The sequence below is a fragment of the Amblyomma mixtum genome, chromosome 1, assembly GCF_055824585.1.
Source record: "Amblyomma mixtum isolate Tamu chromosome 1, ASM5582458v1, whole genome shotgun sequence".
NCBI lineage: Eukaryota > Metazoa > Arthropoda > Arachnida > Ixodida > Ixodidae > Amblyomma > Amblyomma mixtum.
Window position 1 is genome coordinate 181,193,848 of NC_143012.1, and position 67,830 is coordinate 181,261,677.

Genomic DNA, 67,830 nt, shown 5'->3' on the forward strand with positions numbered 1-67,830 from the left:
GAATGTTCTTAATAACCCTTACGGAAGTGATCACTTTCTAGTTTTAATTAACTTTTCAACACCACCACCAATAATTGCAACTAAACCACGCCGTTGGAAGCTACACTTAGCGGACTGGCCACTATTTCAAGAAAAGGGCTGTATGGAGCAAATATTTTGTGATAATCTTAGCGTTGACGAACTAAGTGAAATTTTTACAACATGTATCATCGCGGCTGCACGTCTAGCTATTCCGCAGTCATCAGGAGTAGTGCAGAAAAACCACAAGGTTTGGTACAACCAAGATTGCAGAGAAGCAAAAAAGAACAAGAATAAAGCCTCGGGAACTTTCCGAAGATACCCCATACACGATAACCTCACAAATTTTAAAAAGGCGAGAGCAAAAGCACGGTACATCCCTCGCAATGCTGGAAAAACATCCTGGAGAAACTACTACTCATCTATCAATAGTTCAATTACATCAAAAAAGATGTGGGAACAGTGCATAAATTAGACGGCAAATTCTGTCCCTTTACAGTACCATTTCTAACTGCCCCTGGAACACAAACAAGTATAGATCAACAGGCTGACATACTAGGACAGCATTTCTCTGATGTTTCAAGCTCTTCACACTACACACAGTCATTCTCAAAACACAAAAACACAACTGAAAAGCAGAAACTTCCAACGACTGGCAGTACAAACGAAATATACAATACCTTATTTACAACTCAGGAGATCCAAAACGTACTGTCCTCCGATAAACAGACAACACCTGGTCCGGATGATGTACATTATAAAATGCTTGCCCACCGGTCCTAAGCTGGTGTAGGGGCACTTTCGCAATTTTTCAACAAAATATGGGTATCCGGAAAGATGCCGGAGGCTTGGAAAAAAGCAGTTATCGTACCTTTCTTAAAACCTGGAAAGCCGCCCACCTCTCCTAATAGTTATAGGCCCATAGCTCTTACAAGTTGTATAGCAAAATCATTCGAAAGTGGGCTCAACGTTAGGCTAATGTTCATTCTTGAATCACGTGAACTCCTTGACATCCACCAGTGCAGATTTAAAAAAGGGTGTTCGACAATTGATCATCTCGTCCGCTTAGAAAACACAGTCCGAGAGGCGTTCATACACCAACAACACTGTCTGGCAGTCTTCTTTGACATGGATAAGGCGTACGATACCACATGGAGATATGGGATTCTACGCGACTTAGCAGACCTTGGCATCCGGGGTGGGATGTGTAACTGCCTGAAGGATTTCCTGTCAGACCGGCCGTTTCAGGTGCGCCTAGGTGCAACCCTTTCGAAGAGCTTGGTCCAGGATAATGGGGTACCGCAGGGCTGTATCCGAAGTACTACTCTTTCTGTCGTGAAAATGAATTCCATAGCCAAAATAATTCTCAACTCCATTATGTATTCCGTGTATGTCGACGACCTTCAGATTGCTTGCACGTCCTCCAGCCTGTCAGCGTGTTAGAGGCAGGTACAACTCATTAAACGAGCTAGCAATCTGGGCAGACAAAAATGGGTTCATGTTCTCTCCACAGAAAACAGTGGCTGTTGTTTTCTCGCTTAAAAGAGGCTGGCAGATAATTCAGAACTTACACCTAAATGGAGTCGCACTACCGGTAAAACAATAACAGAAATTTTTAGGAATAACATTTGATAAAAACTTACATTTCTGGCGCACATAAACAACTTGAAAGTAAAGGCCTCCCGTGCAAGGAATATCCTTAAAGTACTCTCAAGGAAACGCTGGGGATCCGATAGAGCATGATTCCTTCATATCTACCGTTCTCTAGTGCGCTCATGTATAGATTATGAGAGTATAGTGTGCGGCTCGGCAAGGCCTTCATATCTAAAAAGATTAGATTCAGTTGATAATCTACGTGTCCGCCTTTCTTGTGGGGCTTACAGAACGTCTCCGGTAATGAGCTTTCATGTTGAAGCAAATGAGCCATCACTAGATGATAGAAGAAAAGCATTTACATGTGCGTACATTCTTAGAATTAGGTCGCGAAAAAAACACGTGTGTTATTCAATCGTCAAAACATGCCCGTCTTGAATAATATTTACAAATAAGCCCCAAGCAACCAGGCCTCTGCTAATGTGGTTTGAGGAGATCTGCCGTGAACTTGACTTATCAGAAACATTACCAAATGTTCCAGAACGTTGCGGCGCATTTGACTCTTGGTACAGTTTTCCTTCGGTCTGTGATATAAGTCTTATACAGTTCAACAAGAGACAAACTCCAGAAGAACACATCATACAAAAGTTCCTTACACTAAAGGAAAAATATGATAGCTACACCGAGTTCTACACAGACGGATCGAAAACTACAGTTATGTTGGAAGTGCAGTAGTGGAAGGGAACTGGGATTAAATAGTAAGGCTTCCTCAGTGTGCATCAGTTTTTACAGCCGAGTGTTATGCTGTGTTTCTTGCTACGGAGAAAATAATAAGCAAGAACATCGAAAACAGTATTATCTACACAGACTCCCTCAGTGTACTGAAAGCACTGCAGTCCAGTACTGCAGTAATGCCATCTCTAGGTACTGTCATACACAACATAACAAGGATCGTAACACAAGGGCATAACATAAAATTATATTGGGTTCCTAGCCATGTTGGAACTGATGGTAACAAGAGAGCGGACGCATGCGCTACTCAAGCCCACAACAAGGAAATACAGAAAATAAGCAAGACACATAATGATTGTATCAATATAGTTCAGAGCAGACTGAGGAAGAAATGGCAGAACACATGGAATAGTCAGATAAATAACAAGTTACACTTAATAAAACCAATATTAGGGGAATGGAAATCATGCACACATCAGGAACGCTTTTTGAGGTTATTTTATGTCGTTTGCGTATTGGACACACACACCTTACCCACAACTTTCTACTAACGAAACAAGACAAACCTACCTGTGACAAATGCGGAGATGAACTCACAGTAACTCACATCTTAATCTCGTGCAGAGAACTTGAAACACTGAGAAACAAGTTTTTTACCCCGTTTTACAACCAACACATCCCTTTTCATCCGTCATTGATTTCAGGTGAAAAAGCTCTGATTGATAAGTCAAGCGTTTTTAACTTTTTAAAAGAAGCTAATGTACTTGAAAAACTATGAATTCTTACCCCGTGCTTTACAATTTATTGACGCACCTCATCCACCTTCTCATGCCTGAGAAGAAGGCTGAGGTTCCCATTTAACTCGTTGGGATTCTCGGCGCCCTTGTACCGACAAGGACACGCGGAGGTGACCCAACTTTTTTCAAATTTTAACCCTGCGTTTCGCCCATGATAGCCGCCGTTGCTTACGCGTCACTAAACCCAACTCAACTCAACTCCATTTTCAGCACTTGAGTGGTCCTATCTCCTTGGCATTTCTTCTTCCATGCTTCATCAACTTGCCCAGAATACTATTTTTCTAAATACACTCTAGAGCAGCTTTTAAATCCTTCACTTTATCACGAGGAGAAATGTGGTTTATATGCAACGGTTCTCTGAACACTTGGTAAAAGCTGCTTGTCTTAAGTGCTAGTTGTACAGCAAGTTACAAAGAAATGGAGGAGTAATTGCTTATTGGCATCCACGCAAGCGCAGCCATACGGCCACAGAGGAACGCTATACAGCATTCTGAGAAACTTGATAGTTAAAAGAAAATTCGTCCTGGTCCGGAGTTCGAACCCGGGACCACGGCTTCATCGAAGCAGTCGTTCTACAAACTCAGCTAAGTGGGACGGCAAGCTGATGTTAGGGCGAGAGTGAACTGATCAATAACTTGAAGGGGGAACAGTTTTGCTCAAATGATTTGGGGAAGCCACCAACGTGGAGAACATTTTAAAGAAAAAGGAGTAATTACTCATTGGTATCCACCCAAGCGCAGCCATATGGGTACAAAGGAAAACTGTACAGCTTTCTCAGGTACTTCGTAGTTAAAAGAAAATTGATCCTCGTCCGGAGTTCGAACCCGGAACCGCCGCTTGACCGAAGCAGTCGTTCTACCAACTCAGCTAACCGGGCCGGCAAGCTTATGGTAGGGCTTGAAAGAAGTGATCAGTAACTTGAAGTGGGAACAGTTTTGCTCAAATGTTTTGGGGAATCCCCCAACGTAGAGTAGATTTCAATAAAAGGGAGTAATTACTCATTGGTATCCACCCAAGCGCAGCCATACAGCCACAAAGGAAAACTAAACAGATTTCTCAGTAACTTCTTAGTTAAAGGAAAAAATGTCAATGGATGTCCATTTTTCAAAAAAATGTCCATATTTGAAAAATACTCCACCTTGGATGATTTCGCTATTTGACCAAAAAGTTACAACGAGGTCATCAACCTAAATCTGTACATTGTGCGGATGTGTGACCATGAAACTGAGCACTCCCACTCCTCTGTGGAATTGGATTTTTTTTTTATTTATAAATACTGCGGTCTTGAACTACAAGACCATCGCAGGTGGGTACATGATTTGTGTAATACCCAAGGACAATGAAAAGGAAATACAGCAGACAAGGCGTCACAGCAACGAAATTAGTACATCACACTGTACTGTATCAAATTCACAACCTCAGAATATATACACTGCAGTCATAGAGCCAAGCATATAATTCAGTAAATCTAAACAAATTACTCATCAACCGAACATTCAAAATTTCTTCACTTGTTGCAGCATCTCCTCAAAATGGGACAAATTATTCTCTTCGACTATATGACCAGCAAGGTTGTTCCATTCGGTAATGGTTCTCGGAAAATAGGAATATTTGTAGCAGTTCGTTCTTGTGGATAAAGGTTTTACGGAAAGAGAATGTCTCAGGCGTGTTGCATAACCACTAGAGTAACTAACAATTTTCGAGATGTCAATGTTGTATTGCCCATGGCCTCATAGTTCCTGCTAGACTATCGAATATACTCCCTTAAATATCGTAATGAATCCTGAACAATTTTCCCTCTGTAGACGTGAGCAGTAAAGGAGACTTCATGCTGCTAATACAGAAAATTAAGCATCTTTAACAGTTTGGCAAGGCTGCAAGATTTAAGATTGTTCCACTGAAAAAAGATGCGTATTGTAATTTGAATGGCCATTCATTGAAACAGTAAGAGATGCTGCCTATGCAAAAAAAATTACATTTGTTTTTACTTTAGTCTGAGCCAAGAAAGGTTTTTGTTATTGTGCACAAGTTCATGAACTTCATCTGATTCCCAAGCTAAGTACCTGTTCTGCAGCTGATTGCACAACGAAGTCACTAGAAATATGCTCATCTTACGAGAAAAAAAAACGTTATTCATGGCTAGAAAACCACAAACAGCCGCTTCTCTACATTATATATAACAAATAGAAAACATGCCATCATTACATAAATTAATATGATTTCCACCTCTTTGAACACACGACCAATTAGATCAGAACAAACACCTGTGCGACCACAATAACCTGACAAAATAAAACTGACTCCACAACAATATAATGAATAGGCCATGCTTGCGCATGAATATGCACTCAGGGACTTCGAGTTGCACGACCAGAAGTCAAGGGGTCAAGCATAACCTTCTCTCATGACGGTGCACTTGGCTCGTTTACATTGTACATGCTAACCATCTACATTACTATCTTAAAAAGTACAAAGGTGTTGATCGATTTCATCGTAATATGTTCGCTTTGATGGCTGGTTGTGAGGGCTGTTGTCACCGCCTCGTTAGGGGCCTTTTTCCATTCGTGAATGTTATTTAACACTAACTTCAGAGTCAAGATGGGAAACTACAGCCAGAAACAAAAACCTGGGCTCCCAAGTGAATGAAGAATTGTGAATAGAGAAGGCTTCACCTAGTATAACAATTATTGGAAAACAGAGATGCTACCCATTATTTCTAATCTAGCATCTAGGGACAACAATCGAGGATCTTCCAAAGAACAGCCGTGGTCTCACTAGTGTTTAAGCTGGTAGAGCCCATGTGCTAAAACAACCATTGAAATCCAAGAAAAAGAATTTTTACATGTATTTCTGTACCCGTTCTGCTGCGTTTTTTTCACTTACAAGTCAGCAAATACTGCTCGTATATCGAAAAAACAATAACCAGTATGCCGTAGTGTAACAGGCTCAGTGAGTAGTAGAATATAGAAAAATACAGTGGCAGCACAATCCCTTTTCATGAATATGGTCTTGGCTCTTATACTCTGGCACTACTAAAGTGTCTTCATATGTTGACCCAGCTGGCGCTATAAAACTAAAAATTTCCATCTTATAGCGAGATGCACTAGTAATTTCATGCTTGCATTTTTAAAGCAAAGGTTCCTAACTATATTTAGATATACTTCTCAGTGAAGTTGAAATTCGCTGTATAGAAACCATGGGGCTTCTCATTTCATGAAGCATATTCGGTACATGCCATTGCTTTGGAGATGAAAATGCAGGCTATGAAACTATATATTTTCATTTGTGAATATTGGACACATCGATGTGAGCTCCAATTAAACTTTTCTTTCGGCCTATCGTACCACTAACCGCACTCCTCCTCTAGTATGCAGGAGGCAAAATCACTTCGCTATGTAAAAGGTTTCTTTCTTGAGCTAGTCGGTATACATTCGTCAGGTAAAGGCACAGCACGGCTGCGACAGGACGAAAGAACTACACAGACACGGGGCGGACTCGCAACTGATGATCTTTATTGCTGTCATGCAATAAACAGGTTGCAATGAACACAAGCAACGTTTTTTTTCAACAGTTTACCTGCTCTCAAAATATGTGGCATTGCATCGAAGATTGAGTGCGAAGGGCAAAAACACTGGTAAACAAAATAAAAAAATGTTCACAAATGTAGAAAACACCACTACTCTGTCATCTAAGCTGCTAAGGCAGCGTAGTTGTTTTCAAGTGAGCACAGCAGAAGGTTTGCTGACGCACTTGTCTTGCTTCCAATGAAAAACGTTTCAACCATTTCTCACATGCGCTGGTCCTTATTCTTGTGAAGTATGGATGTTCGTCTGAAAGCAGAGCTGCAGCGCACAACAGCCAATATATGACCAAATTTATTTCAGGAGGTGGTTTTGAGGAGGCCTCGTGCTAGACGCTCATTTAAGCATCTCCTGTTTGGCTGACACAGCACGTTACACGGGATAGCTCACTTCTGTGCACCACATTTTTGGGGCACTAGTACATAAGATAACTCCTCGTTCTTTTCGCATTCTGCAGGTGGCGACCCTTCACAGTTGACGCTCTTGCAGCGACGCCATATTTAGTTTGGTGCAGAGAATACTAATCGCGCACCGGCCCTAGCTGCTATTCTTTTCATGTTGTGAGACACGTGCGAGACAAGGTGTATCTCACAACTTGAATAGGACAGGAGCTAAAGCCGGTGTGCGAGTAGTCTTCTCTGCTTCAAACCAACTGTAGCGTCGCTGCAAGAGCGTCAACTGTGAAGGGTCTCCACCTGCAGAATGCTAAAAGAACAAAGAATTCTCTTATCTACCGGTGCCTCAAAAATTCGGTGCACAGAAGTGAACTACCCCGTGCAACGCGCTGTACCAGCCAAAAAGGAGATGCTTAAAGAGCGTCTAGCACGAGGGCTCCTTAAAACCACCTCCTGAAAGGATGCTGTAGGTGTTTGCAGCGCACACGAAACACGGACGGACAGAAAAGGGAACGAAACACAGGGAACAGGGAAAAGGGAACGAAACAAAACGAAACCTGGTTGTAGTACCCTATTTGCACAGCATCTCCCACAGTTTGAAACGAATAGGCAAAAAAGTGAAGTTGAAAGTATTGTTTTCAGCCCCGGAAAAGCTGTCAAAGCTTTGCAAGCTTACTCAACGTATGGTACACCACGTGTGCAGTGCTCCAAAAAACACCGGTCTCCGTTTGTACCTTGTACCAAAGGTGTGGTGTATCACATTCCGTTAAGCTGCGGGAAAGTCTATATAGGACAAACGGGCCGATGCCTTAACGACCGACTCCGAGAACACAACAATAATTATGATAATCTGCGCAAGAGAAACATACGAGAAGGAAATCTCGCTGTGCACTGCAGCGAATGCAATAAGTGCATACCACGGTTCCAGGATACTATTTTAGGTAGAAGCAGCGATCAGACCACGAGGGGGATTATCGAGGCAAACGCCATCCAACAGAAAGGGGACATGTGCGTCAGCGCTGTGTCCTTAGTGCTCCTGGATAAAGAACTTGGATTCTTGCAGGCCGCAGGCGCGCACCCGTAAATTTCGACACTCTTTAAATAATGGGTTTTATGCTGTTTTAGTTAATGTGTACCGTTTCAGTCCTGTTTTTTTGTCAATTTTTCTTTTTTCTTTTACTTTTTGTGACAACGGGAGCCCATATACAGCTTCACCCTGCTTTTGCATTTCGGTATCATAGTTTCTTTGTTAGTTTTTTCGATTGTTGTTCCTTCACCGTTGTTGATTATGACACCCTTTAGTTGGTTTAAGCGGCACGTGTCAAAAAACAGCGCTGTGTTTCGTTCCCTTTTCTGTCCGTCCGTGTTTCGTGTGCGCTGCAAACACCTACAGCATGAAAAACCAACTAGCCCAAGAAAAGACGATTCTGTCATGAAAGGAATCTGGTCATAATTGGCTGTCGTGCGCTGCACCTTTGCTTTCAGACGAACAACCATGCTTTACAAGAATAAAGATCAGCGCATGTGAGAAATGGTTGAAACGTTTTTCATTGGGAGCAAGACAAGTGTGTCAGCAAACCTTCTGCTGCGCTCACATGAAAAGAACTGTACGAAGCAGCTGGCAGGAGAGTAGTGGTTTTTTCTTCATCTTTATTTTTTCGTTTTGTTTTTATTTGTCATGTTTTCTCCCTACGCATTCAATCTTTGATGCAGTCCCACATGTTGGTTATGCTTGTTTTTCGCCTATTTATTGCTTGACAGCAATAAAGATCATCAGTGAAGAGTCAGCGCTGTGCCTTCGCGTGGCGGCTTCACATGTAATTAAACATTTTTGGTACTACTTCACTTAAAATTTACATCAATAATCGTTAGTAGATTATAGCTGAGAGTGTACTAGAATGTGAACTAATACTGTCCTGCGGCAATCTTACTGCAGTATGAGCATTCATTACATGCCAAATGCTTTAAAGAAACCTTAAAGATGCAAACATTAACAAGTCAGCTCATCAAAAATGATGAGGCACACTTTCTTTCATCGGTTCTTTGGGGATGATCATTGATCACATGTGCTCCACGTACTTTATTGAAAACGTGTGTAATCAAAATACATAAGAACACAAGGGCTATATTCGCTCTCATATTGCAGGTTTTGTACAAGCATGCAAGAAACTAAAGCGACGAACAGCGGCAGCCATTAAAAAATTTACACCAGTGGTCACCATTACACTGCTCAGATAGGCAGCTACCTAGATGCATGCTTATACTCGAGAGAAAACACTTATTTCAAACACCCTGTCTTGAACTTTAGCTACATTTCTAGTATGCTCCATCTCACAACTTCGTAAAGTGGAGCTGAACCTAAGTTAGTGAAGCGACAGCTTCCAAAACTGTGACTGGCCATGTTATAACGGCACGCATGTGGAAGCCGTTGACTTTCACACACAATTTCTAATACACTGCAAGAAGTGGTGAGGTAAAATACACTACTCTGCTTGCAAGTCACAGACGTTCTGAATTAGGAGCAACATGCATCTGCGACTTATTACACTGCGCCCCATGCTCAGAGCAGTTCGTCATTCTGATTCTAGCTACTGCCACAAAAAGCTCAATGAATATTTACGACCTGAAAAAAATAGTGGAATTGTGAGCTACACAGTTGGCTATTCTGCTTAATATAGTCTGGACTGACATAAGAGACTGTACAGGAAATCGATGTATGAAAGCCAAAAAGCAATTCAGTCTGCTCTTGCCTACATCTGTATGCGTGCCCTTGGTACTTTCTATGCCACCTTTATCAGTGCCTTTTAGTTGATCCTAGCTCTGGCTAACTAGCTCGAATGCTGATGCAACAGTAAAGTTCCAAGTTTTTCTTAATTATCACTCTTGATCGCGTAAGTATTCATACTTGCTTCTGTGTTAGGCTTTTCTGACTGGCTTATGTAAATGAGTGCACCTGCATTCTATTTGTCATACTGAGGCCATTAGATCTGCTCAGATATATTTAATTACAAAAGCAGGTCTTAAAATGAGCACCCAGTTAGTTGGGCTTTTGTTTTAGCACAGCATTTTATTTTGCAGCACATTTTTTTGCTACCCATTTTGCATTATCGACAACCGATAACGACATTGTTTAGAAATTTCCCACTTCGTAACACACAAAGATGCAGTGAGAAGCTCCATTTTTGTCCTAATCACATTTACGTCATACAAACCCATCTACACATTTGGCACTTCATTCGTTTGATGCAAGGTTTCAGAAAACTACAATCAATAGCACTCAAATTGGTTTGCAAAAACCCTACGCTGACAACGAACTAGCAGGGATGTACAAATATGAGGCTACGTCCCCTATTTCATGGAGCAGCTTGATGACGAAAAGGAGGGAAAATGGCGCAAAAGAGAACCTAACATACCACATAAAAAGAAGCTTGCCGCAAGAACTAAAACGCATCTTTGCTTCCATACTGCAAATTAATATTTCCCAGTGGAAACAAGGTGAAAGCTGTGGTTGTGGTCTTCCATGTGGATGTAGGTGTTTCCCCCTGTAGACATCAATACTATCACGATTACAGACCACCAAAATTCAGAAATTACGTTAATATGGCGTTCTAAAAAAATAAAAACCAAAATAGATGGCAGCGTCACAAACTGCAAAGTGGCCTGATGCACAAAACGAACAGCTGTCAGCGCATGTGCAGCAGACAAAACTGAAAGTTTATCGCAAATGTCTCACATACTAAGGTGCATTTTACGCAGAGATAAGGTACAGTCCCTACGCATGGCCGCAAGAATTACCATGCGCGAATAAACCGTAGGACAACGAATTTCACGAAATTGTTTAAAGGGTGACTGAGTAATACTTGTTGGGGGGCTAGTTGGTGCATGTTTCCAGAAAATGGTTGTAGCGCCGAAACAGACAACACACAGACAACACGCGCCTGTCCAGTATATATTTCTGTGTGTTGTCTGTTTCGGCGCTACAACCATTTTCTTGTTTAAAGGGCTTTAAATTTGACACAGCTCACATACTAGAGCTTTTAAGCAGCTCGCGCCAGTACTCTGCAAAATTCGTTTCGTCAAGACAAAAACGGCTGTGAGCAGAATGATTTTAGGCGAACTCTGTTCCGTGCTGCTTCGCTTCCTAGGATATACGGAAAGTGAGGACTGTCCTACTGCAGATGTTATGACTTAGGCACTTTGAAGCGGCAAGCCCTGAGGCCGCTTTTCCGTAAATTATTCTTTGGAAAGTGCTAACCCGCATGCATGAAGACATAGGATTGCTTACTGTTCGAGGCAAATGCAAAGTCGTGCCGAGCTGCTCTACGTCTCCACATCACGGCAACGCTCGTGTTTTTCATTAACGTCGACTTTAGGACAACGAGTGCTACATTACAAATGCATTCTGGCGCATGAAGACGTGCACGTAATAACTTCGCCCGTTTTTTCTGATATCAAACCTTTAAAATGTGAGCGAGCGCTGGTCTTTCTGCCAATCTAGAACAGAGAAACGCATTCGGGAGAGCTTCCAAAGACTGCTTCTGTCCCGATACGTCCGATACAGTACTTGGACCGTAGTGAACGAGTCTACGCACTTCTTCAGTTATATATGCACACTAAAAACACTTCAACACGGTACCTCTAAAAGCGCAGTCGAAACGCAGTTCACGTCAACTACTGAAGTACGCGTGTACTACACACATTGCAGGCGGGAAAAATCAAGAAAGTTCCGAAGGTACCGATGGCTGCCTAGCGGCAGAAATATTGTTTCGCTTTCAGTCTTGAATTGAGTTTACTGTGCTGTTTACAATGCGTACGAAGTTGTAATGTATTTCCAGTATCGGAGCAGCATACAACACGATTACCAACAGTTGCCAGTTATGCAAAATGCAAAGTGATTGAATATGAAACATTTTTTTTTGGATTGAAAAGTTACCATGAATTGGCCGCTTGCCGATTTTTTTTAACTCAAGCGAGTGCAGAATGTCGTAGTCGAAAATGGACGGGAAGCATGACATGTTTGGCAAGCAAGGCGTAGCACATTCTAAGACAGCAGCCTCCCGAACGGGTATCCCGGAATGCTCCCGAAGAAGTTGGGACGTTGCCTTCGGGCGGGATTCCTTCTAACTAGTTCGACGAATTCGGCGGCGGTGTTGTTGACACGGGACAGGAGTTATGCGGTCGTACAGTAGCGTTTGTGCGAACACGCCTAACATGGATCTGGGGCATAGAATCTCTGGCGGTGTTAGGTAATCTTTCGTCGATGCACCGCGTCTGTTTGCTGTTTACCCGCAAGCTGGGGCGCACACCTTCTCAGCCTCCCGTCTGTACGCGCTTCGTCCTCGCGCTGCGGCTTTCGAGCGATGGGACCGCTCTGCTTTCGAGCTGCGCAGGCAGCCCGAGCAATCTTCGCTTCACCGTCAAGCGACACCTTAGAAGGCGCGCACAGGGATGGTGCCGGGGCATTTGTGATGGGGTGGCTCAGAGAGGCGGGAGAGTGGCGGGAGGGCGCGCTTGTCTCCCGGAATGCTCTCGAAGAAGTTGGAACGTTGCCTTCTGGCAAGTTACTTCTAACTAGTTCGACGCATTCGGCGGCAGTGTTGTTGACGCGGGACAGGAGTCATGCGGTGTTATATGATGGATAGGCATAATGCCCCTAGGCCTGTGACATTGATCTTTATAAAATAAATGAATCAACAAAACGCAGCGGTGATTGAGAACAACACATAGGGCCGATGCGGACTGTAGGGCCTAATCGACACGCTGGACAGATGCTTCTGCAGTCGAGTAGACCTTCGGCTCCCCTTGGTGCTCCCATGGGTCCGCACAGCTTGATTTCACTCGCGGCGCGGTGGTTCCGAATTCAGCGGGCGGACGGAAATGTCCGCTTCAGGTCGTAGTAGTTTTAGCTCATGTTCTCTGCCCGGTTCCCTGCGGTGGATAGATGATGTTCGCGAGTTTGTCCAGAACGGGAGCTGAAAGCACTAAATGCCTAAAACGCCCGTGTGTTGTGGAATGTCAGTGCACGTTAAAAAGCCCGGATTGCCGAAAATAGTACGGAGCCCTCCACTACTGCGTCTCCGATAGCTCAGGCTAGCTTTCGGACATTAAACACCGTATACCACAGCATTTAACTTTCTGTATTGGGTTGCACAGGCACCTTCTGCTAGTCATTCAGTTTTGCGGCGGGGCAAAATAAATTTTTTCTCCCCACTTTGCACTTTGAGTTTCTCAAGCTCTGCTGGGGACACCTAATTAACTTCAGCTAGGTCTCCACTGTTACTTCCAGTTGACACAGTTGTTGCTTCAAGATGGTTTGGTTTGGTTTGGTTTATGGGGTTTAACGTCCCAAAGCGACTAAGGCTATGAGAGACGCCGTAGTGGAGGGCTCTGGAAATTTCGACCACCTGGGTTCTTTTAACGTGCACTGACATCGCACAGTGCACGGGCCTCTAGAATTTCGCCTCCAAAGAAATTCAACCGCCGCGGCCGGGATCAAACCCGCGTCTTTCGGGTCAGCAGCCGAGCACCATAACCACTGAGCCACCGCGGTGGTAATTGCTTCAAGAAATAGCTAGTTTTGGTCGTGTTTCTTGAGCGTGATTTGGTGTGCAAAACAAACATTTCGCGCTGACAGTATTACGATTGAAAGATAATATCGCGAGACTTCAACGTAATGATTTCTCTATTCACTGCGATGCAGTCGTAACTCTTTTATCTTGATATGGATTCAATACAGGAACACGTTATTATCAAAACAAGCAATGAGCACCCACATTCACGGCATTGGTATTATTCCAACAATTTTATTGGCATCTGTAACAAAATCAATATTTCGCATTTTTTTTTTAATCTGCAGGTGAACCAATATTTTTCTCGCCGCTGAACGTATGTTCTCGGCTGCGAAAGATTTAAACCATGCCTCAAAGTGCAGTCCCCAAGACCGCATACTATCGGCTCTAAAAGAGCGTTTGTACTGCTTTCATAATTAAGTTGCATGGGATCGTCATGTGGAATGGTGCCTTAACAACCTCGTCGATGCATTTGTAAAACATGGATAAAATACCGAACGTGCATGTTACTGCTTCACACGTGCACGTGATGTTGTCAGGGTAACTACGCTAACATATTCCGTTCCATAAAACACAAGAGCTAAGACTGTATTTCCTGTTTTTTTTTTTTACATTTTCTCTTCTCGAAGTTGTCGGCCACGCAGCTTTGAGGTGAAGCCAGTTTTACACTTTTGAAAGGAACACCCTTGCACCTGACGAATATTTTGGCCATATGTACACCTGCCCCTAAAATGCTATGGTGCAGGGCGGGTGCACGGGTAACGTAAGCTCCTATTTGTCGGGTGCGAAGGTAAGTTATTCAGTTTGCTTCCTTTAAAAGTGCGAAAGTTTTTACAGCGTAAACACCTGCTCAGTTGAATCGCTGAAACTCAGCAGACCAGTCTTAATTGCGCTAAAACTGAAGTCTATAGCGCCTCTTTCTTCTCCAAAATAATTAACCAAGTTTGCAAATCTTCCTGACTATCTGCTAACAGTACAAAGTCGTCTGCATAAATTAATCCGGGGTACCGCTGCTCTACGAACTTTCTGCCTAATCAGTACGACAAAGGATAACCAAGATTGCTTTCTTCTAGCCTTCTTTCCATATTTATGTCATAAAGCATGAGCAGCAGCTGTGATAGAGGACCACCTTGCCTTAATCTTGTGAACACCTCAACAACTGTCGCACTTCTTCTCCCTTCCAGTGTAATTCCAACTTTTTTGCCTAGGCATACTTCCTGTAGGAAATCAATTACCTAATGACCGACACCCTCAGCTTTTAGCATACTCCACTGGAGTTCCTTATTCACATTGTCGTATGCACCGCTTATGTCTGGGAAGTCTAACTACAGAGTCTGTTTTCTTCCCTAGCTTTTTCTATGCACTGGGTAAGCACCAACAGGCTATCATTCAAGTGCCTACAACTTCTGAACCCAATCTGAAGTTCGCCAAGTAACTTATTACTTTCTACCCATGACTGCCTTTTTAATTGCACCGCCTGCATTGCCAGCCTGCATATGACAGATGTTTTGGCAATCTGTCAGAAGTATTTTATGTGGACCCTATCTCAATTGACTTCCAAATAGAATTAATTTTACCTGATCGCCCAACTGTCCGGAATTTGCCCATTTGTTATTGCTGTTCCCAATGCTTTTAACAGCGTTTCTTTGCTTCTTGGACTAAGTTAATTAATCAGCTTATTCAAATCTCACATATCCCGGCGTATGGGGAATTAAGAACACTTGCTTCAGCCTTTTTTCCTGTTAAGTTGGGTTAGTTCTAAGCTGCTTCCTAATAGGCGTTGCTATGTTACTGCCTCATTTGGGGAGAGTACCCTATCGTCGCTCCTAAATGACTCAGCTATAACTGAAGCAATGCAGCTCACAGCGTCGTTTCCCTCTAAATTTCCCTGGGAACTTTAAATCCCTTCCTTCTTTCTTTGATTCTTTTTACCCAACCAGCTTATAGGTTCTAAAATTTTCTGGTCCCAACTTTATTTGAATCGCGAACTTCGGCTATCCATCGATCAGTGGATTGCTTTATTTTACCCTGGATGAGGGCCTGCACTTGTTGTTTCCTTTGTCGATAAGATTCCCATTTTCGGTCTATTTGCTCTTGAGATTACTCTGCCTTGCTTGCCTGTGTGTTTCCTGGTAGCCACCCGTCGTTGCTTCATTATTCCACGAGCTTCGTGGCTTCCACTTTCCTTCCCATCAGTTTGCTACTTTTACTTGTTCAAATTTCGTAGTGCTCCGTAGGTCTGATTATAATTTTCAATGGGGCGTCTCTCTATTACTCCCGCATTGCCTGCTGCTATCAGCTCTATTTGTTCGGCGTTTAATTTGGTGTTTTACTTTTTGTCTTTTATGCATGTTTCTATTTTGGTCAGAGCTCCCATGTGTAGACTAATACGTTTATCATCACTTCCCAGCCAGGAAACCCCCCCCCCCCCCTCGTCGTCTATTTCTAATTTTGCGAGCTTGTTATAGCTTCCCTGCGACATAAGGCAGTAGTCAACAGTCCTCGGCCTGTTACGGAATTCCGAAGAGATTAATAGATCACATTTAGTTTTATATTCACAATAGCTAGGTTGCCCCGCTCACAGAAGTCTAGCGTTAACCTCCCGTTACAATCTGTGTATCCACCCAGACCCTCGATGTGGCCATTGATGTCCCCGAATTGAAAATACCGGCGCCTTCTTCCAAACTGCTTTACATCGTCATTGAGGCACTTAACAGGATACTTGTTTTCCTGCCAGCATTTGTTCCTGCACTAGCCATGTGCTTCTCCTAGGCATTTCCTTTATCCAAACTTTCTCCTGATACCCAGATATGTTCTTTGAAGTGTATTTTATTCGTTGCCAATGTGTTCCATGATGTGTCAGTATACTTGCCCCTCCCCTCTATTTCTCCCTTCTTCTTTTGTTATTCCAAAAAAAGAGGTCACAGTCAGTGATAACCGGAAGCAGAAAGCTGAAGTTAGAAGGGAGGGAGGGGGTACCCAGGTGCTTATCTGGTGATTGAAACATGAGGAGGTGCAATGGAGGTAAATGAAGCGCGTGAAGGGTGACAGGCGGGTATCAGTCGAGACTTTCCCAGGGGAGGACGATGAACGCGGTGCTGAGACAGAAGAAAAGCAAATTCTCGGAGAATGTTGCAGGGCGCTATTGGGAAATTCTAGCGGTGGGACTGAATTCTGTCCTAAGTGGTGAGGCCGCACAAGTGGTGGAAATATTATTTATTTATTTCAATACCCTAAAGGCCCAATGCGGGCAACAGATATGCAACACAGAATACAAACGGCTAAAAACAGAAGTAAACAAGTTAAGAAGGCAGGAAAAAGTTAAGAGAAAGGAAAAAAAAAGGCTAGGATGAGGTATTTTAAAAAATGCACATGTAGCAAACCCCGCAAAAAAATCAAGAAAAATCCCGGCTTCGAAAGTTACTAAACACAACATCTAACATTTGGCGGAACGTTACGGCCAACACGCACACACTGGAGCAACCAAGAAAAAAAAGAAAAAAGAAGTGAATCACACAGTGATAAAAAAAAAAGAACGCACATCAACATATGTTAGAATTTTCTAAATAGGACCAAAGAGCTGTTTGAAATGATGATGTTTCAGCGATAGTCGCAATGCTAGAAGGAAGCGAATTCCACTCTTCGATAGACAAGACCAAAGGTGAGTATTTGTATCGTTGCGAGTATTTGTAGCTGAGGGAGTTGACGACATGCGGGCAATAGCGCAGAAAGTGTGGATCGCAGTGTGCACAGTACCGGAGGGGCTGGGACCGAACGGAAAGCTTGACAAGGACGTGGTGACTGTTAATCGGGAGGTAAGCCAGCTGAGCCAAATAAAAGCTTTGAAGTGCCAGGAATAAACAGAGAAGTGCGTGGAGCAGGCGTTCGCAGAGGGTTTGGACTAGATGCCATGCATTTTGGTCGAAGGGTGGGAGCAACAGCTGGAGCCTGGCAGGCCGGGCAGCAGCTTTTTTTAGGGAGTCGACGGGGGCTTCGGGTGTAGGGATAGGTGGAAGCACAGAAGAGGGCGTAATAATGGAGGGTGAGCCCAACAAAAGGGTCACCGGGAGGTCCAGGTAAGAAAAAAAGTACGAAAAAGAAATTCACAAGGGTCACTTAAATTAATTTTCAAAAAAGTATAAAGAGAGCGAAATGGTTAGGAATAGATCAGCGGTGAAAACACGGCGAAATACGTGTGTACGCTCTTTCTGAGACACATCTCAGGGATCTAGAAGATCCACCGTTTATTGAAAGCTACGTACCTCAAATTCTTCCTCTCCATCTCGTCCAGACTTTGTAGCAGCTACCTATGAATAACTGTCCATGTCCACACCTACTTGACTTACTTTCTGACCGCTGTCCACACCAGTGCAGGACCCATCCGCATGGCTCACTAGGGAATGTCCGCCATTTTGGTTTTCGCTTCCGGTGCTGGCTATATTTTCCTTCATTTGTGCAAGCTGTCGCCGAAGTTTCAGACTTTCAGCCTTTTATTCCACCATCTCTCTTTCTAGGACATCCACATGTGACACTACTGTAGCGTTTTCTTGGTAAAGCCTTTCCAGACGTGCATTAGCAACGCACAACATACTGACATAAAATCCCCGCTTTCCGCCTCCTCTACAGATTCGAACCCCGTTTCTTTGAAATTCAAGAAGCCCTCAAACTCCCTGTATGTAAGTTTATTTTGCTTGACGATCTTATCACCACACTGAGATGGCTGCCGTAAAATTCTCAGAATATGCAAAGCCTAAAAAAAACCACGTGCAAACATTTGAAATAAATCCTACCTACTGCAAATGCCGATCACCTAGGAATAGAATGGCAACCTTCCTAAAATAACTCAAGAATGAGCGCTGAAAATCCCAGCTCCCGGTACGAATAACCTGGTAGCTAGGACAATTAACTAAATTCTGCTCTCTGGCGTGCACCTAACCTAACTAGTCTAAATCCAAATACTCGTAAATGTCAGAATATTAAAGGAAAGAATTGATCTATTTGATGCTGAGACGTCGCTCCCGTTGACCATCGGGTTAGGAAAAGGCGCAGCAGCACCTCTTCCGGCCTTCATGTTCATCTCGCTTCCCCGAACCGCCCCCCTCCGGCGCCGGTCGCACCACTAGAAAGTATTTATTTATTTATTTATTTATTTATTACCTCAAAGGCCCCGGTTGTGGGGAATTACATGAGGGATGGGCGGGTTACATGCACATTATATGAAGATTACAAAGTACATAACGATCAAGATACATAAAGATTACAGGATACATAAAGATGACTGATTACATAAGGATGGCCTTAATCTTTTTCTTGAAGTCGATGCAGTTGACGATGAGTACGGCTTCCGGCGGCAGATCGTTCCAGTCTCGAGATGATATGACAAAAAAAAAGAACGGAAATGAGATGTAGTTCTTGCAGCGGGTGGATATACGGCCTTGATGTGGTTGTTGCGGCTAGAAGGACGATGAGCTGTTGATATGATAGATGATCCTAAAGATGAATGATAGAACTTGTGGAATAGGCATAGTCGAGATATTTTTCTTCTAGTTTCAAGGTTAGGCAAGGATGCTCTGGATTTTAAAGAGGACACGCTAGTATAGTAAGAGTAGTCACAATAAATAAAACGGATAGCGCGGTTTTGAACTTTTTCAAGGATTATAGAAAGGTTAGATTGATGAGGATCCCATACTGCTGACGCGAATTCTAGTTTAGGTCGGACGAATGTTTTATAAGCTAATAATTTGATAGAAGGGGTAGTAAAACGAAGATTTCGACGTGGGAAGCCAAGGGTGCGGTTAGCGTCGTTAGCGATGTTCGTGATATGCGAAGACCATGTTAGGGTATGAGTTAAGGTGATGCCAAGATACTTACAGGAAAGAACAGATGATACTTCAGAACCGAAAAGAACATATTTTGAGGGAATATGGGATTGCCTGCGATGAAAACAAATCATGCATGTTTTAATAATATTAAGGGTAATATTGATACAGCTCAGAAGTGGACGAAGAAGAAGTGCTTCGCCATCTCGCGCTCAGAAGTGGACGAAGAAGAAGTGCTTCGCCATCTCGCTGGTGACGAGGAAGAAGAAGTGGTTCGTCGTCTTGCTGGTGACCGCTCGGCAGACTGGAGCAGTTCTTGTGTCTCTGTGTGCTGTGTAATATTCGTGACAAATCTGGTGGAGGTGCTGGGTACGCTTCCAGACCCGCGTAGGCTACCGACCAATACGGATCTCACCCCAGTTCACCAGCGCCGCGGCCGCCGCCTCCGTGGAGCGTCCCCTGAATTTGGACTCCTTCCGGCTGCAACCAGGGCGACGCAACCCCGGCCTTCGGAGGCACCAGCTGCCATGGCAACTGAGACCACGCTCCCGGCGCACATCCTCTGTCATCAGCCACGAACACCCCCGTCGTTTCATGGCGACGTGTTCGAGGACGCCGAGGATTGGCTCGAGATATTCGAACGGGTTGCCCGTTACAACGCATGGAGTGACAACCGTAAGCTCCACAATGTCTATTTTGCACTTGAAGAGTCGGCTCGGACATGGTTCGAAAATCATGAAGCTTCGTTTACGTCCTGGGAAGCTTTCTGCCGCAATCTTAAAGCCACTTTTCCGAATGCAGACCGTCGAGAGCGAGCAGAAGCTGCGTTGCACTCGCGCAACCAGCGCCACAACGAGAGTGTACGCATGTACTACGAGGACATGACTCGCCTTTTTAAGCGCGCGGATCCCAACATGACAGAAGACAAGAAGCTTCGCCACCTCATGCGGGGTGTCAAGCAAGAGCTCTTCGCAGGACTCGTGCGCAGCCCACCAAGCACTGTGGCAGAGTTCCTCACCGAGGCGGCAACTATGGAGAAGACGCTGGAACAGCGAGCCCGCCAGTACAATCGCGACGTCAACACCTTCGGGCCTGATCCCATCTCCATGCCTCCCGGTATCGACGCGGCCTTTCTACGCGAGCTGGTCCGATCCGTCGTCAGAGAGGAACTGCAGGCCTTCCGTACGCCGTCCGAGACGCCATCTTTCACGCCACTGAGCGAAGTCATCCGGGACGAGGTGCGCCTGGCAGCACAACAGCACCAGATTTCCGAGGTTCCTCGCCAGCCTGATGCAAGGCCCACGTATGCGTCCGTCCTGCGCCAGGCCCCTGGGTACGACGTCACTGCCGCGACTCCAGCAGTGCTCTCGTCGAGCTCCCCTCGTGGTGACGCTCCGCCAGCCTATCAGCGGCCGCGAAAGAGTGAAGTGTGGCGTGCCCCGGATCGTCGGCCCTTCTGCTATCACTGTGGCGAGGCGGGTCACCTCTACAGGGCGTGCCCATACCGCCGCGTGGGCCTGCGTGGTTTCGCGCCGGACGACCCGTGCCCTCAGAACGGGGAACGACCGCAGGAGATAGCATTCCATCTGTCGTCGCGCCAGAACCACATCACGTCAGGCCACCAGGAGGCTCGATCACCGTCGCCGCGACGCTACCGTTCTCCAAGCCCCCGTCAAGCCGCAGGCTACTCCGGACGCCGTTCTCCCAGTCCACGCCGGGAAAACTGATTCCAGCGGCCTCTGGAGGCAAGGCCGCTGATGCCGGGACTTGTGAAGATCCTCCTGCGTCACTACCACGCAACGATGTTTCTCCGGGAGCGAGTAGCGACAGCATCCGACGCGCTACCTCCGATTTGTGCGTCAAAATTGACGGAATCGACGTGACCGCTTTGCTGGATACTGGTGCCGACTATTCTGTCATGTGCCTGGCCCTTGCCGTACAACTGAAGAAGGTATTGACGGGGTGGTCGGGGCCTAGCATTCGCACTGCTGGGGGTCACCTGATTATCCCTGCCGGCAGGTGCACATCTCGTGTCGATATCCGTGGTTTTGTGTACGTCGGCGAGTTTGTAGTCCTCCGTGAGTGTTCGAGGGACTTGATCCTCGGTCTTGACTTTCTCCACACGAACGGTGCTGTCATTGACCTCCACGAATCACGGGTCACGTTCTCGACGAAACGGGCCGTGGCACGCACTGACACAGACGATTCACGCTTCACTGCTCTGCGACTTGTTGACGACGACGTAGTGGTGCCACCCCGGTCCAGTGTGCTAGTTCTCGTGAGGAATGATTTATTCCACGACTACGAAGGTGTCGCTGATAGCCACGTACCCCTGCTGCTCGAGAAAGGAGTAGCCATCGCTCGCGGGCTCGTCCAACTACAAGACGGTTGTGCTAGTGTGCTCCTTACAAATTTTGCCAACGAGTTGCAGCACCTCGCCAAGGGCACGGCTGTCGCCTTCCTGCATGACTTCGCTGTGGTGCCTCAAGTGTGCGCCCTGGAGACAAGCCCTGAAGACCAGGCCCTACCATGCCCTGTGCTTCCGTCCGTCAGAATCAATCCCGATTTGGCGCCTGAGCAGACGGCTCTTCTCTCGGCGCTTCTAACCGACTTCGTGGGTTGTTTTGCCACAAGCTCCAGGGTCGGTCGTACGCCTGTCGCAAAGCATCGCATTATCACCGACGAGACTACACCACCCGTATGCCAGCGCCCATACCGCGTTTCTTCGACGGAACGCGAAGCCATTAAAAGGCAAGTGGACGAAATGCTCGCCGACGATGTCATTCAACCATCGACAAGTCCATGGGCGTCACCGGTAGTCCTCGTGAAAAAGAAAGACAACACCCTGAGATTTTGTGTCGATTACCGCAAACTGAACAACGTGACGAAAAAGGACGTTTACCCGCTCCCCAGGATTGATGATGCACTCGACAGACTACGTGATGCCAGGTTCTTTTCCTCCTTGGATCTCAAAAGCGGCTACTGGCAGATAGAGGTGGACGAGCGAGACCGCGAGAAAACTGCTTTTGTGACGCCTGATGGTCTATACGAATTTAAGGTGCTCCCGTTTGGACTATGCTCAGCGCCGGCCACTTTCCAACGCATGATGGACACTGTCTTGTCTGGGCTCAAGTGGCAGACGTGCCTCGTATACCTGGACGATGTCGTCATTTTCTCGCCCACCTTCGAGCAACACTTGGAGCGGCTGCGCACAGTGCTCCGGGCGCTCCAATGTGCGCAACTTACGATCAAGCCCGAGAAATGCTATTTCGGTTTTGAGGAGCTTCGTTTCCTCGGCCATGTTGTCAGCGCGCGCGGTGTTCTCCCAGATCCCGACAAGACCGCTGCTGTCTCCAGTTTCCCGCGTCCCACTGACAAAAAGACCCTTCGACGTTTTTTTGGACTGTGCTCTTACTATCGACGACTCGTCCAAGATTTTTCCAAAATAGCTGAACCCTTAACAGCGCTGACCAGAGACGACACACCCTTCTTGTGGGGAAGCGACCAAGAGGGTGCTTTCGTGGAGCTCCGCCACCGCCTGCAACGTCCACCGATACTCGCCCATTTCGATGACGCCGCAGCAACTGACATACACACTGATGCTAGCAACGTAGGCCTTGGGGCGGTCCTGGTACAGTGGCAGGATGGCGCCGAACGAGTCATCGCATACGCAAGCCGTACACTTTCGCGCTCGGAATGCAACTATTCAACGACTGAGAAAGAATGTCTTGCGGTAGTCTGGGCCATCAGTAAGTTCCGCCCATACCTATACGGAAGACCATTTCGCGTTGTCAGTGATCACCACTCGTTATGCTGGCTGGCCAGCCTCAAAGATCCATCTGGGCGGTTGGCGAGGTGGAGCCTCCGTTTGCAGGAGTACGACGTAACGGTCGTGTACAAGTCGGGGCGGAAGCACCAAGATGCGGATTGTTTATCACGCGCGCCAGTGGACCTTGCTTCCCCGGAAATCACTGAAGACTTCTCTTTCCTTGGTGCTGTTAGCGCAACCGATATGGCGCAGCTTCAAAGGGAAGACCCAGAGTTAGCGCCGCTCATCGCGTACCTGGAAGGCTGCGACGGTCCCCGCATTCCTCGTGTTTTTCTTCGTGGACTCAAATCCTTCACTCTGCAGAACGGCGTCCTCTACAAGCGCAACTTTGAGAGCAACACTGCAACATTTCTGCTCGTAGTCCCGTCCGAGTTGCGACCTGATATCTTGAGCGCTTGCCACGACGAACCATCTGCCGGCCACCTGGGGGTCAGTCGTACCTTAGCGAGGATTCGGCAGAGGTACTACTGGCCAAGATTACTTCCATCAGTGCGGACATACGTCAAAACCTGTCGCGACTGCCAGCGCCGTAAGTCTCCTCCCTTCAAACCCGCAGGATTTCTTCATCCCATAGCGCCTCCGAAGACGCCTTTCCAACAAGTGGGAATGGACCTACTCGGCCCTTTCCCGAAGTCATCCACTGGAAAACGTTGGATTGCTGTCGCGACGGATTATTTGACGCGGTACGCTGAGACAACGGCGCTTGCAAACGGAACTGCTGTCGAAGTGGCTACGTTTTTTGTACACAACATCGTGCTGCGTCATGGCGCTCCTGCGGTTATAATTACTGACCGTGGAGCTGCTTTCACAGCCCGCTTGACTCAGGCAGTCCTAGATCTGACCCACACCAGCCATAGGCGTACAACAGCATACCACCCACAGACAAATGGTTTGGTAGAGCGCCTTAACAGAACCCTGGCCGACATGCTCTCCATGTATGTGGATGTGGAGCATAAAACATGGGACCAAATTCTCCCATACGTAACGTTCGCTTACAATACGGCCCTGCAAGAGACAACGCGGCTCACGCCCTTCCAGCTTGTCTTCGGTCGTCCAGTTGTTACTTCTTTGGATGCCATGTTGCCCGTCGACCCTCAGTGTGACCTAGAGACAGATCTTGACGTCGCCACTTTCGTTCAGCGGGCTGAAGAAGCACGTCAACTGGCCAGGCAGCGAATACACCGTCAAGAGCACGCCGACGCTGACCGCTACAATCTCGGACGGCGATTTGTTACGTACGAACCAGGCGACCACGTGTGGGTTTGGACACCAGTTCGTCGCCGTGGGTTGTCCGAAAAATTACTGCGCCGATACTTCGGACCTTACCGAGTTCTCCGCCGCATTAGCGACGTGACGTACGAAGTTTCACCGGCAACCCCAGGCCGCCCTTCGCGCAGACCACCGCATCCGGATGTTGTGCACGTCGTTCGTATGAAGCCGTACCACGACCGTCCTGCTGATTGTACTTGACGCTGAGTGCCGCCGGTTGCGTGTCGTGATAGCTGTGTCTCACTTTCCGTGTCTAACCCATTTTCCCCTCTGTGAAAGCGGCCCGCATCGAGGCGATGCTGCAGGGGAGGGAGCAGTGATACAGCTCAGAAGTGGACGAAGAAGAAGTGCTTCGCCATCTCGCGCTCAGAAGTGGACGAAGAAGAAGTGCTTCGCCATCTCGCTGGTGACGAGGAAGAAGAAGTGGTTCGTCGTCTTGCTGGTGACCGCTCGGCAGACTGGAGCAGTTCTTGTGTCTCTGTGTGCTGTGTAATATTCGTGACAATATTAAGCCAATGCTTGCACCAAGTTTCGATTTGGGTTAGATCAGTTTGGAGGGTGTCAGAGTCAGTTCTGCTGGTGATAGGGCGGTAGATTACACAATCGTCGGCAAATAATCGGATGTTCGAGTTGACGTTAGAGGGAAGATTGTTAATGTAGATTAGAAAAAGCAAGGGTCCAAGAACTGTGCCTTGTGGTACACCTGAAGTAACGGGGGAAAGAGGTGACGATGATTTGTTTGCGTAGACAAATTGCTCTCTGTTGGTCAAAAAATTTTGTAGCCATTTTAACACCAAGTGGCTAAGGTTAAGACGTGAAAGTTTTAGTAGTAATCTTTTGTGGGGTACCTTATCAAAAGATTTTTCAAAGTCAAGGAAGAGCGTGTCAACGAGAATGTTTAAGTCAAGATGAGAGCTAAGATCATTATTAAAAAGGGCTAGTTGGGTGTCACAGGAAAGTCCTTTTAGGAAGCCGTGTTGGTTAGGATGAAAAACTTGACCGAAACTAAAAATTCAACGATGTGAGAATAAATAACATGTTCCATTAGTTTTGAACAGATGCTCGTAAGAGAAATGAGGCGGTAGTTTTTATATGAAAACGTTGAACCTTTCTTGGGGAGTGGAACGATCTTACCGATTTTCCAGTCTTGCAGAAGCACGCCTGATGATAATGACTGTTGAAAAAGATGGCACAAAATGACACTAACCACGTTTTTAGTATATTTTAGCACTTTAGAGTTCAAGCCATCAATGCCAGATGATGATGACACTTTCAATGATTCAATTAGTTTCCTAATACCATTGCTATCGAACAAAATGTCTGGCATAGCTGGATGATCGAAGACAGTGAAGTGCGGTAATTCGCCGTCCGGTTCGTTGGTAAAATCTGAACAGAAAAAAAGAATTTAGAACGCGACATACATCATGTTCCGGAATGAGATTATGGTCCTCATCATGTAAAGTAATAGGTGTGTTGCGTGAAGGATTAATGAATTTCCAAAACTTGTTAGGATTAGTGCGAAGCATAGAAGGTAATATTGATGAAAAAAAGGAAAGTTTAGTTCGGTTTACCAGAGATTGGAATGCTTTTTCAGCACAATCGTACTTTTTCCATGAGCAGTCAGTGTTCACACGTCTGGCTGTAAGGAAAAGCCTTTTCTATTAGTTGATGCATTTTGTGTATGAAAAGGGACCAGTTAGTTTCTACTGACCGGCTTGAAAAGTCATGGACGAACCACGCCCCAAAATCGGTTAGTTCTGTGTTCATGGCAGCGTAGTTACCTTTGTCGTATAATGTAAGTGTTTTTTTGGTTTTCTTCAAACTTGGGACTTGGAATCAAAATGTGCTTAGCATAATGGAGTGGTCACTAAGTCCGGGTAAATGAAGTGGCGTAGAAACTTTATCAGGGTGGGAAGTGAGAATGAGATCGAGAATGTTGGAGGAATGATCAGTTTGCCTAGTAGGTTCAGATACGACTTGAGACAAGCCAAAGGTTAGGCACGTGTTAACAAAGTCACTTACAATGGTATTCTGGTACACTGTAATCAAGTCGAACGCACGTGCCCCGGTGGCTTAGGGATAGCGGGCATGTATGACTCAGGATCCAAGGCGCATGGGCGCAATTGCCACCTAATCCTAATTTTCTATTCAGTGTATGTTTTTTTCCACATTATTACATGTCGTAATGACTTTTGAGCCACGTGGCGACCTGATATTCACATTTTATGTGAGATTTGACTCACTTTTCAAGCCACCGCTCTATGTGCGACGTCACTAAATTTTTGACCGGCCCTCTTTTCTCGCACGCCGTCGGAATCTGCGCTTAATGGTGTCGCATTAAAGGTGCTAGCTGTTCAAACACCACCCTGGGACGGGGCTTGGGCGCAAAAGGATAATGTTACATTTTTGAGCTGACAGCACGAGGAAATGGATGTCTCAGTGACCGATTGCTCGAAGAGCGCGTTTGGCGCTCCTGGTGCGGGAGGGGGGGGGGGGGTGCAATTAAGCCAGCTGCTTCATATACCTCAGTTGATAGGTGCAGATTTTTTCTTTTTCATTTTGACAATCAATCACTGTAGTAAAACTGCACGCCTGCAGAAGCGTAAATAGAAAGGTGGAACATGTGAGGGGCCGCCTGAGTAAAGATTTCGCTGCTCCTTCTGCGAATCAGGAAGTGTCATTGACGCGGTAGCAAATATTTTCGTTAGAAAAAGACGCCATAATTCCCATATGTTCATAGCAAGGCTTTTTCTTTTGCTAAAGCACCACCGGCTTCCACGGGCGTCGCGTAATATTGCTTCCCGATAAAAGGAATTGCAGTATCTCATTCTTAAAAGCAGTAAGGCGTCACTGATAGCGAAGAAGTTATAAAGGAAGTTTTCTTTCTGGTGTCTTTTGCAGAAAATTCCGTGGTCGTAAATAACTTCACCTCGTCAGTTTCACTGATATGCCTGGACTATTTGCGAGGCTGGAAGATGTACAAGCATGCTAGACTGGCCTCTAGTAAGATGCTTGTGTCCCCACATCCGCACACAAAAAGAGAACTAAAATAGAGCTGTATGAATTTGAAATGCTGTACCGCTGCTGAACACACACTGCACTGTTGTCACAGGCAGAAAACTGGTCGAAAGAGTGCTAGAGAGCAACAGCGAAGGAGGTTGTGATCGGGCTGCAGAGGCGGTGTTCGCAACGAAGTATACCGGGGGCACTGGTAACTGTGAGTTTGCGAGTTTTATAACAAAAATTGCTTTTATTGTTGCTATTCCAGTAGGAAGGGTAGGCATTACATGCCATAACGGTTATATACTGGGTCAGAATAGAAATTTCGCAAGGTAAATTCTATTACTACGCACGGTCGCAAGCTTGTGCACAGGAAACGAATTTTATGTTACGCAGGTTCACTAATTTCGCACAAACGCGTGTCCTAAAGGGGCCCTGGAAGGGGATTTCAATAAATTTGCAGTATATCCTTGAATATTAAAATACGGCGCTCAACGAGCATCCTCCGGCAAGAATTTGCTTAATGTGTTTGTTTGAAGCTGAGTAATATATAGACAAAATTTTGATTTCAACGTTCTCGCGCCTTTCCCTCTTCTACCATGACTTTTTTCAACGGTGAAAGGTCGGCTGTCCTTCGCTGCCTCCACCCACTCTACCCCATCACCGGCTTCCGAGGCACGCGGGAGTTCCATCGAGGGGGGGGGGGGAGGGAGGGGGGGGGAGAACTGTCACCTCTTAACCGACATAAGCACAAGCGTCAAATGGAGGAAGGCGCAAGTAAGTGTAGAAGTCAGCGGAAAGGGCTCGCCAACTTTTGAGCCTAATTGTGGGTTAGGTGCGTTATTTGGAGTACGTGTTCGCGACAGCAAAGTGCAGTGATTGAGCTAGTTTATGTACTCTTCTCAGAAGGTGTTTCAGGGCACCTCTAACAATTCAGGCTCTGGACATACTCGGAATATATCTTTCGGTACATGCCTTGCGCAAAACATATACGTACTGCATAACCTGCACTGCTAAGTGCTGTTTTGAATGTCTTCAAGATAAGACTGCGCCCACTCTTCACTGCAAAGGTATAGGGAAATGTCCCTTGCCTTGTGCTTTGTGGCCGTCTGTGCTAAAGGAAAGGAGTACAATGACAGGCAACAGAACTGAACAGTGGTGGTGGAATGCAGAGTGACAGGAGCCCTGCATGCAAAGTGAGAGAAGAGTTTGAAGCAAGTTTGAAGATGCAGTAGGAACGGTAAGGTTTTTAGGATACCCAGATTTTTGTTGCCCTGGACTGCTTTTCAGTGTAGGGGCAGGTCAAAGCCACACTATAGAGCCGATTGCAGACACGACGTATGAAAAAACAACCGTATTTCTGCCACTTGATGAGCGAACAGCTCCGGTTGTAAAGTAATGGAGTTATAAAAGGCAAGTACGTTATCCCCGCCCGAGCACTGAGGAGGTAGTCGGACAAAAGAGAGGAATCAGTATGACGCTATCAACATCGGGAAATGCATAGGCAGAAATTCTTAAGTTAGCACATGTAACCTGACCGCTAACCTAACAGGAACATGTGTCATTCATAAACTTCGAAAGCAGTAGAGCGAAACATGCGAAATATTCTCGAAACATAGCGTTAACAAAGAGCGGAACTGTGTTTTGGAGTAATAGCGATAACCTTATCGACTGGAAAATAAAGAAATAGTCTAGAGAGCATGTAATTAGCCCAAAATATGGCCAGCAACGCCCCTCATGCCGCAGATATTGCAAAGAACAGGAGAGCGACAGAACAAAACCTGCATCTTACTCAATACAGCGTTCTGGGTAGCGGCATTGCACTATCCATTTGAGTGACTGATCTGATCTTCCGGTGGCTATGTCGCTGCGGTTATTGCACCAAGGCTGCTGTCTTTTTAGCGCTGCTCGCTAAACATGCGAAACATTTTGTGGAGAAATGGCAGGTTACATTTGCGTTTACATTTATATGACTGTTATACAGAGCAGTACTAGAATTCTTTAAGGCCCACCCAGTTTCCTTTCCTTTCAGACGCACCGCAGACGACGCACTAGCTCGTCTACGTAGCACATCGTTCTGGAAACAACATAACAAGCGGTGATTACAAGGACCACAGTCAAAGCATACGACAACGATGCATCGTATGAATTGCTAACATACGGTGTAAATTCTGACGGAATCCTTGAAGGTGTTGTTTTACTGCGACAGCAGTAGCAGTGCGATTCGGTGAAGTCATGAGATCGGCTTCTGACAGCAAATGACAGCAAAGGTTGGCGTGTGAGAGCAGAGCAATCAAACGTGCACCCTCCAGCAGCACCACCTAGTCGCCAACCGCCACCACCAAGAAACGACCACCCAACAGGAGCCCATGACAGCCGCCCACCAGCCAACCGAATTCCACCCAGCGTAGCCCGTCATTCGGGCGGCGATGTGTGTCAGCAAAAGAATGGAGCGTCCATCCTCCTCAGGCGCCACCCTGAACCCACCTTACCAACCGGCTTCCCCCCCCTCCCCCGCCACCCAACCCCACCGTCCAGAAGACCATGAGAACAGCCCGCGGCCCGTCTCCGCTTTCCACAAAGGCTTGACCTGTCTTCACTCTCCTTAAGGCCACGCAGCAGCGTGACGAAACCCACCTCCAATCTAGAAGCCTCCTCACACCAGAAGCCCATGACAGCAGTCCACCACTCACCCATACACACACCCGCTCGCTCCACGCTCCAGATCGTTCCGGTGTTGGCGTCTGAGGGCAAAGGTGGGAAACTGCCCCCATTTAAAGTTACCCTCTATCACCCTCCGCACCCCACCTCAACATACAGAAGCCTCAGCCTACGAGAAGCCCATGAGAGGAGCCCACCACCTACCCGTGCATCTATCTACCTCTATCCCCAGCCCCCTCTAGAATCCTCCACCCCTCTGACGTCAGACTGCACCGCAACGAACTCTACCTCCACTGTCTAACTCCCCCCCCTACCTCCACTAGAAACGCATGAGGAGTTCTACCACCTACGCACCTGCCTCCACTTCTTAAAACAGCGTAAAAGGTGCAGACGAAGACATATGAGGACCCACGTGGCGCTGGCTTCGAACTACGTTTATTGTTCAAATTTAAGTGTGTATACCGGGTGTTTCAGCGAACACTTTAAAAAATTTGCAAGAATACGCTTTTATGGATAAAAATATGGCTTTTGTGACTTAGAATTACACATGTTGGCGGAAACCAGAAAACCAGTGAATCGTCTTAAGTAGTAAGTTGGTTGACTAGTTATTAATAATTAAATTTTTAACTAATAGAGTTGGGCGACTACTTGCAATGAGAGATTTGTAGCCGATGGTTAGTAATAGCCGTATCAGTTTTTAGATCTTCGAAAACGCAATTAACCTTGTCCCTGTAGCTCGACGAAATCTGGTTTTGTCGGGGGAAAATTTATTTATTTATTTGAACATACTGCAGGCCCTTTTAGGGCCCATGCAGGAGTGTTTACAATGCATCATTGATCAAAGAGTAAAAACAAAAATTCAAAAATACGGAGATGTTCTCTGACCCAAACACAAAAAGAGTAGAAGAGAATTAAACAGAAAAGTCAATTTTTTCGATATAATTAAGAAATAGTTCCACGGACGTACGCTTCACCGCATCTTCAGGTAATTTATTCCAATGTGATACAGCATCTGGAAACAGGGAGTACCTGTGGACATTTACACGGCTGACTGGTTGTCGAAGTGTTTTACTATGGCTTGTTCTAAACGAGTGTTTGAATGGCGGGTGTAGGTATTGTGAATTGGTTATTTTGAAGTGACCGTGATGAAGTTGGAACAAATCTTTAATCTTGAAATGATTCTTCTCTGTGACAGGCTTTGTAAATTTGACTGAACTATTACACTGGTAGCTCTAGTTTAGCGTGAATACTTTGAATAGACAAACCTCACTGCTAGTTTTTGGATGCGCTCTAATTTGTTGATTAAACTTTTTGGATGGGGGCTCCAGACTATATCCGCGTATTCTAGGGTAGGTCTTATAAGGGTTTTAGAGGCACTGAGTTTAATATGGGCCGGCGTGTTACGGAGCTTTCTCCTTAAATAACGTAATTTACCTTCAGCTTTAGAACAAATGGATTTGATGTAGGGCTCCCAACGCAGGTTAGATGTTAGGATGAGCCCCAGATACTTCACCTGATCATATTTTTTAACCTGTGTGTCACCAAGTGTGTATGTAAAACTTAGAGGATGCTTCTTATTAGTGAATGTGATGCTTTTGGTCTTATCTGCGTTAAGTTTCATTCCCCAGGTCATACACCAAGCGTGGATTTATTCTAGGGAATTGTTAAGGAGAATTTGATCGTCAGATTTTTTTACGGCTATATATACGACACAATCGTCTGCAAAAAGGCGAAGCTGGATCGATGAACTAACACAGTAATGAATATCATTTATATAAATGAGGAACAAAAGAGGCGCAAGTACTGATCCCTGGGGTACACCCGAATACACGTCCAGGTTTTGCAAAACGTATTCACCTATTTTAACACATTGTTTTCTGTTCTGCAAATAGCAGGAAATCCATGATACAATGTTGCGATCAATGCCAAAAGATAGTAATTTTGTTATAAGGTCATCGTGAGGAACAACATTAAACGCTTTAGAGAAGTCTAAGAATATAGCATCTATATGGTAGCCTTCATTAATTGTGTTAGCGATGTCATGAGTAATTTCAGGAAGCTACGTTACTGTTGAAAGCCCTGTTCTGAAACCATGTTGTTTTTCATAAATGAGGTTATTATTTTCTAGATATGAGATTATGGCTTTAAATATAATGTGTGCATTCATTTTACAACTAGTGCTTGTTAACGATATCGGACGATAATTATTCAGTTCAGTTTTAGAACCCGACGTGTGTATAGGAATTATTTTGTCACAGTGCCAGTCATCTGGAATTACGAGTGTTTGTAAAGATGTGTAAATTTTATGCAGGTATTTAGACACCCAGTCAGCGTATCGGGCTAAAAATGTGTTTGAGATGGAATCAGGGCCAGGAGATTTTTTTGTGTTAAGTGTTTGTAAAAGAGAAAGGATTCCAGTTTCACTAATGATTAGTTCTGTCATGGGTTCCTTGATTGTGTATGCGGGTAGAGAAGCATGAGAGGCTGTTCTGGTGAAAACGGATTGGAAAAACTTAATGAATTCATTTGCAATGTCATCAGGTTTACTCATAGTGTCGCTGAAATCTGTAATGATGGAACCAGTTGACTGTTCTTCATATAAGTAGCGCCAAAACTTATGAGGGCTGTGGGCCATGAAGGAAGGCAGCGTCAAATCAAAGAAGCGAGTTTTTTCATCTCGGACTTTGCTCTGTAAGCAGTTAACAAGTCTTGCAATGTCATTCTTGTTTCCTTTTTTACGCCGTCGTTTTATTTTTCTTTTCAGTTGAATTATCTCGCGCGTTATCTACGGGTACTCCCTGTTTATGCGTTTTTTTCGAAGCGGAACGTATCTCTTTTCGCAAGTATTTACAATGTTTTTGAAACAGGTCCATAGTTCACGCACATCGATCAGTGCGCTGAATTCGGCAAAGCTGTTCTCAAGTGCATTTAGAATTGCAGGGTCATCTGCACGCTCATAGTCCTTGACAAAGGTTGGCAGTGTTTTTTTTTCTTTTTGCAAGTGACTGATATGGGGCATGACAATACTAGCAGTTTGTGGTCAGATATGCCGTCTTCGATACGCACTGAACACCCTGGAAGTGTACTGCTAACAAAAATTAAATCAAGAAGTGAAGAGGAAGACGACATAACTCGGGTGTCATCGGTAACCAGCTGATCTAAGGAAAAACTAAATGCTGTAAATAAAAGCGTTTCCGCGCTTTGGGCATCTTTTCCGTCGTGTTAAAAGTCCGCCCAATTTATCAATGGCAAGTTAAAGTCCCCCGATAAAATCAACTTAGATCTTGAGTTAGTGTGCTAGGAGAGATAATCGTTCATTTTTTCAAGATAATCTGGCGGGGCGCTTGGGGGTCGATACACACCTCCCAGTAATATACATTTACCGGAATATATTATTTTGCACCACACACTTTCATGGTCATCAATACCCTTCAGGACTGAATATTTTATGGTGTATTTAATAGCTATAACTACACCACCCCCTCGCGAACCTTTATCTTTACGTAGCAATTTATATGTTGATGGGACAACTTCCGAATCACGTACCCCTGCTTGTAACCATGTTTCTGTTATAATTATGATGTGAGGATGGTGTCCCAGAATTAGCTGCTCGAGGTGACCTAACTTATTTACTATACTTCTAGCATTGAATGACAGGATTCTTAGCGTTTTGGTTTTGGTCGGTCAGATATGATTGCTGTTCGAGCTTGCTGCTCCTGGAGTTGAGTTAGGCTGGGTGTGCCTTGCATCATCGGCCCTTCTTGTTATTTCGACCCTGGTTTGTTGCGTTTCATCCCAAATGAAAACATTGCCATTGACCTTTAGCTTGTCAAAGGAAAGCGACACCTTCGCCCCAGCCGCCCTCTCGCGCTCCGATGAGCGCCATAGCTTAGTGCGTAAGTCTCGTACCCTTTTTGAAAAATCTTCAGATATGGAAATGTTAGAGCCCTTTAGTTTGAAACAGCTTGACATGAAATCTGTTTTCTCTGCGGAATTGAATAACCGAACTATGACTGGACGTGGTGTTTTGCCTTTAGGATTACCTATCCTGTGAATTCTTTCGGCCGATTTCACTTCGATGCCCAGCTTGTCTCTGAAGATTTCTTGCTTAACGTGTTCCTCAAGTGATTCAGCGTCTTCCTCCGGTTTCTCGGTCACACCGTAAATCACTAAGTTGTTGCGTCGACTTCGGTTTTCCAAGTCATCTATTTTTGCTGTTATACCGTGAATGTGTTTGTTCGTACTACTGTATAGTCTTTCACTTTCATCAAGTCTTTCTTCGCATTTCTTCAACCTACCTAAGTCGTTTTCAATTGTTTCAATTCTCAACCTCATATTATCAACCGTTCTCTCGACATGTTTTAGGTTTGTAACTAACTCCTGCAAAGTTTTGTTTGTTTTTGCTTGCTCTTTCAGAATCTTTTTGAGTAGTTCGTTGCTAAGATGTCCGTCAGAGTCAGAGCTAGGGCCTGGGTTGAGTTCAATGTCACCGGATGTCAACAGTAAAAGCCTAATGACACTATAACAGTCACAAAGCATGCTCAGGAGAAATTGTGGACTTGGTAGCACCGTGAGGGTTACATCATTGTCTCTAACTGAGGAAACAGAGTATTTGCCACCAACCTGTACGACAAAAATGAAGTGTTTGAGCATTGGTATCCGGTGGGTGCCACCAAATCCACTGAAGTGTCCAGCTGACGGGATCCTGGTTATATACCCGCGTAGGCGTGGCTCCGTTGACGTTCCAGCAGCAGCTCTGTGATAGCGGCTCTCCGGGCTTGCTTCGCTGTAGTGCATATTACATGTATCTTCGTGGAAAAGGAGCTGTTTTGATGCCACCGCCGATAAACTGTCTTCCAACGGCACATGCGCGTCCGTGCTGGTGATGAGGCTGGACGGCCACAGAACAACCTGTACGACAAAAATGAAGTGTTTGAGCATTGGTATCCGGTGGGTGCCACCAAATCCACTGAAGTGTCCAGCTGACGGGATCCTGGTTATATACCCGCGTAGGCGTGGCTCCGTTGACGTTCCAGCAGCAGCTCGGTGACAGCGGCTCTCCGGGCTTGCTTCGCTGTAGTGCAGATTACATGTATCTTCGTGGAAAAGGAGCTGTTTTGATGCCACCGCCGATAAACTGTCTTCCAACGGCACATGCGCGTCCGTGCTGGTGATGAGGCTGGACGGCCACAGAACAACCTGTACGACAAAAATGAAGTGTTTGAGCATTGGTATCCGGTGGGTGCCACCAAATCCACTGAAGTGTCCAGCTGACGGGATCCTGGTTATATACCCGCGTAGGCGTGGCTCCGTTGACGTTCCAGCAGCAGCTCGGTGACAGCGGCTCTCCGGGCTTGCTTCGCTGTAGTGCAGATTACATGTATCTTCGTGGAAAAGGAGCTGTTTTGATGCCACCGCCGATAAAGTGTCTTCCAACGGCACATGCGCGTCCGTGCTGGTGATGAGGCTGGACGGCCACAGAACAACCTGTACGACAAAAATGAAGTGTTTGAGCTTTGGTATCCGGTCGGTGCCGCCAATTCCACTCAAAATGCATGCGCTTTCGAAAGCATTCAGACAAAGAAACCCCTCCAGAGCACGTGATTAGTCGAAAAAGCCAAATTTTGTCCACCCAGAGCGCCACGAGTAATAGCGTTTTTGAAATTCTAAAAACTGATATGACTATTACTAACCACTGGCTGCAAATCTCTCATTGCAACTAGGCGCCTGACTCTACTATTTAAAATTTAATTACTGAAAATTAGTTGACCAGCTTACTGCATAAGACGATTCACCGGTTTTCTAGTGTCCGCCAACACTGGTAAATAATATGCCGCAAAAACAATATTTTTATGCTGCAAAGGCTATATTTCAAAATTTTTGAAAGTTCGCAGAAAAACCCGGTGTACGTACAATGCTTGAACAGCGAAAGATGAAAAAAACTTACTACGTGCAAGAAAGAAAACTAACGATAATCACCTTTTTCACGCCTTGCTAAGTATGCGGGTTCTTCCTTGATAATGGAAGATAAAGGGTGCTGGCGCCGAAGTCAACTAGAGCTAAGATTCTTCGTGCTCAGTGATTTCCCTCTTGGTACGTTCTTTGCTTCTTTTGTAGGTCCGACACTTGTTAAACATGGGTTCGCATTTTTTTTGTTTTCTTTTGTCCATTATGAGTAGTGATGCGTTAGGTTGAGGGCTTAGAAATTGACCATCTCTTTTTTTCTGCTCCCATAACGTATAATCAGGATAATGCCCTGTTTGTCACGCATAGATTTTGTCACAGGCAGTGGAATTTGGTATACCAGTCCTTCGGTGCAGTCTCCAGATCTGTTGTGATATTTCCACTTACATGCACCAGTTGGCACCATCATGGGACTTCAAATGCGGTTAAGCATAAGCAATTTTGTAAGGAGCAGTAAAGACTTGTCGAACCCCTGAACAGTGGGCTACCTTCTTTAGGCTGTGGGACAATGCATGCATTTAGGGAAACATTGGTACTACTTCCTGCTTCTTCAAGGTTTCTATGTCGCGACCATCTTCGTATTTGTGTTCCTGCGTAAACAAGCACTCAGCAATAGATACCTGCGTACGTTCCGGGTAGTTTGCGAGGGATGGACTAGAGGAGTGCTAAGCGAAAGTGTAGTCAAGTAGGATGTCGGAAGTGATGCATATACGACAAAACATCTGAACAGGTTTTCAAACCACACCGGATGAATAGTATACGAACTTCCACTACCTTGTGGAAAAATATATGCGAGACAAACAGGTAGTTGCGTATATTGCGGGAAGACTAAAATGTTGTGGTTAAATCGATAGACTGCACCCATCAGAATGTCAGACTGCTCAGAATGTGCAATGATACGCCAAAACATCCAACCTTGTTTTGAATAAGTGCTGGGCCTACAAAAAAGCAAGGACTTAAGCACTTCCCAAAGTCATTGAAACACCAAGCACCATATCTATGGGTGACCACTGTCTCAGCATCCCCTTCCCTTGAGTGGACAGGGTAGGAACTTTTGTAATGACAAGACGTGCAAAAAGCGACTAGAATCAATTCTCTTTCTTGCTATTGTACTTTTTAGAGCGCAGCTCTTTGGCGTCCGTTCCTGGGTTTCGCGTCGTCGTCGGCGTTGTCGTCGGCCTCGTAACCAGCTCCGCCCCCCTTTCATCCGCAGCTGGGGTTGACTCACTATCGGCGTCAGCGGCATCAGTCAGTCGCTGCTATCTCTTCCCTCCTCCCTTTATCGTGTTGTCCGCTTGCTGCGCGCGCTTCTGCCCCCATCGTTTGCCGCTGGGTGTACACGCCGCCCCCCTCCCCCCTCTTCCTGCGAGTCTCCGGTTGTCAAAGCGCCGGCTCGAACTTAATTCCTTTCTTCGCTTCTCCTCCAATGCAACCCCTGTGCGGTGGCAATCAGAGAGCCAGATCGGTGGCGGCGGATCTGTATATGTGCACCGCCCGAGCCGAAATTGCCGCTGCCGTTCGCCCTGTGCGGTGGCAATCAGAGAGCCAGATCGGTGGCGGCGGATCTGTATATGTGCACCGCCCGAGCCGAAATTGCCGCTGCCGTTCGCCACTGCGAAATTATCTGCCAGTTCTTTCTGAGCCATGAGCGAGACGACCGATGGAAGTCCTCCGTCTGCTAAAAAAAAATTCTGTGATAGCGCATACATGCGTTGCTCGATTTCTTTGCCTCAATCTATCGAAAAGGTGAAACAGCTTATTTGCTGCGCTCAAATGTCGCATTAGGAAGTAACGTAATCGTCGGTAATTTCTTTTTTTTCCGCGTGTCACTTATCAAACCACGCATGTAGTAACGTAAACTTCTGCAATAAACGTAGCTGCCAGTTAGCGCCATGTGTGTCCTCACCTGCCTTCGTCTTTACAGCTGATTTAAGGAGAGTGGACAACAACTAACCCGCAAACCCTACACTTGTACACCTCCACTTTCATCCACGTCCACCCTTTAGGAAGCCTGCACCCGTCCCACCCTCAAGAAGCCTCTATTCCTAGAAGCCCACTCAAAAGCGGAAAGAAAAGTAAGGGCGAAATCAAATTAAAAGACCAAGAAGAAAAGCGATAAATGTAAAGCGAAAAGCAAAAGATATATGCTTTCGCATCGACGCCGCATTGGTTGATGTGATCGCCCATCAGCTTTACTGCAACAGCAGTAGTAGTATGTCGGATATCCAAAATGCCGACATGAAAGGAGAGGAGCCGCATTTGCCTTGTAAGAGCAAAGGAATGGCGCGTTCACCGTTCACGCTCTAGAGGCGACACCTACTTACCCAGTCCACTTTTCATAAGCCGCCACCCAAAAGAAGCCATAAGAGGGGCCTACCGCCCACCCACACACTGACCTCCACGCCTCATCTAAGCCACCCGCCAGACAATTCTGCCTTTGGCGTTCGAGAGCAAAGGATTGAAGCCGCCATCCTTCAGAGCGGCTTCCTCCACTCACCTTCAGACCTCACCGGTGTTCGCCACCTACTACCAATCTCCAGATCCCCTTGAGGAGAGACCAGGACCCACCCACGTAGCTACCTCAACTCACCGACGACATCCACCCTCCACAAGGCCTTGACATATATCGACTCACTCATCAACCAGAAGACCACGCAGTAGAGTAACGAAGCCGCCTACACACTCCAGATCTGTCGTCCCATAACGAATCCCCATGTAGCACAAAGTGGACTATGAAGAGGGGAAAGGGGGGGGGGGGGGGGGGCTATGTGTCTGGTGTCGGCAGCACATCCGAGTTCCTGTGCGATCAATGCGGGTTCTGCAACGGGGCCCATCTGGGTATCAAGTGGGCGGCTCACAGACATCTCGATCGGTGAACGTTGGGGCCAATACAAGCAGTTAATGTAGGGCGGCGCACATTCCGCTTTTCATTTCAAAATGAGGGCAGGTCACCCAGATGGCGGTTCTACGGGGCCAAGTCGAATTTGCGATTGCCCACTTAATCAACATGGGGGCCTGCGTAGACATCAGAGGTCCACGCGTCACCACATGAGATCGTTCATTATCCAGGTGCGAAGCATGTGTCTACTTTAGCTGACAATGCAACATAAGCATGCTTGACACCTTGGGCAGTGTTTGCGTTGTTTGAGCACGACAGGCCTAAGGCTGAAGAACGCAAAGTTCCGGTTCTGTGCTTAAGAGGTGTAGTAATTAGGTCACAAGGCGATTCATTGGTGCTGCACACTCGTGAGAAAAAGGCGGATACTATTCTCAAAGCGAGCGAACAGCAAATACGGCCCTTTTAGCACGCCTTGGACTCCTGATATTTTGTGATCGCTGCATGGAGGACAGAGTTACGACTGCGAATGACGATTACTATTGATGCTGCTGAAGAACTCACCCTGGAAATGGCGAAAGGAGCGTCAGGCTTCACTTAGGCTCTCAAAAATATTAGCAACTCAACATTGCTGGCTGACTGCGGAGAGGAAGTCTCGCTGTCTCCCGGTCGATGCAGTGTTGTGTGGTCTTTGTTCCATGTTGGGCCCGGAATTTGGTATGGGCTGGCAGGCCGCTATCGCATTTGCGTCGAGGTCAATGGCCCTGCAGAATTCGATTACTCACAACTCGGACAAGTAGAGGCTAGCCTGATTTTTAAATCTTAGCCGTTCCCAGGAATGCCGGGTGTTTTTTTTTAGAAGGTCCAAAATTTTTAAAGAAAGGTAAATTCCTTTAGATTTTTTTTAACCCTGGGGCTATACTGAGGGCTACGGCGGATGCCAGGTAAGAGGCAAACTACTTTAATGAGTTCGCTGATTAACTGAATACGTTAATTACCTTTTATAGTTTTATTTTAGGGGATATGTTGTATTTGCAGAATTGGAGATCGTCTTCCAAACAGTCCAGCCAAGGAAAAAAATGTTCATGAAAAAATTTTTTGCGCGTGTTACGAAGCGAGAAAAAGTCACCCTGGTAGGCAGCTTCACACTGTAACACAGCGCCTGTGAGCGCCTCAGAGGTAGCTCGCTCCGTCCTGCGCTTTGTGTCAGTGCGTTTTTGTTTCAACGCGGCATTCCGTGAGACCGCGGAGCGACGCGAAACAAGCAGCGATAGCGCAGGCCACCCGCCCAGGCTTCAGGTGATATCAGCTGTGTGACGCAAAGCGCAGGGCGAAGCGAACTACGTCAGAGGCGCTCACCGCAGCTGAGTTACGGTGTGAAGATGCCTACCAGGGTGACTTTTTAGCGCCTCGCAACATGCGTGAAAAATTTTTAATTAAAATTGTTTTTTCTCGGTTGGACTGTTTGGAGGACGATCTCCAATTCTGCGAACACAACAAAACCCCTCAAATAAAAACTAGAAAAGTTCATTGACATATTTAGTTAATCAGCGAACTAATTAAAGCAGTTTTCATCTTGCCTCGCGCCCGCCGTAGCCTCCAGTATAGCCCCAGTGCTAAAATAAATCTAAAGCAATTTACCTTTGTTTAAAAATTTAGGACCTTCAAAAAAAAAAAACACCCGGTATATCTAGGGTTCTGAAGGGACAAAAACAAAACCCGCATGCCAATGTTTTTATCAGATGCGTCAAGAATCCTGTATTTAAAATTTCGAAATGGCTACGCGGTCTATACACGAAAGAAGGGAGAAGAGGCAGTGGCTCAGGTCTCTAAACAGTTAGAAGCAAATGTAACGACCTCAGTGCTGCAATATTTCTAACCCTGTATAAGGTGTTGCTAGGGTATCAATTATGAGTAAATAAAGTATCTTTGTGTAATGGAAACTTTCAGACGCATTGGAAGCCTCCCTGAAGAAGCATGCAGGCCTGGCGGAGCAGCGTCATCGCTCCGCTGGTGGTCATTGCGCTCTTCGTAACTTGCGCTCTGGACAGCAGTTCTTCGTGCAATACGCAGCTTCCTCGTAAGTAATGCTTCATATAACTTAATGTATTATTTGGTAACCATGGCGCAGATAACTACCAAATGTTGCACAGTCTTTATATACAAATAAAATGCAAGGAAGAGATGGCTAGGAGGTATTCATATCAAGGAAGTGTCTCACATTGATGGAATACCGTTCAGACTGGTTTAACACAGTAAAGCATAGTTCTAATGTGATAACAGTAGCAGTGGCACTCGGTGAAAATGCCGGAATTCTCTTTGTGAGGCCTCGAACATTGAGTCTTTCACCTTCCGAAGCACCAACCATATGCCACCTACCTACCGAAAGCCCTTGGCTAGGGGGCTGCCCGGCCACCCAACGCAACCCTCGATCCACCTCCCAATCCCATACCCGCCCACTTTCACCCTGCAGAAATGGCACCCACTACAAACCACATCCAGTAGTGCCAGCCTTCACAAGGCCTCCACGCACTAGAAGCCCGCGAGCGAGCAGTATCAATGCTATATAAATGACAGCGTGCTAAATTAATAGAATAATGGAATTGAGTGGGCGAGTTGGTTTTCCATCTTGACAGTGAAAGCGCTCAAAAGGACAAGGACGACAGAAAAGCGCTTTGTATGTCTTTCCTTTTCTGTCGTCCTTGTCCTTTTGAGCGCTTTCACTGTCAAGGTGCTAAATTAGAGAAAAAAAATTCTTAAAGGCACCCCTCAGATTAAATGGAATGTCATTCACCTCAAGCGAGGAACGCAACGAGTAAAAACAAATAGCCACCAATCTATTTTTTTTTCGAAACATTGAAAATGAGAAAAAAATGAAAAGGTGATTATTTCAAAAGGACTTTGCCGTGTTTCTTTAAAAATGGTGCGAGTAAGATTGTGTATTCATTGCTGCGATATCAATAATGTTGCAGAAATATCAGTCGGCGAAAAGAAAGCTACGTGTTCCCAAAACACTGCATAAAAATTTATTACATACTTTCACACCACATCCTCTGAAGCAAATAACTAGCTGCGCAAAAACGAAGTGCGTTTCCCAGCATCGGAAGTGATCGTTATCGGTTGCACTGGTGTCTTTGCTTTGCCTTTAGAATTCAAGACTAAAACATCTCCGCAAATTTTTATTCTCCGAATTCTTTTGCGGTGCTACGCCGAAATCATTGGGAACTTTCTTGTTCTGCTCTTTTTAAAATCGGTGCTGCCATCAGTACTTTCACCTCAGTGGAAGAGCCCTAGAGTGTTTCCCTGTCTTTAAGAGAGGAGACCGCATAATATTACTAACCTACCGTCCTATGTCTTTAGTATCTGAACGCTTTAAGTAACTGAACGCTTTAAGTAGTAGGTAACATTATTATCTAGTATTGATGTTTCATTACTGCCTAGTAATCGTTTATAGTAATCAGGACCCGACCTACCAATTCCACCCACCAGAAACACCGCTTACATGTCAAGACAGCGTTACCCTGCCCTGCCGTCCGGCGCGTCCTGGTGCCTCGACCATAGGCTCCTGGCAACCTACGCCCCGGAAGCTTGGTGGACAGGGCCTCATTCGCTCATATCTCTCATTGTGGTGGCCAGAACTTCACCACTTTCTCCTTCCTGCTCGACCCTTCTCTCAATCCCATCATCATTTCGCACGTCTCTGTCATCAATTGGGACAATCGCTCAGTGGCCCTGGTTAGTGTAACGAAAAAGATGAAGCTGGCAGTGGCGCCGAACGGAGAGCTGCCATAAGCCTGAGGACATCATCATTATCATCATTAACGGAGCGCTTGCTCTCTAGGCCAGCGGCTATTTAATAATCTCTTGCTCATCGCGCCTTATTCTACGGCTGGCCGCCATGTAACAATTCATGGCTCATCCGCAACGAAACTCGGCGGCGTTCACTAACAGCACAGGTGCGAAAATCCTTCAGTGACGTCACCATGCTATCGCATAACGACCAAACAAGACTATATGATAGTGACAACCACAGCAAAGCAAGATCAAATTCCTTACGAAAGTGCCGGGAAATGAACGAAGTTCCTTCAGACCGCGAGGCGAGCGCGCAACCTATACGCCACCAGACCGCATTGCTCGCTGGCGAATAAAGGTGAACCTAGTGTACGCGTTGCCCTAGGACCGTATGCTAATGATTGGTTCAAGGTTTATGGGGTTTAGCGTCCCAAAGCCAGTCAATTAAAACTCTAATCTGGGCGAGTTGGTTCATGGCTTGAAAGGAGTACGTACATGTCGTTTGTGTTTCCTTGTTTTCGTCCCGTCTTTCGCGCAAGTAGGTACTCTTTTCAAGCAAAGCCAGTCAGGCTGTGATGTACGCCATATTAAATGGCTCTGGAAATTTCGACCACCTGGGGTTCTTCAAAGTGCACTGATATCGCACAGTACACGGGCCTCTAGAATTTCGCCTCCATTGAAATTCGGCCGCCGCGGCCGGGATACAACCCACGTCTTTCGGGTAAGCAGCCGAGCGCTTAACCACTGAGCCACTGCGGCGGCTGTATGCTACTAATTAGGCATGCCATTAGAAAGAAAGGAATTTTTAATTAAGCTCTCAACAGAGCTCACGATCAGACAAGGCCTGCGCATTTAAAGCCCGTAAGGAGTCTTAAGTGCCTTCCGTAATTTTTCTCAGTTGCGAGACAATAGAGCGATGATTGGTGTTGTAATAAACCATTTTGTTTTTACTTTTTGTGAACGCAGCGCTTGGACCGCGGCTTTTGAAAGCAAAATCATTGTTTGGAGACGTGATGCGAAGGTGCAGGAAGGAATTGTTGGCTCATGCAAAAACTATACAAGCAGAAAAATTTCGCAAGGTAGGTATGAACGTGGGCGTTTTCGTAGAATGCTGTTACGAGATACCGTTTTTTCAGACAACTTAAATAATGTACAGTTGAGTTACAATTTGCTTGCTTGATCATACTTAAATGTGCTTCATTGGAGTACCACATATTTGACGGGCCATAATTACGTATAAGTGTATATATACTTAAGTGCATTTGTAATTATCTGCGTATGTCTTTAGAAAATATGCAAGCATGTGATTCGGGTATGTGCATAGAAACCATCGATTCTTGTATTTTTTAGAATTTTGCCATCGGGTAGTTGTCGGTCATATGTCTCTTGAAGTGATACACTAAGTAGTTACTTGCAAGCAGAAGTTACGGCCGTTCATCCTCATCGTGCCAGTGATCAACGCTTGCTGATTCGCATAGGCATTAGGGGTGTGCGAACATTCAGAATTTTCTAATACCGACTATTCAATATTAGTTTGATTCGCCGCACAAAATATATAGTGAATATTCAAAATATAGTGAACATTCAATATAGTGAATAGTGAAAATATAGGGAATATTCATAAAGGACAGCATTAATTGTAGAGTATTCTAATAATTTTGAAATAATTGGCACGAAGCTGAAAAGCGACACTCCGTTGTTTTTCTTTGCTGCTGCTTTTAAGAAGCGTTCTCTCACGTCCTTCAGTCCATTTTAATACTAAGCCATGGATTTATGTTATGTTTAATACAAAAAAAAAAACAACGCAAGTTTTGACTGAGGACGCCTTTTTTTAGCTTTTTCTAGCTACAGTTCGCACATCCATAGCGCTTCAGGACTTAAGGAGTGCATCGTATCTTGTCTAAAGGTCTGTTTTTAATTTTTTGAATGATACACAACGCGCGACTAATTGACAGTAAAACTAATTTTCATTGCGTCTACTACCACCTTCTATCGGCAGCTTGTCATGGTAACGTGCAGCTATTACAACATGTGCAGGGATTCCGCCGAAAGCAAGACGATGAAGCCGGTGAGTATCTATTTCTTCTGTGGTGAACTTATTTGGCTGATTTAACGTTCCTTACCTGAACTAAAACGATCTTTGTGCTTTCAAATAAGCAAGATACGCGTGCATCACAGCAATGGTTTTTGAGGGATACTTTCTAAACACACAATATATTATGTATAAATATTAGCTACCGTGGTCATCTAAGCCATTTCCACGTTATACGCATATCTTTTTCTTCCTTACGCAGAATAAAACAATATATGTCCTAGTAAGAAGTTGAAATACGTGATTTGTAAAGGTATTTATTACACCGACATTTCGACCACAAGGAGGCCTTCCTAAGGACTAAAGGCACAAGAATTGCGCATCGGTTTAGGAAGGAAGACCTACAAAGAGGGGGTAAAGGAAGGGGATTTGCCAGCATTAGAAAAATAGCCGGAAAAAGTGGGGCAGGAGAGGGAAGAAGAAGTTGCATGGATTATTGCAATTATAGATCGAACACCAACGCTTGACCGTTAGCTGGAAAGGTGAAGCCATAAAAACATATAAAACGAATGATTGAGGGAAAAGAAAGACGGCCTGAGGAAGCACGCCCACAAATTGGCATGACCTCAGGTTACGCTGTCAGGGGTTGTGTACTTCCCTATGCATGTTAGGGGAGCTGGCATTTTTTGGAAATACCCATTTTTTTTTTCGCTGGTGGAGTGACAGCAAGTTTTGCTTAGAGGCAAAGTTGGCTGTGAGAGGCTGAATTAGTAGCCATTGTTCGAGAGTGTCCATAGTAGCCATTGTTGGAGGTGATTTTTTGAGCATCGAATTTCATCAATTCTCTGCCATCTCAAGTAAGGAGAGGGCACCAGTGTTCTCATTTACGCCGGTCTGGACGGTATTAAAAATAAAGTATGATTCCCGTTTATCACACACACGGGTGTTCCGGAAGCCCCCTGTAACAGCGTAACTTTTAGTTTGTTAAACTCATGACTTTCTTGGCGGCGGTGCCTCGACAGGGAGATGAGAAGGAGGAACTTGGCGTGCGCGTGGTTGTTATTAACTATAATTCAGAAAGTATTCTCCGTCAGACCGATGTACTGCATTTGACATTCGCCACACTGAAGCCTGTCCCTACGTTACTACTGCCACAGTCCACGTTGTCCCAAATGGAGTGTCTAATATTAGACTGTGCGTTTTGAGTCCGCGTTGCGGTCTCCATATGCTTGCAAACTTCCCATCAATTCTTTGCGCAAGGTAGGGAATCTATAGGCTTCCGTTCACAGATGGTAGACTGAACTACATAGGTCTGTAAAATTTTTGCCCGTCTGTCGGTAAGCTGCGGAAATTATGGGAACTCGATCGCTCGCTTTGATGGTGTTGAATTGTTCTTTTTTATTTCTGTTCATATCGGGAAAGTTGTTTGCGAAATTCAAGATGAGATTAGAGCGGTCTTCATTTACGGTTGTTGATTAGGGATCCCCAAAGATTTCATTAGGATTTCTTGCTGCCGCCTTCCTAATGGAATCATCATAAGAGAACAGATAGCGTCGGTGTTTAAGTACCTCATGCATACGGTCAGAAGTTAAAAAAGTAAAAAGTAAAACGTTTTCAAACACGTAGGTAATGTCTGCATCTACACTGCTGACGAAGGATAGCTGCTGGTTGAAACATCCACGTAATAAATGTTTCTACAGGAAGCGCAGCCTTTGATCTACGTTATCTGCAGTGTAGTAAGTATTTCATTTGCGTGTGGCGTAAAACTACTATACAGTGCATTAATAACCAAAGGAAAAGTATGATAAATTGAGGCCACCTTGCTTTCTACGCCCATCGCCCCTCCTCGGTGGCTCATTGGTTACGGCGCTCGCCTGCTGTCCCGAAAGAGGCGGGTTTGATCCCGGCCGCGGCGGCTTAATTTCTATGAAGGCGAAATTCTAGAGGCCCGTGTGCTGTGCGATGTCAGTGCACGTTAAAGAACCCCAGGTGGACGAAATTTCCGGAGTTCTTCACTACGGCGTCTCTCATAGCCTGAGTTGCTTTTGGACGTTAAACCTCAATAAACCAATAAACCAACTTTCTACGCCCATCATCCCCACTACATGGCCAGTACACTGCTAAAGATATACGTTCCTTTACACTTTGCATATTCCGCTGCTCCGAACTGCCGTGATCATTGTTTGCCGCTGCACGCACTGGCGGATTCCATGTGTGTTGCAACCAGCGCCTGCGCTGTTTTACCGCAATAACATTTGAGGTCACGCCTAAAGAAAAACCAGGTGGTGTCACGAAATACCAATTGCTCGATAGAACCGTGTCGTCACAGCCACATGACCTCACGCTAGTGGTTCTGACACCCCACCACGATTGGAAATTACAGCATTGATGACGTCACGGCACAATTCCTCGTTAGTCTGCAGGGTCGTGACATCATCCCGCTACCATTTCGTACTGACTTTAAAGGAGGAAAAGCAATCGAGATGAAAAAGGAAAATAGTTGAGCCGTTACAAGAACCGCTGTGCTTTGGGTCTTGAGCCCGAGCGTTAATCCACGATCAGCGAGGAATTTTCGTTCAGCGCAGTACTCTTTGAACTTTCCGCATGATGCAAGGAACTCCGGCTCATGTATGCGATTTTAATGTAATAATCTCTGGGTGTTTATATCACCCTCTTTTTAAATCTCTTTCAATGACATCCTAAGGAATATGCGAGTGAGAAAAATGGAACTTACGTACACATTCAGTGCTATATATGGATGTGTATATGTGTATATACATGTATATGTATGCTTATCTGATGCTGCCTCCCTACCGAAATAAAGAATTACAGACCAGTCAAGCTGTCCAAAGACAGTCATTCTTTCTATAGCACCCATCTGTAAATTTGGTGGCAAATAACCAATATCAATTTCAAGTTAAACTACGACTTCAAACAGCTTAGTTAGCAATTCTATCGCATTGCACTCTTAAGACTACTTAAGCATCCCAGAAGTTTGCCATTGCCCTATCACTTTCGCAGCATCAGAAGGCTGTGCAAGAAGCGATATTGATTCATGAACTTCAATTTATGAGAAATACTGAGGCGTCAAGCCAGCATATATTCCTATTCATAACTCCGGTCTATTTTCTCTCACTTTTCGTTTCAAACTGTCGAGCAGACAAGGGAAGGGAACAGAGAGGGGAAAAGAAAGGAAAGGGACGTTCACCTATGCTCCTTGGTTTCAGTGACTGTTAGCTTCTGGCATATTTTTTAAAACTGGTAGGATTTGGTGAGATAAATAATGAGTGATGCTGGAAATGAGTTGTAGATGTGCTGAACGATAGTGGTGGCTGGCGGTCATCGCCCTCTAGTGCAATTTTTAACATACCCAGGTTAGGAAGCAATGGGGATTGTTTTATAACTGAGAAAGGTGGCGTTTCGAGCTTTATATTGGAGGCATATTCACCTCCAAATATTCTTTTAATTAGCAGGTTTGTTGGCACCTATGCCGAATTTATTTCTCCAAGACTACTCTAAAAAGTGGCTAATGTGCTGTTTTAAGGAAGGTGAATCGGAATAGCAACATGTTGCGAAACTGGTTATTGCTCCAATATTTTCTTCTGAAATTGTCTTGCACTGTGAACACCTTCACTCCGTTATTATTTAGAACTCCTTATATCAGTGCTATATAAGCGAACGAATTTCTATGGAGGCCAAAATCTAGAGGCCCGTGTACTAGAGGAGTCCTTCACTGCGGCGTTCCTCATATAGCCTAAGTCACTCCGGGATGTTAACCGGTATAAACCTATAACCCTACATCAGTGTTCATATTACTCTACGTTGAAATGTATGCTGATTACACATGCGGATCACGCTTTCCTTTCAGGTTTTTGATTGCCTTGTGTCCAGATTCGAGAATGAGGTAAGAACTAAGATTGTTTTTGCATTATTATCATAAGAGATATGATGTTAGTTCCGAACAATGTCGTTTTGTCACTCTAAAACTGTTTGTTAGGGTGACCTCTGGGCCGGAAACAAAAACAAATCGATAACAGCAGGGGCGGCGAGTGAACTCAGTAAGCTAAGAAGAACGAAAATGGCCCTAGCTTACATCGCGCTAAATTCAAAACTGACCATGGCTTTCGAGATAACGCGTGGAAATTGCCTTCGACAGTAGCACGCGACTACAATCATTCCAACACAAAGTGAGCAGGGAAGGGGGAGCCTCACGGTGCTTAGCCAACGTCTCGAAAAGATGACGAAGACAAGTCTTCTTGTCCAAAGGTTGGCTAAGCGCCTTGAGGATTCCCATAGGTTCCGTTTCTTTGTGTTGTCAAAAAAAAAAAACCATATACCTCTCTCTAGAATTGATGAAGAAAACCTCTCTCTAGAAATGATTACAATAATTCCGGACAGATATAGCCGCATCAGGCGCCCCAAAGTCATAATGCAGCGTGCCGGCGGCTTCGAGCATCAACAAAAACAGCGCGTCCGCTTGGGAGCCTAATATGGCTTAAGGCGACCCACATGGAGCACTTCTGTTCGTGCGCTGTGTCGCTGGGATGCTGTCGTTCCATAAAGAAAGGCCTCGTTGCTCAGTTCATCTAGTTGACAAAGAATTTTGTAGGGGCCGTATTAGCGGCCCAAAAGGTTTTCAGTGAGCCCGCGGCGGTGAATGAATGTCTGGATCCACTTACGGTTACCCTATTTGAAGGGCTAAACTTTGCAGTCTTTAGCGTATTTGGATGTACACGTGCAAGCATTGCAAGAAAGGCGTAACATATTCCGGTACGTCTCACAGACAGGCGTAGCCGCAATGAAATGTTCAGAAGGGGCGTGTCGCGGCTGTGATGGCCGTCGGGTGCAAGTTTCGCGGGGCGTCGGCGTGTATTCTGGTTTGCGGCGCACGAATGCTGACGGCCTTTAATGTGTAGCTGAACAAGCTGTCCTGCTTGCTCTTCCCGCTGAAGGTAGGCGGCGATGTGCAGGTTGTCTCCATTGCCCAGCGTTGTCGTCGTCTCCCGGTGACATGCAAGCTGAAATCGCGTTAACCGTGTTGTATCCTGAACGGCGTTGTTGTAAGCGAAGACCGCGTGCTGTAAACTACTGTCCAACGTCTTCTGTTCTGCGTCTACGCACATAGAAAGGGCGTCCGCGGTCTTTTATTCAGAGCTTCGTAAGGCATTGGTGTGCAGATGGTGTTCAGTTGTTCGCCAGGTGCTTGTGTTCCTGTGGTGCAGAATGGCTTGGGTAAGCACAGACGTAAATGCAGTTCCTCTATACATGATGAGAACAGTTGTGGCGCTGTGCCGCAAAGGTATCTGGTTTGCTTTATTGGTTTCTTAAGGTTTAACGTCCCAAAGCGACTCAGGCTATGAGGGATGCCGTAGTGAAGGGCTCCGGAAATTTACGCCACCTGGGGTTCTATAACATGCACTGACATTGCACAGTACACGGGCCTCTAGAATTTCGCCTCCATTGAAGTGGGACCGCCGCGGCCGGGATCGAACCCTTGTCTTTCGGGCCAGCAGCCGAGCGCCGTAACCACTGAGCCCCCACTTATACAGCAGCGCCATTCGGCAGTCTTTTGCTTTGGCGCAGCGGGTCAAGCAGTCGGCTGCCGCGATGAGGCGCTTCTTGCCCGATGCTGCCTTTTAAAAGAGGCGAGGAGATCCATTCGAGTCCGTTGACATGTGACTATGAGTCTTCATCTGACCTCTTTTTTTAACGCATGTAGAAGCACTCACTTACTGAGTTGGACAGGTCCGGAAATCGGTAAGAAGCTATGCCAATTATCGTAACAAAAGATTAAGATTGTCGTCCGCTATCTGCGTTTTAGTGTAGCGGATTTAACTCATTCTTCACATGCAAGCCACGTGCGGATTGAAGTCATTCACATGCAATTCACGTGCCAGTTGTCCTAGTGCTGAAGCTCATATCTGCTGAAGTTCGCAGAACTAAAAATGCAGCCTTCAAAAGGAATAAACACATTCACATGTGGGACTTCATCGTGAGGGCACTACGGATATCTACGGGCATTCCCTCCCCTCGTAAGCTGCTCCTTCCCGGAAATCGCGACCAAACTCCATTGCCGGAATCCGCTGCGTTCCTCTTCGCAGCACTATAAGCGACAATCATTGAATGCCTAGGTTGATATTTGGGCTCCTTTTTCCATTAGCTCTCTACAGTTATTACACCTTTCTTTACGTCGTGGCCTGCTTATAAATCTTCGGTATGCACCTCCAATCTTGAAATGCAGTGTTAGCGCGCAGCATTTGCGTCTCCTTTCGTTTTACTCTCGTTGCTGTTATCGCTAACTCGACTGACTGACGTTACTCGGCCTTTCTTCCGCACATAAGCTGCCTCTCATTGTCTCGGAAATTCTATCAAAGGTAATAATTTTTTTGAAGATGGTGGCACATGCGACGTTGAACGTACTAGTTAAATGTTTATGTGAAACCGATGATCTCAAAGAGGCCCTTTTAACTACACACCCCGCCATGACCACTCTGCGGTGAATACCTGGTTCTTCCAGAATTGCTGGTACTGTACTGGCTGGCCAGGCTCGCGATTTCCGCAGCCGGGCTGCGGCAATCCTCTGGGTGAGTTTACCGGCGAGTTAGGAGGTGAATATGCGTCCTACTTGAAGTTTTAAGAAGTTCCTCGCAATTCGGACGCGTCCACACCTCTACCGCTTCGGGCTAAATCCCTCCTATCCTAACTTTCCCTGCCTTTTAGCTAATTGGGAACACTGCCTTTTCGTTTGTCGCGTTGCCATTCAGCCCCCAATTTTTTAGCCCTCGGCTTATCTCTTGGCGTGCCTGGTTAGAGTCCGCCGCACCGGAGGATAGAATGGCCGATGTCGAGAGAGCCATAGACCTAAATGGCCCTTAATCTTGCAGTCCGATATTACTGTTATACGTATTGATACAGATGAATCATGATTATATTCTAAACGAACGGGCCTGTTGAATTAAATGTTCCTCGTCACAGGAGCGTGAATTGATGGAATATATGATATTTCACTTTTTAGTCCAAATATAGCACATATGTATCAGAAGCAGTACGTGCGCTGCACGCCTTGTCATGGTAAAGCAATGAGCATCACTAATATATTAAAAATAGAATGGACAGACTATGCGAGCTCGTTGGCTCGTCGCATAGGAAGAACAGGAAAGGTTGGGCTTTGAAAAGAATACCTCTGGCACCATTCTTCTTGTGAGTGGCCTGTTCATGTTCGGGAGTACTACAAGTTCTTCGCATAGGAAGAACAGGAAAGGTTGGGCTTTGAAAAGAATACCTCTGGCACCATTCTTCTTGTGAGTGGCCTCTTCATGTTCGGGAGTACTACAAGTTCTATAGATTCAGTAAACCATGTCTTGGTTAAGTTTCGTGGAGCAAGGTGCGCGTAGAACCTCTAAAAACAAGCAGCCGAAACCAGTTTTCATATCATAGTGATAATGCAAATAACTGTCGTCAACATCTCAATCTGCAGATGCTATTTGTTAATAGATATCCGAGAATAGAAAAAGAAACGCGTCATATTTCCTGAGGAAGTTTCGTTCTTTTAAATAGTAACTACATAGACCTCACGTCTCCTGATTCCTCTCGAAACTTCTCTCATTTAAATGGTCAGGTCCACACCTCGCTTATGTACCAAGCTTTCTCGTTATTGGATGTAAGCAAGAGATCAATATCAATCAATAGCAATATCAATAGCAATATCAGAAATTAAATGCATACCCTTATCGTGAATGCGTCAAAGTAACAGTGCAAATACTGTGCAGTAATTAAGTCGGTGCTATGACTCTTTCTCGCAGACATCTCTTTATTACACTCAGCTGAATTTTTCCAAAAGTTTTCAAGACACAGGAAAAAAGACAACGGTAAGCACTGCGCAATTCTCTTAGAAATAATCCTTCTCGCTCTTCATCATAAAGAGCGAGCATTCTCTATCGATGTCCTAGTAGGAATTTTCACCAGCTATAGGCGGCGCCGCAGTCGAGCAAAGATGGCAACTATAAAAAGGACTCCATCTGCGATAAACGTGGGCGTATTAACGGCCATGTATGCATATTTGTGAGAAGACTTGTTGAGACCGACGGAGCAGCATGCTGCGGAAGAAATCAGAGCGCGCCATTGCAGTGTTAAGGGCAACGTGCTCGTTCTTTGGTTTTAATTCTATGCAGCTGCGTTTCAGTGCCACCACTGGCCGTGAAACGCAGCAGCTTCTGTGAAATTTCGCTTCCTTTGCGAGCAGAGGGCCGCTCTAGAGCTTCGATGCAAGCCTGCTCACGTATCCAAGTTGCCGCGTGGTCTTGATAACAGCGAGTCGGGGCGCGCCCTGGTATGCGTGACAGCTCGGGTCTCTTTGATTCGAGATTTTATATTGTGGACCATGAAACACGAATGTGCAGAATGAACCGGCATGAATACGAAACTATAAAGCGCAGAGTTGAAAAAATAAATGGCGCCTTATGAATTGCAGCTTTAGTTAAAACGAGGCCCAATTTTGCGAGCATTACAGTAGCATCGCGGCAGACATTACAACGAACAGCCACGATTATCACCCTAGTCTTTCAATTAACATGATTGAATTAAAACTAAAGAACGCTATAATGGAACCGAGTACTTACCTGGAAGAAAGAAGGCGTCTGTCTGAAAATGCCGCGAACACACGACCACGACGCTGTGCCTGGCTTCCCAGACCGCATTTTGGGCACCCAAAGATGCCTTCTGTGTGGGCTGCTAGCAGTCGTTGAGCAACGGAGTGATGCCTCCCGGTTTTTCCACCACGTTGACGAATTAGAGTTACTTAGCAGGGCTGCCGAGCTCTCCTTTTTCCCATGACGTTCTGGGGACGGCATCCAGAAGTGCGTGCTACGCAGCACCCGTAGCATGCAGTGGGAATATTGCCGCACTTAGTTTAGACATCACTCTACCGGCGCCCCCGTGCGGTCTCCTTCGACCTTTGTCGCGCGCCGGACTTCGTCCTCTTCTGCTCGGTGCTAGGGCCGGCCGGCTGCGCTGTGCCCAGTGTGCTCGCCAGGTACTGTTCTGCCAGGGATAGAAAGTTCTACCGGCGTCCGTGACATTTTTGGTGGAGGTGCTGGGTACGGTCTATGTACGAAGAGGTCCCAGGAACCTCCAGCGCTCCGTCACACCCCCTGGACACGACACCTGTCCACAAGTCAAGCCGCCGCTTGAAAGGCTTAGCCCCCGAGTACAAACCCCTCAACGCGCCATCCCGCAAGATGACCTCTACGGTGGCCAGCCAGACCTTCCAGCAATCTGTGAGTTCGCCACCGCTGCTTCTTCATACGCCTCGCCCGCATCGTTTCATGGTGACAAGTTTGAGGATGTGGAGGATTGGTTGGACGGGTATGACAGGGTCGCTGAATTTAATCTGTGGGACGAGGAGCGCAAGCTTCGGAACGTCTACTTTGCCCTCCAGGACGCCGTCAAGACGTGGTTCGAAAACCACGAGTCCGCCATCCACACCTGGCAAGACTTCCGGCTGCAGTTGCTGGATACGTTCAGCAGCAACGAACGGAGGGAGCGTGCTGAATTGGCCCTGCAATCGAGAGCGCAGCAGCCAAACGAGAGCGTGGCGATGTTCGTGGAGGACATGACCCGGCTTTTCAACCGCGCTGATCCTTCGATGTCGGAAGCCAAGAAGGTGCGCCATTTGATGTGGGGAGTGAAGGAGCAATTGTTCGCTGGGCTCGTGCGCGATCCCCCGGCTACAGTCGCCGATTTTGCAAAGGAAGCGGCAGGCATGGAGCGCGCCATGCAACAGCGGTTTGCGCACTACGGCCGTACATCAAACATCACTGCTGTGGAGTGCCACATGCCGAGGCCCGGGGATGAGAACACCTGCCTCCGAGAGCTCATGAGGAGCATCGTTCGCGAAGAGCTGCAGAAGCTCCGCTCTGTGGAGCAGCCTCCAAGTGTCACCGCCATCTCGGATGCTGTCCGTGATGAAATACGCCGCACGGTGCAGCCCATTCCACCTCCCCAACCGCCAGCGCCCTATGTGATGACATACAGCGAGGCATTGCGAAGTCCTGCTCCACCACCGCCGGCGTTCTACTCTCCTGCCCCTACCGCGCCGTCCCACCGATTCCCGTATACGACAGCGCTGCCAGACGACCGCCCACCCGTCACGAAGGCAAACATGTGGCGAACGCCGAACAACAGGCCACTGTGCTTCCACTGCGGCGAAGCAGGCCACATCCGTCGTCACTGCCCGTACCGCCGGATTGGCCTGCGCGGCATTTCGCCTGACGCACCCCTACCACGCTATGGTGAACGACCCCGCGAGATCGGTCAGTACCTAGCGGCCAACGTCCCACCTGCACCCACTGCCCAACGTCAGTCCAGGTCACCGTCGCCTCGACGGTTTTCTTCACCAGCCCGCCAGTCCTACGTCCGGCAGTCCTCCAGCCCGCGCCGGGAAAACTGAGGACGGCGACCCCCGGAGGTAGGGTCGCCGTCACCGGACATAATGACGAACATCTTCTGCTCACCGACGTTAGCATGCGACCCGACCTCCGACCCCACGCCGCGACGACCTTTCGACGCCCAGAGACGCCTTCGCTTGACGCCTCAATTGAACAACCTGAACGACCCTTAAGTCCGACGACTTTTCGACGAACAGAGACGCCTCCGCTTGACGCCCCAACCCGACCGCGAGAACGATCCCCTAGTCCGGCCTCCCCCAGACAGCGTTTTTCTGAAGGTGACCAAGCTTCGGCTGAAATCCCGGTCATCGTTGATGGCCGCCGCGTGGCTGCTCTCGTAGATACCGGCACCGATTTCTTCGTCATGAATCGTGGTCTGGCGCTTGTCCTGAGAAAAGTACTGACACCTTGGCCTGGAACGCACATCCGGACAGCTGGAGGCCATCTGGTGACACCGCTTGGCGTCTGCACCGCTAGAATGGAGATTCGTGGTGTCGCCTTCGCTGCCTGCTTCGCTGTGTTGGCTCATTGCTCGAAGGACCTCATCCTCGGGTTTGATTTTCTTCGGGAACACGGTGCGATAATCAACCTCCGCGAACTTGTCGTGACGTTCTCACCTCAGTGTGCCATAGCCGACAGCAGCGAGCCCGACAGGCCTGTTTTTCGCGTGTGTGATGACAATGTCACGCTACCACCACGCTCCAGTTTGTTTATTACGGTGGAATGCTCCAACCCACGCACGCCTCACGGGGTTGCGGAAGGTAACCTGTCGTTACTGCTGAGTCAACAAGTCTGCGTTGCGCGGGGTGTTACTTCCCTCCGCGGACTGCGAACGCAGCTTTTTGTTAGCAACTTTAGCGCCGAATACCGCCACTTGCCGCAAGCAACCGCCATAGCCTATTTCGATGAAATTAGTGACTCAGTCTCCCACTGCGCCTTGTCCATCAACGATAGCCATGCGTCGACGTCTGACTCCCCCGTTAAGACTGACGTGAACCCCGACCTAACCGCCGATCAGAAACACCGCCTCCACATGATCCTCGACTCTTTTCGTGACTGCTTTGCGACCACTTCTAAAGTTCGGCAAACATCGGTCGCTAAACACCGCATTGTAGTGGATGAAGGCGAGAGGCCTATACAACACCACTCCTATCGAGTGTCTGCGAAAGAACGGGAGGTGATTCGGAGGCAGGTTGAGGAAATGCTCCGCGACGAGGTTATCCAGCCGTCAACAAGCCCGTGGGCTTCGCCCGTTGTACTGGTCGCCAAGAAGGATGGCACTCTCCGATTCTGCGTCGACTATCGTCGCCTCAACAAGATTACTAAAAAGGACGTTTATCCGTTGCCCCGAATGGATGACTCGTTCGATCGCCTGCGTCATACCCGATACTTTTCTCTCTTGATCTATGCAGTGGGTACTGGCAGATCGAAGTCGATGAACGTGACCGTGAAAAGACCGCGTTTATAACCCCCGATGGTTTGTACGAGTTCAAGGTGCTCCCCTTTGGCCTGTGTACCGCTCCTGCCACCTTTCAAAGAATGATGGACACTGTCCTGGTTGGCCTCAAATGGCACTCGTGTCTCGTCTATCTTGATGATGTGGTTATTTTCACTGCGACCTACGAAGAACATCTCAAACGCTTGAGTGCAGTATTGACGGCAATCCAATCAGCCGGTCTATCTCTAAAACCCGAAAAATGCCACTTTGCGTACCAACGGCTAAAGTTTTTGGGCCATGTTGTGACACCTGAGGGCGTCAGCCCCGACCCCGACAAGACGGCCGCTGTAGCTGCGTTTCCGACTCCCACTGATAAGCGAGCTGCGCGCCGGTTTCTTGGCCTCTGCGCATATTACAGACGCTTCGTGCAAGACTTCTCCAGGCTGGCTGAGCCTCTCACACGGCTGACAAAAGACTATCAGCCTTTCGTCTGGGCACAGGAACTGCAGGACGCCTTCGAAAAGCTCCGAAAACGCCTACAAACAACGCCCATTCTTGCCCATTTTGACGAGAAGGCGGACACAGAACTTCACACCGATGCCAGCAACATTGGCCTCGGTGCAGTCCTCGTCCAGTGGCAAGATGGTGTTGAGCGCGTGATTGCTTACGGCAGCTGCACGCTGTCTCGGTCCGAGGCGAATTACTCAACCACTGAAAAGGAGTGCCTAGCTGTTGTATGGGCGATAACGAAGTTCCGGCCCTACTTGTATGGTCGCCCATTTCGGGTCGTGAGTGACCACCACTCACTGTGTTGGCTCGCGAATCTTAAAGACCCCTCGGGCCGGCTAGTTCGTTGGAGCCTTCGCTTGCAAGAATTTGATGTAACAGTTGTCTACAAGTCGGGCAACAAACACAGCGATGCAGACTGCTTGTCCCGTGCTCCTATCCCGTCCAGCTCTGATGACCTCGAAGATGACCCTCTATTTATTGGTGCTCTGACCACGTCCACCCTCGCTCAACACCAGAGGGACGACACGGAATTGCGGTCACTCATCGATTATCTTGAGGGTACCGCCTCGTTACCGCCTCGTCTATTCGCGCGTGGCTTGTCGTCGTTTTGCTTGCGAGATGGCGTCCTCTACAAACGAAATTACGGCCCGACGGACTCTGGTTACCTGCTCGTGGTTCCAACAGCGCTCCGCATTAACGTTTTGCAGGCATGCCACGACGAGCTTCCTTCCGGCCACCTCGGATTTTCTCGAACGATGGCACGAGTTCGTCACCGTTATTACTGGCCCAGTCTTTCTGCGGCTGTCAAGCGTTATGTACGCACTTGCCGCGAGTGTCAACGTCGGAAGAAACCACCTTTCAAGCCGGCTGGCTTGCTCCAACCCATTGCTCCGCCGAGAATTCCTTTCCACCAAGTCGGCATGGACTTACTGGGCCCATTTCCCACGTCATCATTGGGTAACCGGTATATTGTGGTTGCCACCGACTACCTCACCCGGTATTGTGAGACGAAAGCCCTTCCCCGCGGCACAGCTGCTGAAATTGCTGACTTTTTCATCATCAGCATAGTCCTCCGCCATGGCGCCTCTTATGTTGTTCTAACTGACCGAGGCACAGCGTTCACGTCCACGCTTACTCAGGAAGTTATGCGGCTCAGTGGCACAAGTCATCGTAAGTCCTCAGCTTACCATCCTCAAACCAACGGCCTAACCGAGCGCCTCAATAAGACTATCGCTGATATGATTTCTATGTACGTCGACGATGACCATAAGAACTGGGACGAAATACTTCCGTACGTCACGTTTGCCTACAATACTGCCCTTCAAGAGACGACGGGGTTCACGCCATTTTGTTTGGTACACGGTCGTGAAGTCGTGACTATGTTGGACACGATGTTGTTGCCCGATATTGCGCGCCCATCCGTTGCCGACGCTGATGCATTCGTTCGCCATGCAGAAGCTGCTCGCCGGCTGGCTCGGCAACGAACCTGCGTGCGGCAAGAAGTCGATGCTCACCGCTATAACCTTCGTCACCGCGAAGTCATTTTCCAGCCTGGCGATCAAGTGTGGGTTTGCAGCCCCATCCGTCTGCGCGGTCGCTCCGAGAGGCTTTTGCGTTGTTACTTCGGCCCCTACGAGGTACTCCGCAAACTCAGCGACGTTACGTATGAAGTGCGCCCGCAAGGGAGTGTTCGTTTTTCCAGACGCCCACCGACATCCGAAATTGTGCACGTCGCAAGACTCAAGCCATACCATGCCCGCTAGGACCACTCTCACCACGTTCAGTGCCTGGGATTCTATTAATGCCCACACGTGGCTCCCCCTCACTTTCAGGCATCGAGTCGATGCCTTTCCAGAGGGGAGGGGCAATGCCGCACTTAGTTTAGACATCGCTCTACCGGCGCCCCCGTGCGGTCTGCTTCGACCTTTGTCGAGCGCCGGACTTCGTCCTCTTCTGCTCGGTGCTAGGGCCTGCCGGCTGCGCTCTGCCCAGTGTGCTCGCCAGGTACTGTTCTGCCAGGGATAGAACGTTCTACTGGCGTCCGTGACAATATGTATGGCGAGTTCTTCATAGACCGGATCGCGGCGCGGTCACAGTGCGAGGCGTCTTGATCTCGAGCAGACCTTGGGCCCAAAGCGCATGGTTGTTCTTGGTAATGCCACTGTTCTTGTAGGAGCACCCTTTGTACAAAAAAAAATCGCAAGTGAGTATCCTTTGATGTGTCCTCTTCGCGCTCATTTACGCTGCGAATGTATTCCGTTTTTACATTCATAGCTAAAAAAAGCTTGTGAAAGAACGCAGGGACGAAGAAAAAGATACATGTAAATTAACTTGCCCACCTTTCCACTGTTCTGTGAGTAACTAATAAATTGTTTGTTTGACCCAGTGTTTTGGATTTACATTGAATTTTCCTTTCCGTTTTGCTATTCAGCTGTGCGTGTGGAAGGAGATCGCCTCTTCTGAAACTGATACCCTGGAAGCCATCAATGACTTCACTGCATTTTTCCGCACAGGAGTATTGTCGTATGGATGGAGGTGAAATAAAAAGGATTGCTTACAGCCAGCATATTCAATTTGTTGTTCTTTCATAACATTAGTGCAGAAAGTCAAGCTAAAAACATGCACCGCCAGAAGAGTACTTATCATGGCAATATATATACTTTCTGTTTTTTGTTTGTGTGGGGAGTGGGGATCCCTTATAAAAATCTTTTACAGACTGTATAGACTATAGACAGCCGATAGGCTATCCACAGTCTATATACAACAGGTGTTAGGGCTTCCATTAGCCTTTTGTCTACACAGACTATAGACTGTTTACACACTAACGTCGACTGAAAGTCTACTACACTTTCGGCGTTTCATAGACTAGAGGCTGCCTATTGATGAAACTCAATTTGGGGCCTCTAGACATTTGGGTATTAATGGTCTGTAGACTGTCTATAGACCTGAGTTCGGTGAGAGCATTCAGCCTTTTGTGTATTCAAAATTTTTCCCTGTCTAGAGAAAAATGTTGATTGGGATTGTTTTGGTGTTTTGTCTACTTGTAGTTTGCTACCTGCTATAAACTCAAGTCCATTGAATGTTTCTATACTTGTCCATTCGGAGTCAGTATATTGTCTATAGAAGGAACCCAAATAAAAGTCACTTATTTCGTATTCATAACGTCTAGTTGTAAGTCAAATGGAAGTCTGATAGATATGCATTTACTGTCTATAGATCCAAGGTGATAAGAACTTTTCTTTAAAATCTAATCGATGTCTACAGACTAAACCGCCTAAATAAATACGAATCTGTCGGAAACTATATATTCAGACCGCTCACAGCCTACAGAATGTCTGCAGATAAATGTCTGCAGATAAAAGCAGAAACGATTTGTGCGATCGTCTTATTGCTTATAAATCACCTGTGGCAGCTAGCGGATAGAGAACCTTATTTTATAAGACGAGGCCTTGTGGAAAGGAACTGGGAAGACGGGAGCAGCGGCGAAAACAGTACAACGTCAGCGAGGTCGAGCGCTCACATCCGTGGCGATAGCAATGCGGCTGAAGGGCATGGCCACCTTTGCCTTTGCCATGAATGTGTATCGTCTTTTTTACAATCATCCCAGAGGAGAAGAGAAGCCATCCTGGCGGCCTACGGTGACAGTAAAATGGCGTGGTGTATTAAGGCTTCAGGCGCTGGACATGAACTGTCTCGCGGGCGCGGCGGCGGAGATCGGGATTCTGCATGAGGGGTTCGAGGACATAATTAACAGATGTGCGCTCCAGGACGCGGTACGGACCGTGATACCTGGCGAGAAATTTTGGAGGACAGTCCTGTTCTGTACGATATCCAGAGTCACCACAAGGGTGCCAGGAGAGAATTGCGATGTGGTGTGAGCGTTGTCGTGGCGAAAGTTCTGGCGACATTGGGCGCCTGTCCTGAGAGAGTGCGCGAATTGGCGACAGCCTTCTGCATTTAGTAAGGCTGAGATCTGGGCGAGTTGGTATGAATTCATACTGGCGAACAGCGCAAAAAAGGCGGGACAACGACAAGACAAGCGCTGACTATCAACTGGGTTTATTGGAGGACGGAAGGGTATATATACGAAAACATAGCACAAAGAAGTAAGATGATAGTGTAAAAGGGCCTATGAGCACATTCCTTGCCACATTGTGATTTGATGATAGCTGTGAAAAAGTGCATTTGCAAGGATAATGAAGAGCGCGCATTTATTGACAAATTCGGAGTGTCTGTTGAGAGCTTCTTAGAAATTCTGTCGTTTTACCTGTCCGCGACTGTGATTGATTGGCAAGGGAAGGCATTCGTGCAAACGGCAGGTGTTTGCGTAGGATCAAGGGTTGCTCCAGTCTTGGCCAATATCTTTCTTGGCAATGTTGACTCTGATATTAACAAAGCGTCAGAGGGCATGGTCACTCGTATCTTTAGGTACGTAGATGACTTCCTGGTTATTGCTCATGAAGGCAGTTTGCCAAGAAAGCTCGCTGATGTCTTGAAGGTCTTCAGTGAATACGGACGCGGCCTCAAGTTTACAACTGAGGTTTCAAGCGGCAATCAGCTTCAGTTTTTGGATTTGGCTTTATTTATTGAACGTGGACATGTTTACTGGTATTATTGCCCGAGGTCTGAAAAACCATTGTTGAATTTGAATTTTTCATCGTGTCACTCCAAACTTATAAAACAACGTATAGCGGTATCGTGCCTGAAATCCGCTCTGAAAAAGCCGTGCCATGAGAGGACTGCTGATAGCATTACAATGCAGGTCTGCAGATTACGCGAAAATGGTTATCCGGATGAAATAATTTCCACTGCTTCCGAAAAGCTGATAAAATTTGTAAAAAATGGCGGACCCAATGAAGGCAAGAAGGTGAAAAGACCAGCGGTGGTTCCTTACACGCACGGCTTGTCTCGCGGTCTCAAGAATGTTGCCGGCTGGTATGATGTCGATGTTGTGTTTTCTGCTCCCCTCAAACTGAGCTCCATGTGCAAGCAGGTTGCACAGGCAAAGGAAGAAAAGAAGGAAGGCTGCCAGGTACGCCATGTTTCACCCTCTGTACCATGTGCAGAAATCGTGGGGCACCAAATTCCCTTCTCTTGCGGTGCTGTTTACGTCGGGCAGACCGGCAGATGCTTAAACAAAAGGCTCATGGAGCATGAGAACACAAGGAAAAGTGACCCTCTTAGCCACGTTGCCGCTCATTGTGAAAAGTGCAAATGCAAACATGAAAGGGAGCAAGAAAGGAAATCGGAACAAGATGGCGGGCTTCCGCGCACAAAGTTCCGCTGCAAAAAGTGCAAGTGCGCATCTGAGTACAAGAAAACCTAAGTTCTGTTCCGCCATAAAGATAAGCTCACGCGCGAAATAATGGAAGCGCATCACATCCACAGGCAAGGTGACGAATGCATCAGCAGTCCTTCCGTGACCCTTAGCAACAAGGAATTAGCATACATCACTTCACATGTGACATAGGTTTTGATTTTCACGGCCCTTTTACACTATCACCTTACTTCTTTGTGTTATGTTTTCGTATATATACCCTTCCGTCCTTCAATAAACCCAGTTTATAGTCAGCGCTTGTCTTGTCGTTGTCCCGCCTTTTTTGCGCTGTTCGCCAGTATGAAGACTTCTGCATGTCACGCGTCTTCGCAAACAGGGATATAATCGGAGACGTCAGGTTGGTAAGGCAGAATGGTATATACTGTAGCAGACGGGTGCGGCCGTTGAGAAGAAAGAAAGAAGAGAAGCCTGTGGTGGACTGCCGAGCGGTATTGTGTGCATAAGTCAGATAACGAAAGAAGGGATTTCAATTCGAGTGGTTGGAAATGACGTACACAGAGAGCATGTCCCCGAGGTTGCGGTTATATCGTTCGGTGAGGCAGTTGGTCAGCGGATCATACGCGGAGGCAGTTCGAAGAACGATGTTGCATCTGGTGAGCAGTGCTTTGACAACATCAGACAAAAATGCACGGCTGCGGTCACTAAGTAGCTCACGAGGTACACTATGACGAGGGACGAAGCCCTGGAAAAGGAATGAGGTGCCGTCCGTCGCCGTGACAGCCGAAAGGGTGGCGGTTTCGACATACCGCGTTAAGCGGTCAACCGCAACCATAGCCCAACGGTTGCCGGCTGCACAGCTCACCTGTCAAGGCGGTCGGATGGGTCTTCCAAGGAGGAAAGCCAGCCAAAAGACTGATGGTCTGCCACGTCAAAAGAGCGGCTATAGAGGTAAGGGCGCAATTTCGCAAGGGCCCATGCGATGGCCAAACACTCTTTTTCACTGACGGAGTGATTAGGTTCAGCCTTCGTAAGTGTGTGGCTGCCACAGACGACGTATTAATCGAAACCGGGGATGCGCTATTCGAGTGCGGCGCCGGGGCCAACGCCACTGGAGTCTTGGGGACTCCAGTGGCGTTCTTGGATTCATTTCTGCACTTCCCTCGCCAGTAATAATGCCTTGGAAGTAAAAAAAGGAGTAACTTGTCCAGTTAACATATAATTTCACATGTGGCCGTTGGGGTTACCCAGCTTCGGCAGGCCATTGACAGCAGGCAGGTTCACTTGTGACCAAATATCGTGTTGCGGTCTTGTTGGCAACCTTGAGGACATGTTCTGTCCTGAAGGATGTCCTCGTGGGCAGTCAAGGGAGCTCTTCAATACATGACGTGCAGCTGTCTTATTGATTTGCTCTCATACATAGTGGAGGCACGGCCGCTAGATACAAAGCGCATCAAGCGGCCGTGGTGGAGGTATGCTCGTTGAGTTCAAAACAAGTTTTGTGGTGTGTGCTTCATGAAGGTTTCAAGAGGGCACAGTTCGTCTGACTTAAAGAAAACTATTTACGCTCGACTCGAGGGGTACTCGTTGGCGGCTGCTCATCGACACAGTCACTCACATCCCTTCTTAGATGGGGTTGACAGCCCAGAGATAGGAAAGAGGGACAAAGGGCTGTACAAGACTAAAAAGAAGACAGATGGAAGGAAGATGCTCCCAGTAAGGCGGATAGGGATAGAAGTGTGCTCTCCGCTGAGCGGTTCAGTGTGGGAGAATGACTAGTGTGCCCGATTGTCTTTGTGTGCACAAGTTCTTAAAATTATCCAAAATCTTAAATTAGCAATGCTTTCATGTTCAGAATTAACAATCCATGGGTGTACTACTGCCCATAGGAGGCCAGAGCCATCTTTGGCCTTGCAAGTAATGTGGATAGATTGGCTCCACAGGTAGATCCTCCTTAACCCAGTTCTGTAGGGTCGTTTAAAAGAAAGGCAGGTTTATAAGGGGCTATACCCAGCACACTTTTCTCATAAAACCTTTGGGGAAGGACTGAGGTCTTAGATTTTATTGCGGTTTCAGCGCGATTTGTGCACTTTAAAAGTGAAGCTTTTCCTGTAACTTGACAATACCCTCCTCTTTTCAAGCACATGTGAACTGAAAATAAATGCTCAAGAGTAAATCAGGGTCTCAACCATTGAGAAACTAAAAACGTGATACAAGTTAGTAAATTGAGATATTTTCTCCAACCAAAAGTTTTTAACTTAAAAGCTAATACAGCAGGTGCTGAGAAGCATAGCAGCCTCTGATATTGGTGTGAAAGGTTGTAGTGTTTGTCCATGCTGAATGCGGCCGGCATGCGGCTTTATCAAATTGTGGGGCGAGATGGAACCAGGTTTATTTTTCTTAAATGATCGCAGCCATGTGTAACTGCTTCCATGTCCTTTGAGATTGTCGTGCTTGCTTTCGTTCCTTTATCTCAAAAGCTTTTTGCCAGCCACAAATTGAGTGCGGCCGAAAGCGGCGGTCGTAGTGACCTTTGATGCCTCCGCCAAGCTAAGTTTTTGTATGAACAAGGGAGCACAATATAGAATATCTATTGAAAGCGTTTCACTGTCTGTCAGACTGCCGCCGTCACCACCATGTGAATGTAATCATAAACCATTGGAAACAAGTGCTTGCGACGTACAAAGGCTCAGATGGCGTAGCACTTAATGAAGCAGTCTATCGAGCCAATAAACGAAATGTACCTTTTTTGGACGTTAATTTTCTCTGTTTTTTCGCAGCTCTCGGGCAGGCAGCACAAGAAATTGACCAGACTGTTGGGGTCCTAAATGAAGCAGGAGAGGTTGGTAGCTTTTTGTCAGATTCTTCCTGTGATACTTTATCAGCACGGAAGGGGAAGAAAGAAGTCTTTTTTTAGGCATATCACACTAATTAAGAGGGTGATTTCGGTGAGTTGGTACTGATTGACTGGCATATTAGATGTCATGCACGCAACCTTTTTTTTGTGTCATGGTTGTGCCCAATATTCACGATGTGGAAAAAAATTAGTATTGTTTCTTGGCTACATACACGTTTTTACTACAGTAAAAGTTTGTTAAATCACATTTCACAAGAATGCCTAATGAGTTCGAATTAATTTTAATGCGAACAAGCAAAAGTCATAGAAAAAAAGGCAAAATTGAGACCATGTTGATAAAAAGTACTTGGAACTCAAAATATTTATTGATAATGAACTGTTATAACTTTCTGCTTATTTTCTTTGAAAGTAATAGTCACCACTTGGTCTTCCAATGCGTGAACATGATGCAGACATGATGTTTGCCCTCCTCAAGACTGAAAAATAGGCGCGCGACACCAGTTGCCTCCATCACTTGCAAAGCAGAGGGCTGCACCTGTGCCTTTTCTCCTTCGTCGTTCTCATGTTCTTCACCGACGATAGGTTCGTTGCCGGTCACCTGCGTTATGTTATTGGTTAGAGCACTGCACACATTTGCACAGCTGTTTGCGTCGACCAAGCCATTGAAGCTGCCCTCTTGCGCATCATGGAGTCCTGGAGGGATGACCTTCTAGTGATCGGCTTGAAGTTGCAGTGACAGACTGAAGTTGCAGTGACAGAAATAGTTAATGATATTTGCTTTTAGGATTTACATATTTATTGATACTCTGACCCACTGGCTGCAGTGCTGCCGTGGTGTTTAACGGGAGAAACACAAGCTTAATAGTTCTCAGCTTTACATGAACTGTGTACATGGAACCGTCATCTGCAATCAAAAGGAATTTTCTGTTGCTTAATTCGAACTCACGGTCATGCTTTTTCAGCCACTGCTTTGAGTATTTCCTCCGTAATCTCCGCCTTGTGAAATAGGAGACAAAGAAAAGTGAGCACAACTAAATGGAAGGCCTTGACAGGACGCTGTAACATGCCAGCGTTTGCAGCATAATTTATTCGGTTACCTGAGTCAAACATTTTGGCACAAAGTGCCCTGTGTAGCTCCTCATTCAGGCTGGATAGATGTTGGTTCTCCTTCTCCAGCTTCTGCATTTTTCCCTTGAGCTCTCTTATCTCGACCTCAACCGCACTTGGCTCACTATTCACAATGTCTTGCGCAACTAAGACCTCACCTTTGGCCGCTCTTTTCGCAGAGGCCTTCTGCCGCTCATTTAGTTTAGGCTGAAATAATAGAACGAGGGTTGCAAATCACATGTTAGAGGGTCCCTGAAATGGTTTCTGTTGGATTTGTCTTGACCATTCAGGGATATGCTTCTCGAAGCAAAGTTATTAGGCAATACAAAATGGGAAGGGCAAGTAGGTGCCTGTCTATTGGCTAAGCAAGGATAATTTTTTAGCCTTTAGATGAGACACCCACCTCACCTGCTTCGAACATTACAGCAGGTTGAACGCCAAGCAATTAACAGCGTCATGCGAGGCGGCGAAATAGGCAACAATACGTACAATCATGGACAGAAGTTAGCGGGATGCAGATGTGTGGAAAAAATTTATTACTGGGCGGTCGGGCACAGCATGTGAATTAAATGCATAAAAGTATAAATAGACGGCCATTTTACATCTGATTGCATAACGCCATCTCACTGGCTAGTGAGGCAACATAGAAATAATTTAATAATTTTCTTTTGGCAAATCTGCACCCCGCAAACTTTTGTCTGTGACTGTACAGGCGTACAAAGTGCACGCCACCTCTTTCGGCATTCCGCTTTTAGACAGAGTTGTATGGCCACTTGCTAGATGTCCACATGATGCTGTTGCAAAAGTTTGAAGGAACAGCGTGAAAGACTTTGTCAAAAGAAGAGGAAACACAGGACAAGCAATCAACCTGTGTTTCCTCTCCTTTTGTTCATGTCCTCATGCTCTTGCCCTTAAAATGTATCACCAACTCATCATTTAACTAAAACAGCACGAATGCACGTGCTTCAAGGCAAAACAATGTGATGTCGATAATACCAAACAACTGCTGTCGAGCTTACCGTGATTTAATATCCTTGGCTGCGTGAGGGCATATTATTTGGTTCATTTTATCCAACACTTCTTGCCTCCATGTAACAGTTCCGCTGCTGCCCTGTATGTTTTCTTAGTTCACAGTACAAGCCTGACCAGCAAACTTTTCTTCTATTACCCAACTTTCCTCGCTATTTACGATGCTGTACTTGCTAGCGCGGTCCAGCATTCGCATGAATTCGCTTCCTACAGCTAGTTCACTAAAAAAGCTTAAAATGTTTCTCCTAATATTATTTTTTTACCACTTACGCAAAACGCAAG

General features: G+C 46.4%; 2 protein-coding genes across 2 annotated transcripts; one reads left to right on the top strand and one right to left on the bottom strand.

The window, feature by feature from the left end:
* The first annotated feature begins 27,748 nt into the window (after window positions 1-27,748).
* Window positions 27,749-53,106, top strand: LOC149370143 (uncharacterized). Its single transcript, XM_089576964.1, has 7 exons — window positions 27,749-27,819; window positions 41,014-41,143; window positions 43,822-43,934; window positions 44,855-44,923; window positions 48,756-48,791; window positions 52,690-52,755; window positions 53,059-53,106. The coding sequence occupies exons 2-7, from the start codon at window positions 41,041-41,043 to the stop codon at window positions 53,104-53,106; spliced, it is 435 nt and encodes a 144-aa protein (XP_089433090.1). The 5' UTR covers window positions 27,749-27,819; window positions 41,014-41,040.
* LOC149370144 (uncharacterized) lies at window positions 33,948-34,916 on the bottom strand. Its single transcript, XM_089576958.1, has one exon. It carries the CDS (start codon window positions 34,914-34,916, stop codon window positions 33,948-33,950), a length of 969 nt encoding a protein of 322 aa, XP_089433084.1.
* Window positions 53,107-67,830: the final 14,724 nt, after the last annotated feature.

Bases quoted from the DNA above. Each gene is read 5' to 3' on its own strand.
- LOC149370144 (XM_089576958.1), bottom strand. From the start codon at position 34,916: ATGCTCAAACACTTCATTTTTGTCGTACAGGTTGGTGGCAAATACTCT.
- LOC149370143 (XM_089576964.1), top strand. From the start codon at position 41,041: ATGCAGGCCTGGCGGAGCAGCGTCATCGCTCCGCTGGTGGTCATTGCG. The intron at 48,792-52,689 runs GTAAGAACTAAG...TCTTTCTCGCAG, and splicing joins TGTCCAGATTCGAGAATGAG to ACATCTCTTTATTACACTCA. The intron at 52,756-53,058 runs GTAAGCACTGCG...AATTCTATGCAG, and splicing joins ACACAGGAAAAAAGACAACG to CTGCGTTTCAGTGCCACCAC.